At 45.8% G+C, this 72,089-nt stretch overlaps 3 protein-coding genes and 1 pseudogene across 3 annotated transcripts; 3 read left to right on the top strand and 1 right to left on the bottom strand.

Annotated features, from left to right (window-relative positions):
- Positions 1–12,764: 12,764 nt before the first annotated feature.
- Positions 12,765–14,967, bottom strand: LOC125545777. The gene is made up of 3 exons (XM_048709808.1): positions 14,454–14,967; positions 14,072–14,254; positions 12,765–13,571 (listed from the first exon to the last, which is right to left on the bottom strand). Exons 1-3 carry the CDS (start codon positions 14,621–14,623, stop codon positions 13,370–13,372), a joined length of 555 nt encoding a protein of 184 aa, XP_048565765.1. The 5' UTR covers positions 14,624–14,967; the 3' UTR covers positions 12,765–13,369.
- A 25,939-nt stretch (positions 14,968–40,906) lies between these two features.
- On the top strand, positions 40,907–43,083 carry LOC125545776 (50S ribosomal protein L27, chloroplastic-like). The gene is made up of 3 exons (XM_048709807.1): positions 40,907–41,251; positions 42,607–42,708; positions 42,790–43,083. Exons 1-3 carry the CDS (start codon positions 40,973–40,975, stop codon positions 42,964–42,966), a joined length of 558 nt encoding a protein of 185 aa, XP_048565764.1. The 5' UTR covers positions 40,907–40,972; the 3' UTR covers positions 42,967–43,083.
- Positions 43,084–47,104: 4,021 nt separating this feature from the next.
- LOC125545778 lies at positions 47,105–48,096 on the top strand. Its single transcript, XM_048709809.1, has one exon. It carries the CDS (start codon positions 47,199–47,201, stop codon positions 47,769–47,771), a length of 573 nt encoding a protein of 190 aa, XP_048565766.1. The 5' UTR covers positions 47,105–47,198; the 3' UTR covers positions 47,772–48,096.
- A 1,075-nt stretch (positions 48,097–49,171) lies between these two features.
- LOC125547130 lies at positions 49,172–50,657 on the top strand (annotated as a pseudogene).
- Positions 50,658–72,089: the final 21,432 nt, after the last annotated feature.

Consider the following 72,089-nt stretch of genomic DNA (forward strand, 5'->3'; position numbering starts at 1 on the left):
GTTCAGCCAGATGAAGGTGTGTGCAATGGAGGGCATACAGTTCATTCCGATAAATTATTTGTGTTGAGCCAAGAGAACGTAAATGTTTCACATAAACAAGATGTGTGTGATACGCGACAAACATCCAATTACATAGGTGGCTAGTACACACATGACATTTCCACACACCAAAGTAAACTATTACATGCATAATTAACTAGGATAAATGATCATCTGATCATCATCTACTTCTTGTGACGCTTGCCGCCACTGCTCTACTAGGATAAATGGAACAGTATTATTTACTATGAATAGTGTGCTCCGTTGGGACACAAGTATATGGATCATAGCCTTAGGCGAACAGTATATGTGATGATATTATATATATTCCTGCATGCGTCGTGCTAGCTCGATGTTCCTTCTATGCTAAGTTTCCATTAATTGATGGCGTTTTATGAACACGCCACCGTGTCCCGCTATTTCTTCATCGGTTTCCCATCACCCATCGATATTGCACATAAACCTAGGCAGTGCGCGATGCACGGAGGCAACAAGCGCAGCCTGTAGCACATCCACCTTTTCCAAGCATGCCAACCCACCAAAGCGCCGCCTCTGCCATCAACCTTGTCGACGAGGAAAACAAGAGCGAGGCGCTCCCCGGCAACGCAATGGACGACGCCATGATGTGCGTCATCGCTAGGGTTGAGCAGACCCTTGGCGCATGGCGCTTCAGCACCGCGGATCAAGATAGGCATGTCAGCGCCGAGAGGCCGCAGCTCACCGCACAACATGATCGATGGTGCGCCACAAAGCAAGCTAGGTGTGTACACGCCGATAGGCTGCGGCTTGCCGCAAGGCGAGACCGTTGGAGCACCGCAGAGTGAGAGGCGCAGCGCACCGCACAGCAAGAGCGGATCCATCGGCGCTTGCCTGCTGTCGACATGGCGTCGCAACTAGGTACATGTCCCGTTAGTGCCCCATTCCTCGCCAGGAGTGGGCAGAGGCCCTCTGCGCCGTACTTGCACTAGAGGTCGGCCGCGCCGTACTTGCACTGGACGCCCGTCGCGCCGTTCGCATGGGTCATGCCGTTCGCCTTGTCCACGCCCTGCTCGATGCCAACGCGCTGGTCGTTAGGCTCGAGCGCCTCCTTGGCCCAGGTGTCCACCTGGGCGCAGTAGAGGAACATGGCCGTCGCATCCTCGAGCTGGTGATCTCCAATGAAATAGCCAACTCGGAGCTCGAGATCGCGCTCCAGATGTACTGCGAGCATGTCGACCGCTTGGACAAACGCCTGCACGAGTTCAGGTAGAGCCAAGAGATGTCGTAGGCAAGGGCTGCTGGTCATGGTCTCATGGACGCATTTTATTTTGTTGAGTCATTTCGACATGGATCGCTATGTATTCACAGCAATCATAATATTGCTCTGTTTCAATGTGTGTACTCTGTTTTCCGTTCTTATATGTTCTATTTCAATGTGTGTATATATGCTTTCATTTTGTATATGTGGATGATAACAGCTACATACAAATTAGTATACAAAAACATATAGAAAATGGAATTCATAATATATATATTAATTGTTCATTAGTTCATCACAGAATATATATAATATCATCACATATACGTGATGATACTTAACTACTAGGTACAATGCATAAAATTGAAAATGAACAATACTAAAACCAATAATCCTTCCTGGGGACAGTATTCCGGCAACCCCTCGCCAGTAGCTCCCTGTGCGCGGTGTCTTCCTAGTTTGGAGCTAGTACTATGCCTCCTCCGCCTCGCAGCGCTTGACGTACCGATCTGCCTCTTGCTGGCAGATGAGCGCGAACGATCTTGCCATTTTGCTGGGCGCCCACCGGAGCTCCTCGTCGGTGGCACGCTGGAGTTTATCGGCCCACCTCCATGCAGCGATGTGGCGCCTAGCGCCTTTGACCTTCCTCGCGAAGTGCCCTTCTTCGTACACCTCCTCCGCATGACAACGCGCCCGCCCCCAAAGCTCCACTGCCTCCTTTTTCCAGGCGGCATCACAGGCTTCACAGGCCGCCTAGTACCTGGCTTCCTCCTCCGCCATCTCCTTCTTGAACGTCACTTGCCTGGCTTTCTCAGACGACGGCAGTGACTTCCAGAGAAAATGACTGTACTGGCCCCAAAACCACTCCAAAGTTGGGGGGGTCCGGCGCAACCTCGTCCGGCGGTGCGTAGGGGTCCTCCTCGTCACTGCTCTTCGACTGAGCATCCTCGGGGGGCGGCGCCTCCTCATCGGCGCATGGGCATTTCAGCGGCGCCATGGCCAAGATTTGAGAGAGAGAGAGAGATGGCGAGCGAGGGGAGGATGTAGATGAGAATGCAGGCGGGACGACGTGAGCAAGATAGTATTTATTGGTGGTTGGAATCTAGATCGACGGGAACAGTACACACGCTGGTCGCCGGAACTTATGAATACTGTAGTGTGACCTTAATAGCTGACGGTTTCCAATACAAAACCGTGTCTGATTAATAACCCGCGCTACTCACCTTCCAAACCTCAAGGCACGAAATAGAGTGCCAGCCGTGTGGGGCCCGGTTGTCTTGCCAGATCTTTACATTTTTCTTTTTTGAACACCATATATTTACATCATCTAATGATATTTTAATTTTTTGGAATTTAAATGCCATGACACTCCATGCATGTGTCCAAACCATGACACCAATATGTTTGAAAATTTGTTTCAGTTTACTGCACACGGAATTAACTCGCACACAAGTACACAAATAATTTTTTCAAACCGTTATGGTTAGCCACTGCATGTAGATGTAGTTCAAATTTGGATTCGGTCATTAAATGGCTAGAAAATCACTTAAATGTGTTTAAAAGGTCAAATGACCCCTGAAATTTTCCAAATTTTGACATGATAGTTGTATTAGTGCATGTTAACTGTATAATTTTTTTAAGCCCATAAGAAGAAGCCATCGCTCGTTCGTCATCAAACATGCATTGTTCCCTCTCGAAACCACGAGTCTTCTAGTGAGTTGCTCTGGTTTATGAGGGGTGTATGTCCAAACTTTTGTCAAACAGGTCAATTTTTTTACCACATCATCTTGGTGGCATGACATTACGTCAAGCAAGATTTCATGTGTTTCTGGTCATTTTTCAATTTTTTGGAACTTAAATGGCATGGCGCCCCATGCATGTGTCCAGGTCATGACACCAATATATTTGAAAATTCCTTCCAATTTACTGCACATGGAGTTAACTCGCACACAAGTACACAAAAATAAGGTTTTTCAAACCGTTATGGTTAGCTGTTGCATGTAGATGTAGTTCAAATTTCAATTACGGTCATTAAATGGCTACAAAATCACTTAAATGTCTTTAAAAGGTCAAGTGACCCCTAGAATTTTCCAAATTTCCCATGACAGTTGTATTAGTGCATGTTAAATGTGGAAAAAAATTGAAGGCCATAAAAGGAACCTATCTCATGTTCGTCATCAAACATGCATTGTTCCCTTTCGGAACCACGAGCCTTCTAGTGAGTTGCTCCGGTTCGTGAGGGGTGTGTGTCAAAACTTTCGTCAAACAGACCAACTCTTTAACCACATCATCTTCGTGGCATGACATTACATCAAGCAAGGTTTCATGTTTTTCTGAGCATTTTTTAATATTTTGGAATTTAAATGCCATGGCACTCCATGCATGTGTCCAGGCCGTGACACAAATATGTTTGAAAATTCCTTCTAACTTACTACACATGGAATTAACTCGCACACAAGTACACAAATATGATTTTTAACCGTTATGGTTAGTTGTTGCATGTAAATGTAGTTCAAATTTGAATTATGATCATTAAATGGCTAGAAAATCACTTAAATGTCTTTAAAAGGTCAAATGACCCCTAGAATTTTCCAAATTTTAAATTGCGGTTGTATTAGTGCACGTTAAATGTTGAAAAATTTGAAGGCCGTAAGAGGAAGTTATCTTTCGTTCGTCATCAAACATGCATTGTTCCCTCTCGGAACCACAAGCCTTCTAGTGAGGTGCTTCAGTTTGTGAGGGGTGTGTGTCCAAACTTCCGTCAAACATGCCAAAAAATTTACCACATAATCTTGGTGGCATGACATTACATCAAGCAAGGTTTCATGCGTTTTTGATCTTTTTTTAATTTTTTGGAATTTAAATGCCATGACACTCCATGCATGTGTCCAGGCCATGAGACCAATATGTTTGAAAATTCCTTCCAATTTATTGCACATGGAATTAACTCGCACACAAGTACACAAATATGATTTTTCAAACCGTTATGGTTAGCCGTTGCATGTAGATGTAGTTCAAATTTTAATTACGGTCATTAAATGGCTAAAAAATCATTTAAATCTATTTAAAAGGTCAAATGACCCCTGAATTTTTCCAAATTTTCAAATGACGGTTGTATTAGTGCACGTTAACTATAGAGTTTTTGTGAAGCACATTAGAGGAAGCTATCGCTCGTTCGTCATCAAACATGCATTGTTCCCTCTTGAAACCACGAGTCTTCTAGTGAGTTACTCCGGTTTGTGAGTATTGCGTGTCCAAACTTTCGTTAAGGCCATTTCTTTACCACATCATCTAGGTGGCATGACATTACGTCAAGCAAGGTTTCATGTGTTTCTGATCATTTTTTATTTTTTTTTGGAATTTAAATGGCATGGCGCACGATGCATGTGTCCAGGCCATGACACCAATATATTTGAAAATTCCTTCCAATTACTACACATGGAATTATCTCGCACAGAAATACACAAAAATATGATTTTTCAAAACTTTATGGTTAGCCGTTGCATGTAGATGTAGTTCATATTTGAATTACAGTCATTAAATGGCTACAAAATCACTTAAATGTCTTTAAAAGGTCAAATGACCCCTAGAATTTTCCAAATTTTCACATGACAGTTGTATTAGTGCACGTTAAATGTAGAAAAAATTGAAGGCCATAAGAGGAAGCTATCTCATGTTCGTCATTAAACATGCATTGTTTCCTCTTAGAACCATGAGCCTTCTAGTGGGTTGCTCCAGTTTGTGACGGGTGTGTGTCAAAACTTTCGTCAAACAGGCCAAATTTTTTACCACATCATCTTGGTGGCATGACATTACATCAAGCAAGGCTTCCTATTTTTCTGATCATTTTTTAGTTTTTTGGAATTTAAATGTCATGGCACTCCATGCATGTGTCCAGGCCGTGACACCAATATGTTTGAAAATTTCTTCTAATTTACTGCACATGGAATTAATTTGCACAGAAGTACACAAATATGATTTTTAACTGTTATGGTTACTGTTGCATGTAGATGTAGTTCAAATTTGAATTATGGTCATTAAATGGTTAGAAAACCACTTATATGTCTTTAAAAGGTCAAATGACCCCTAGATTTTTCAAAATTTTCAAGTGACGGTTGTATTAGTGCACGTTAAATGTAGAAAATTTTGAAGGCCGTAAGAGGAAGCCATCTCCCGCTCGTCATCAAACATACATTGTTCCCTCTCGGAACCATGAGCCTTAGTTGCACCGTTTTGTGAGGGGTGTGTGTCCAAACTTTCATCAAACATGCCAACAAATTTACCACATAATCTTGGTGGCATGACATTACATCAAGCAAGGTTTCATGTGTTTCTGTTCTTTTTTTTGGAATTTAAATGCCATGGCACTCTATGCATGTGTCCAGGCCGTGAGACCAATATGTTTGAAAATTCCTTCCAATTTACTGCACATGGAATTAACTCGCACAAAAGTACACACATATGATTTTTCAAACCGTTATGGTTACTCGTTACATGTAGATGTAGTTCAAATTTTAATTACAGCCATTAAATGGCTAGAAAATCACTTAAATGTCTTTAAAAGGTCAAATGACCCCTGAAATTTTCCAGTTTTCAAATGACAGTTGTATTAGTGCACGTTAACTGTAGAATTTTTTTGAAGGTCGTAAGAGAAAGCTCTCGTCCGTTCGTCATCAAACATGCATTGTTCCCTCTTGGAACCACGAGCCTTCTAGTGAGTTACTTCAGTTTGTGACGGGTGTGTCCAAACTTTCATCAAACATGCCAAAATTTTCACCACATCATCTTGGTGGCATGACATTAGAGCATCTCCAGCCGCGCCCCCAACACGCCCTCCCCAGGCAATTTTTTCACGCCGACGCACAAAAATCGGCCCAGCCGCGCCCCCAGAAGCCCAATTTTTGTTGGCTCGGGCCAAATTTGGCACCGACGGACCCAAGCCGAACCCGGTGCGCTGGGGGGTGCTCGGGAGCGCCGGGCAAAACGGTTTTGGCGCGTAAGAGCTGTGGGCCCGCCGAGTCAGCGACACTTGCCTCATCGTCCTCAGAATGCCTCGGTTTCCCAACGGGAATCAATGCCAAGGCTGCCATCGGTCAACCTTCCATTGATTCCTCACCACGGGGCGTCTCTTCATGGGCGGCGCGGCGTACACACGTCTCCCCGGCGGCTATAAAAAGCGTGCCCCCCGGCCGCTGGCCACAGATGTCGTGCTCTCTTCCTCTCTCTCTCCGCCGCCGACGAACCTCTCCTCTCTCCCCACCCCACCCCAGCCGCGACGATGTGCGAGCGGTTCCCCGGCCACGGAGCGGCGGCCAGCGGTCATTGTGAACCGATCATTGTGAGGCTTATGTTTCTATCACTTGTGTTGCTAATCCTTTGTGCTACAAAAAAAGATGAAAAACAACAAAAACACAAAAATACGTTGTTTTCTTTTTAGTTCATTTTCAATAGGTTCTGTCAAAGGGCAGCCGCTAGACCACGACCAGTAGATCAGTTGAAGCAAGGTCTATGCCTATTAAAAGATAGGTCTTATGCGCGTCAACGGTAAAAGTTTCTAACCCTTGCTTAGAAGTAAGCTTGGGTAGGTAACCACTTCTCGCATTGTCTTTTAGTAACTGCACTTCCTCTTTACTTTTGTAATTTTCCCTAGTTTAGTTCTAAGCGTGGGGAGGTTACTTTTGCATGTGTAATGTCTTGTGCAATGTTCTTCATCATAAGGTTTTCATGCATTTGTGTGTCTCTCTGTTTTGACATGCTTGCTTTCCATTTGTTTTACTAAGCATGTGAGAATCTTGTTATCTTCTGGAAAAAATGCCATGTTCTTTTATCAAAAACCCAATAAAGGAGTCCTTTGAACTGGTGCCTTTCTTTCACCTAATAACTTAAGTTAGGGACTCTAGTGGTGGATTGATTAGAGATTGAATGATTGTAGAGGCTTTTTGCTGATGAACCCAACATCTTTGGTTGATCCAGGACGCGCAACGGGGTGTATCTCCGCTAAACTATCTCCTCAGGGTACTTACCTTTTGAGTCTTATGCAACATGACACTGTGATACTCTTGTGTGGTATTTGAGTTCTTATTGACTAAAGCAAGTTCGAATCCATTACACTTCTGTTCATCTTTTATTTTCTAGCCTCTATGGTACCGTGCATTACCCACTCTCACATTGAGACTTGGTGCACACTTCACAGGTACATCCAAACCCGTGGGAGGACTTTCTCTCGTTATCCTAGACATAAAAACACCCCGTCCCCACAAAATAGACACATACCTACGTACATGGAATTTTCATAGCCATTCCGAGCATATCACCATGCCATATTACATTACATGATTAGAGACATGTTTTCATTTGCCTTCCATGATTATAGTATGGCTAGCTCAATATTTTCATGGCTTGTCTGATTTTTGATATCTATGCTACGCCAGATCATTGCACATACTAGTACACTGCCGGTGGCATTCATCAGAGAGTTCCTCTCATGTTTCAATTTTGACTTATGATTACATTCAGTTGAAGTGAGTCATTGTAAAGTCTAGTGTTCATAAATTTGAGGTGTTGCTCCTCCCATAAATAGAGAGACAAAAGATGCACCACAGAGGTGCCACAAAAAGAGAAAAAATAAAAAGGAGAGGAAGAGAGAAGGATCAACACCATTATCCTTTTAGTATAGACTTGTGCTGCGAAGTAGCACCACTTCATGCATGGTCAATTAGAAGTTTCATGAGCTTCATGTTTCATACTAGTGGGGAATCTACATTATAGAACTTTGCTTCTATATTCCAATGACGAGTATCTTCAAAAGCTCAAGATCTTCATGAGAAAACAAGTTCGATGCACCCCCACTTAGTCCTTTGGAGAGCTTTCACATATTCATAGATAAATATGCATCCTAGTTGCATGGCGATCCCTACTCCTTGCTTGACATCTATCATAAGGGCTTCTCCATAGCCTGGTGGATAGCTGCGTTGATGCAAGACTTTCTTTGTTTTTGACTTCTCAAAACCCGAACCATTTTTTGTTTTTCCATTAGGTGTGAGGCATAGGCTTGCACTCAGTGTTGCATAGGTAGTTGAGTGGTTGAATAACACAGGCAGTCGATCTTGCTATTATACCTGGTAAGCCTCGGGTTGGTGTTTTTGAAGCGATCACTAATGCTTGATTTCTTTTGTTTATGATAGTTACTGTTGTGTTCCTAACATAATATTGACCATCTCTCTAGACCTTTGATAATGGGAATTTGGGCTCCACAAAAATATTTTCCTCTATCTTGACCTCCATGGCAATGTAACTAAGAGGATAACTTGTGTTACTCCCTTGCTGGTTAACTTTTGCATGCTTGCATGATGAACATGGATATCACTTTTGGGGTTTGGTTCAATGTATGCTTTAGGGTTGGTAGCAATGAGCTTTTGGTAGTCAACCTTCTTACTCGAGAACGATCAAGTTATAAGTGTGGGGGAGGTGATGGCTCTATATTTTACGCATTTCTAGAGCTCATTTGTTGCATGTTCTCTTCATATATTATGTCGCATTGAACCAAATAGTTGTTCATTATACATGATTACTGGTATTTACACTTTCCCTTGTGAGCATTGCACATTTAGTATTTTATTTGGTTTTTATTAGGTTTCTTTCTTTTCTTGTGTCTAGAGGTGTTTTGGAGCAACCTACGACCAAGCACGGTGAAAGGACCAAGGATGGGTTCAATACGGAGTCACCCAGGGGGCATACTTAGCCATTCCGGAGGTCGGAAAAAGTGTTTATTTTAACTCCTCCAAATCAATATCTAAGACCACGAATGAATCGGTGTCGTTCATACGAATCCAACGAGCCCAAGAACATCAAATTTCGAGTTCGTACGAAGAAATGGCGGCCATTTTACCATAGAAGGTCAGAATAAAAGACAGTGTTTCATGCCAGCGTGGCCGCTCGTTTGGCTGGTCGTATGACGTGCACACAAGTCAGAAATTGCCTCTCTAGATGGGATTCTTCACCGACTTCGTCCCCATTCGATCCCACGAGATCCTTGGCTCGTAAAGAAGAAATTGCAAGAGGATAAGGCTCATCCAAATCCCTTGGATGCATCCCATCAAGGGAGGAGGCTAAGGAGGCACCTTATATATCATCTACGACCCTAGCCGTCGTCTGCACCAGCCATTCACTAAGAACACAACCATCTCCATCTCCATTGCTGCTCCATCACCACTATAGAGGAAGGGACAAGATCAAGGGAAGAAGAGAGGGCTCCACCATCGCGAGCACCGGCCTTCAGGACGGTGCCATTTCCACCGCGTCGGCACCTCCATCGGCGCCACCCCCATCATCATCACCGTGGACACCGCCGCCATCATCATCACCGTGGACACCGCCGCCATCATCATCACCGGCGCCGCCATGCCTTCTCTCTTCACCGACTCTAGGCTAGCTTGTAACTTGACTCTCTCCTTTATGTTTGAGTAGATGTATTTCTTCTCAAGGATATAGATGAACTACTTTATGATTAGAATCATTATGATTCCTAAGTGATCCAATATGCTCTTGTTCATGTTCAAGTTAGTATTCTCGCGAGTGTTGAGAGAAGGCCTCACTCACACTTTTGCCGTGATTGGCCGTGGAGGAACTACTATCGCTGTACGGGTTAGGATGTTGAGGGAATTCGAGGTGATAGTAAAACCTCACTTAATTGACTGTTTGTGATAACCAACGTGCGGACGCAACGGTTGGTGGCGTATGTGGCATGAAGTCTACGTTAGAGTAGAACATGTCCTGTACCGGGGACCGCCCACTTATGCATCTGAAGGGTTGATAGAGGACACGAAAGAGAGCGTTTGCTCCGCACTAGTTGCATGGGTCATATTTATGGTGATGACTCCGGAGTCCTAGAGAGCACTTTGCTACTCAAGCACCTTCATCACGAACGTAGTATATTTTTATTACCGTTTACCTTCTTGTTCGTAGTTTAGTTAAACACCATTTTTATCTAGTTTCCCTAGCAAGTTATAGAGTACTATTTCCAAACTCCGGTTTGGATGTGTACGTACCCGCGTGAAGTGACAACGTAGTTATAGAGTATACTATTTCCAAACTCTGGTTTGGGTGCGTATGTAGCCGCGTGAAGTGACAACATAGTTGTGGGGTCTTTGATGCCTTCCTATCAGCTCCTTGTGGGTTCGGCACTTACTTATCACGAAAGTGCTACAACAGCCCTCTGCACTTGCAGGTCATCAGATGTTTACTTTTTCATACATGTTCTATATTTTTTATACAACTAAAAAAATTGTTTATAAATATTTCACATTTTTTAAATACATATATAACATTTTCTACAAAACACTTTTTTTAATACACATTGGGAAATTTTCTAAATAATAAAACATTTTTTCTGAACTATGCACTTTTTACATTGTACAAACGTTTTTGTTAATGTCACGCACATTTTTAAACAAGTTAAACATTTTTTAAATGTAACAAACATTTTCAATGTATGAATCATTTTTTTAATTACACATACATTCTTTTACATTGTATAACATTTTTAAATGTCACGTGCATTTTTATAAAATATTTTTCATGCACATGATTAAGATTTTTCATACAGAAGATTAAAATTTCATGTAAAGTATTCTATGTAATATATATATATATATACATATATAGAATATAGAATATTTCGAAATACATAGAAAAGTAAAAAATAAATAAATAAGGAGAAACTAAAATGTGAATAAAAAAGGAAGAAACAAATTACACGACGTAAACATGATGATAAGCCATGGTAGGACTCGCCAATCCCTATTCGGCGCTGCAAGCGCCGGTTCAGGGCATTTCGTACGGGGTGCACACCCCCATGTTCATAGTAGGCTGGGCCAGGGTCTTTTTCCTTTGCTTTTTTCATCCTTTTTGATTCTCTTTCTCTTTCGGTTTCCATTATTTTAGTTTTCCTTTATTTTTTATGAACAATTTTCAAATTCATAGATTTTTCCCCAAATTTATGAACTTAAAAATCCGTGAACGTTTTAGTGCGTGAACTTTTTGAAAAAAAATCGTGAAACATGAAGTTTTAGGTTAGGATTGTTTTTCAAATTCATGTCTTTTTCATTTTTTATAATATATTTAGAAAATTATGACTTCTTTAAATTTCACGAGCTTTTTAATTCATGATATTTTTTTTTCAAACCTATGAACTTTGTCATCATTAACTTTTCTAAAAAACAATGAACGTTTTCCATTTCCGTGAATAGTTTGTATAACCCTATTCAAATTCATGAAATTTTTTCAAGTTCACAAGTTTTTTTTTACAATTTTAATTATTCCTTTTAAATTTTTATTTTTCTTTTTTAATGATTCATTAGTGACCTAATAATAATAACAATAAAAAAGAACTAAAAGCAAAATTCTCGGTAAATCTGCACGTTCTACATGCATTGACCACCACAAACCGGAAGGAAACGTAAACGAAAAATAAAGCATTTTTTCAGATTCATGACATCAAATTGAGAGTTGGGAATAGAAAATACTAATAAATCTGACAATTACACAAAAGAACAGAAATTTTATTGGCTAATGGGATAGACCTAATTAATTACTCCGTCCGTAAACTTTTATAAGACATTTTAGATCACTGTTTTACATAGGTAGCAATTAATTGGCATGCATCCATGCATCTGAACAGCAAAACATCTCAGATACTATAGTGGTATACATTGGCGGCAAGTGGGGCAAGTCGGCAAGATCAGCCCCTTTAGGAAGCTTCTAAATGATACTACTACTAATCAACAAGACATGCATCTGCCGAAGCTGCTATTCTGCTCTTGAGCACACGTTATCTGCCTCGTCCACACACACACCGAGATCCTAAAACCAACACGTATAGGCCCAGGTATAGTTGACGTATTATTAATTTCTGCATGACCCATTGCCCACATCTGGCTACAAGTAACATGAAGCCATGGCTCGGAAGTCAGTCATGAAATGGACCGTGAACGGAGAGATTTTTGACTAACAGAACATTAACAACCCATTTATTTATTGTCATATTCCTCAAAATATATGTTATTGTTATACTGCTCATTTTATTTATTTATTGTCATTCCCTCAAAAAATTTATTTATTGTCACCTCTCTCAAAAAAAGATTATTTATTGTCATTGTTGCAGTTACTATCTTCTAGTGCATGCCTCACCTCTTGGGAAAGTATCTGGTGCACCGGTGCTTGTGGTGCTACCGGTGCACCGGATGCCCGTAGCTTGTTCACAAATGTTCAAAAAAAATTGGAAGAAAATATAGCACATTCACACAACATCCGTCTATGTCGTCGCAAAAATTCAACTCAAAATTGAAAATATTTCTCAAGGTACAAAAATCACAAAATCTACATTGAATAGTATACAACAGAAGTTGGGCTTTAAATTTGGCCCATTATCAGATTGATGCTAAAATTGAGTGCGGCGTTTTTTGCTCCCGGACTCAGCTGCACCCGCGCTGACAAAAAAAAATCAAAACAAATACTAAAAAATTCAAAAAATTCCAAATTTTTTGGGTGATAGATAATTTGATGCGTGAGGTTCGCTACAAATTTCAACTCATTTGGACAATTGAGTAGCTCTCTGCAAAAAATACAAAAAAGTTTACTGTTAACACACTGTTTTGACCCGGTTTGTCTTTTTTGCCGAGAGCTGCTCAGATATTCAAATGAGTTGCGCATCAAATTATCTACCACACAAAAAAATTAGATTTTTTTGAATTTTCGTAGTATTTGTTTCAAATTTTTTTCTGACCGGGAGCAGATGAGCCTGGACACCAATTTGGATTTTTGGCTAAAATTGTCATTTTGTATCTTGTCAAGTATTTTGAATTTTGATTTGAAATTTTGCGACAACATAGACCAATGTTGTGTCAATGTGCTTCATTTTTTTCCAGATTTTTTGAAACATTGTTTAATACGCTACGACGTCCGGTGCACCGGCAGCACCACAAGCAGCGGTGCACCATATACTTTTCCCTCGCCTTCCGGCTAAATCCAACTCCGGCCAGATCGGTCACTCATCTGCAGTCCATTAAGAGAAACCAGATCGACGGTGCTCTTCCACTACCCGATGTCTACCTCTTCCTCATCTGCCGTTGCCGGTGATTCCCTGCCAAGATTGCAGCGCAGATCAAAGCTTGTACCCAATTTTGAAACTATCAAATTGTCTCCAGGATTTTTGGCAAAACCGCAAATCGCCTTCTCGAGTGCATTAGCTCGATTAGGACACAACATCCTGCCTGATGCGGCAGCACCAATCCCCACTCTGCAAAATAATCCATGTAAACAACGAGTGTCAGGTGTAATATATCACATAAACACCACAAGTCATTTTAGAACAAAAAAATTGAACACTCTGGTGCGCCGCACAACAGTTTACTCAGGATGCATTGCTACAGCCATGCAGTTCAGATCACGCAACAGATTTTAACAAATGTACGAGCTAACTTATTAATTTGTCCATTCTTTTCATACTTAAGGCTTAGAATCAAACACCAGACAACAATCAGGATCAACAAGAGCACAAAACTGTTATACTAAATCTGACACTTTCTTTACTCAGGGGTAGACTATGTCCATAGTTCACAGCAAACAAGACTGATTCCTCCAATTTTGGTGGGTCAAACACAGCACGTTCCTGGTTGCTACAATTTTCCACTTACATATGAAATCATTCAAAAAAATCACCACTCATATACTGTCTCGCTTTTACATATGAATAGCCCAATGTGTCCCTACAAATTGCACATCTGCATAATGCCATACCTTCTCGTCCACCCCAGGAGCTTTCGGGTCGTCCTGCTTAATCGGCTGCTCAGATCCTTGCAGCGAATGCATTCGTCGCCGCCTCCGCCACACAGATCTCCCCGTCCGCACTCACTTTCCTCATGGGCACCAGCTGTTCCATAACCAGTGCAACGACTGGGTAGTGCAGAGGCTCCATCGGAGCTGTCAGTCACCTCTTTCAGCATGTACTGCGTAACAAAATCGGCAAAATGTAAGATCCATATCAGGGTACACTATCGAAATCACTCGGAACACATAGAAATTGGTCACCCGCAAAAAAAATTCACTCAGAACACATAGAAATTGGTCATATTCGAGCAATCTAATTGGCTGCATCAAAAACTCCATCTTCAGCACCTACCTTCTTGTTTCGTACAGAAGTTTGTCCGCCGAGGCCACCGCTCTCCCTGGAAGGATCCACGTGCATGAGGTAGGAGATAATTGTATCCTGCACCCCATCCATGCATTAACTCGGTTGCTGTCGCAATTCACGGAAAGCAAGTTTCCCGATCCACGGACCGGCATGGACATTGACACCCCGAGCCATGGCTCTGTTTCACTGGTTTCAGCCTTCGAGCCATATTTTAGTACCCTTGGTTCGTTTGGGCTTTCAGTTCATTAATCTCTTTAAACTTGCAATCTTTCACAGAAATGGCCTGATGTTCCATTGTCTTCTCTTTCCTTGCAAACTTAAATATCAGATTTTTTTAAGATAAGATGTTACATAAAAAAACACAATAGCACGAGAAGGGGAATACAGTCAATACACCATCACATAATTTCTCTAGATACTATTCAAAAATAACCTACAATATATTAATCCAAAAGGCAAAAACATGCTAAGGGAGGAAAGAGAGTCTTGAACATTTGGAGGTGCGGTACCTTTTCTTTTTCTTGCAAACATTACTTGCCTCTCTTGATTTGGGTGATACAGATGAACTTGCAACCTGTTTCGTTTCCAAGAAGTCATCATCTGCAAGATTTTGAACATATACTATGAAGTACTTCCGAGGAGTATTGATCTGTATATTTACTATGAAGGCCACCATTAGAGTAGCCGAGATGTAATTACCAGGTAATGCCTGTTTTAAAAAGACGAAAATCATATGTTGAAAAAAAAAGTCAAAACATGCTAGAGCAGGAAGTAGTTTCTATTACGTGACGAATTCATTATGGAAGGCGCAAGGCAGCAGGGGCAGGTTAGGCTGTGGCTAGACAAGGGCAGTTCGATGTCGTAGAAGGATGCATCTGTTTTGGTAGTCTCCAGATTCTAGTAAGGTAGTATTTGAGTCAGATTCCTATTAGAGTCCGAAGTATGTCAAAGTAGTACTAGTCCATGTCCTATATAAAGGACCTACCAGTGTAAGCTTAGAGCATCTCCAATAGAAGATGCAAATTTGAAGATGTAAAAATTTACATCTCCAAAAAGTGCTTTTTGCATCTCCACAAAAGGGCCAACTGCAATAGATGATGCAAAACGGAGATGTAAAAGAGCAACTCCAATAAAAGATGCAAATGGAGATGTAAAATTGTATTTTAACTAGTACTCAGGCGGCAGCGGTGGGCGAGGCGGCGGTGCGGGGCTGCGGATGGCGGGGCGAGGCTGCGAGCGGGGCGGCGGTGCGGGGCTGCGGCCGGATCGAGCGGCGACGGGAGTGCGGGGCGGCGGCGGTGGTGGAATCGAGCGGCGGCGGTGCGGGGATGCGGCTGGTAATGCGGGCACTGCGACGGTGCGGGAATGCGGCCGGTGATGCGGGCGGGGCGGGGATGCCGCCGGTGATGCGGGCAGGGCGGCGGCGGTGCAGTGATGCGGCCGGGGCGGCAGCAACGATGGAATCGAGTGGTGGCAGTGGAATTGAGCGGCTGCGGAAAAACACCCGATCCGCGGCGTGCGGCGACGGCCGGCGGTCGAAACCAGCGGCGGGGTGCCGGAAGGGTCGGGCGGGCGGCAACGGCAGCGAATTTGGACGAATTCGGCCGGCAGCGGAGTTGGGCGGGCGGCGGCTGTTCGCGCGGAAGTGAAATGAATGACAGTTGGGCAGTTGGCGGGCGGTTACGTTTTTACCTCTCCATATGGCGGAGATGCAAATTTGCACCGCGAGTTGTTGTAATTTACATCTCCGGAAGGCGAAGATGTATTTTTTTGCATCTACATCATCTGTTGGAGAAGGGTTTTTAGACCTCGGAGATGCAAAAGTTAGTTATTTTTGCATCTACATCTTCAATTGGATATGCTCTTAGAGGCAAGCAATAATCAACAAAGTCTAGTTTCCCTGATCCCTGTTCTCTATCTCTAATCCCTGCTACCTTCTACTATTGCAGCGGCGACGATGCCGCACCGTCGACAACCCGTCGGCCCCCAAGCACCTCCAGGCCACGAAATAGCCCTTAGATCCAGAGGTTGTTCCAATGTGGTATCAGATTCCATGTCTGGCCCTGGGGACAACACCGAGCATGAGATCGCGCTTCCTGGCGCCAAAACATGGGTGCTGCATCAAGAGCAACTCGCGGCCCTCCAGGAATGTGATATGTCAACTCGGATCCTGGGTCCTCTGCCTACCTCTGTTATTGAATCAATCACATTCTCTGGTGTAGCATCAGCTGTCTCCGCCAGCGCCTCACTTTCAGCCACTGCCGCCGTCAATCCGCCATCGCTAGTGCCTACCATGTCCCCTTTGCAAACACCCTACCAGCCCTACTCGCCATACTACTTTGCACCCCACCAGTACCCCTGTCCTACCCAATCCAGCACAACAAACCAATTATCTCTATCCCTCCAGATCCAGCAAAACAACAGCTTCCAAACTACCCGCCTCCATCATATAGCTTTGCCCACTTCGACCCATCATCATTCGTCCCAAACCAACACTTAATTGCTTCACCCAGGTGCTTCGCCCCATGTACCAAAGTATGCCAAGCTAGAGTTTCTACTATTTGATGGCAAGGAAGACCCTTCGGCGAGCAATTTTTTGAAGGTTAGTGCACTCCAGATGCAAGTCAGGTTTGGCTGGCATCGTTCCATCTCACTGGCGATGCTCACCTATGGTATCACAAGTATGCCAAAGCAAAGGGCCGCCCATCTTGGGATCTCTTTAAGCAGTTGTGTGCCAAGAAATTTGGACCACCTGCACACAGCAATAAGCTTGGGGCTGTAGCACGTTGTCCGTCCAATGGCAACGTCACTGACTACCAGGAACGGTTCACTCATCTGCTACACCTCGCGCCCCCTCAGTCAGTCGAGACTGAAGTGGAATTATTCACCATGGGCCTGCCCGAGCCCTTGCGCACAGATGTGGAACTAGCTCATCCCGAGGACCTTGATGATGCCATCAGCCTTGCACTTGCATATGAACGTCGTGCATATCCGACTCGATCCTCCATAGCAACCACTCCTCGATCGTCTCGTTCGTTCACACGACCATCTCTGCCGATTCCTGCCACCAAATAACAGCTTGGAGGACCAACTGTACCCGGGGTAACCATTGCAGCAGCCACCATGCAGGCCGGCCGCACCTTTCGTCGTCCCTCTCCCACAGAGATTGCAGAATGCCGAAAGCAAGGCCTCTGCTTTAATTGTGACGAACAGTTTGTGCGCGGTCACCGTTGCGCCAGTCTGTTTTCGATTGAGGTTGATACATCTTTCAATGATGATTTTGAGACACTGCCCGAGGAAGAGAACTGTGTGAAGGTGTCTATCCAAGCTATGACCGGTCTGTGAAGCATCCAGGTGACCGACACCTTGCAGCTAGAGGTTCTGATTGGTAATTCACTCTTCACAGCGCTTCTAGATACAGGTTCGACCCGCAATTTCATCGATGAGAGCGCTCTGGCCCGCGCTGGTTTGACCCCACGTCCTTGTCCTTGCCTACGTGTGTGGTTGCTAATGGCAACCAAGTGGCCAGTGGTGGAGTTTGTCGTGGCCTTCCATTGCATATTGGGGAGCAACAACTTCGCAACAGACTGTTTTGCCATACCCCTTGGCAGCTTTGATATTGTTCTTGGTATTAGCTGGTTGCGTAATTTGGGTCGTATCCTCTGGGACTTCGACAACATGACCGCGTCATTCCACTGGGAGGGCCAACCTGTGACATGGACATATCGTGTCTTGCCACGATCGGCTGTTGTCCGTGCTTTGGTTGCTCCCGAGCCTGAGGATTTGATGACTGAACTGCTCGCAGAATTTGACGACATCTTCACCAAGCCTTCCACCTTGCCACCTGCCCGTGCACATGATCACCGAATTCAACTGCAGACTGATGGGTCTCCGGTCGCTGTACGGCCCTACCGCTATCCACAACTGCAGAAGGACGAGATTGAGCGCCAGTGCACCGAAATGTTGCAGCAGGGCATTATTCGCATCAATGATTCAACTTTTTCCTCACCAGTTCTTGTTAGGAAGCAAGATGGCTCGTGGTCCTTTGTGTTGACTATTGTGCTCTCAATGAGCAGACGATTAAGGGCAAGTTTCCAATTCCGGTGGTGGATACACTTCTTGACGAGCTTCATGGCGCGCGTGATAGAGGCGAGGGTGTGTAGTCATGTCCTCATCATCGCGCTTCTTCACGAAGCTCGATTTGCGTTCTGGTTATCACTAAGTGCGCATGTACCCAGATGACATCGCGAAGATAGCCTTTCGCACGCATGATGCCCACTATGAGTTCCTAGTCATACCTTTTGGTCTGACCAATGCCCTGACAACTTTCCAGGCCATGATGAACGAGATCCTTCGGCCCTTCCTCCGCCATTTTGTCCTCGTCTTCTTTGATGATATCTTGATTTGTAGCTCATCATGGTCAGAGCACCTCCGCCATCTTCATCTTGTGTTTCAAGTTAGGCAGCAGCATAATCTCTTTCTCAAATGGTCTAAGTGCACATTTGGGATTGCATCTGTGGCATACCTCGGCCATGTGATTTCTGCAGATGGTGTGGCCATGGATGTCAACAAGGTCCGTGCTGTGGCAGATTGGCCAAACCCACGGTCGGTGCGTGCGCTACAAGGTTTTCTTGGCCTTGCAGGTTATTACCGCGAGTTCATCAAGGACTTTGGTACCATCGCAGCCCCGCTCACCAAACTACTGAAGGAGGGATTTCGCTGGTGTGCAGAAGCTCAGGCCGCATTTGGTGCACTCAAGGCTGCCCTCATTACAATCCCAGTCCTTCAGATGCCTCGCTTCATCAAGTGTGATGCTTCCAGCTTCGGCTTTGGCGCGGTTCTTCACTAGGGTGATGGTCCGTCAGCTTTCTACAGTCAGCCCATAGCACCGCATCATGCTAAGTTGGCAAACTATGAGAGGGAAGCTAATCGGACTAGTCCAAGTTGTGCGGCATTGGCGGCCATACTTGTGGGGACGTGCATTCACTGTCCACACTGACCACTACAGTCTCAAGTTCATCTTAGACCAACGGCTTTCGACAATTCCACAACATCAATGGGTTGAGCAAGTTATTTGGCTACGACTTCACAATGGAGTACCGTGGGCGCCTTAACACCATCGCCGATGCACTGTCTCGACATGACTCTGATGATAGCCTTGTCACAGTTTGTGCCATCTCATCACCGCAATTTGCTCTTTTTGATGACTTGCGCAATGAGATTGTGACATCTACCGAGCTATCTGCTTTGCGTGACTGTATTATGTCTGGTGAGCTCGGTGACCCTTGGTCGTGTTGTGATGATCTGATCTTGCATTGTCGACATGTTTATGTGCTTCCATCATCGCCATTGGTAGCTTCTTTTACTAGAACAGGCCCATGCAGCTCATGAGGGCATTCAGAAGACACTTTATCGCTTGCAAGAGACCTTCCACATACCAGGTGACCATGCATTGGTGCAAGAATTGGTACGTTCCTGCCAGATTTGTCAACGGAACAAGACTGAGACTCTTCATCCTGCTAGTCTCCTTCAGCCTCTGATAGTACCCGCGTCGATCTGGTCGGATATCTCAATGGATTTTATTGAGGCCCTTCCCTGCGTCCATGGCGAGACAGTGATCCTTTCTATTGTTGATTGCTTCTCCAAATATGCACACTTCATACCATTGGCACATCTGTACACTGCTATCCCGGTGGCATGCGCTTTCTTTGACGGTATTGTTCGGCTCCATGGGCTTCCACAGTCCATCGTAAGTGACCGTGACCCTGTCTTTACCAACAATTTCTGGCATGACATCTTCCGCCTTTCTGGAGTTTGCTTGCATATGAGTTCAATGTTTCACCCTCAGTCCGAAGTTTGCTTGCATATGAGTTTAGCGTTTCACCCTCAGTACGATGGCCAGATCGAGGTGGTGAACAAGGTGATTTCTATGTACCTTCGGTGCATGACAGGAGATCGACCTAGGCAGTGGCTGGACTGGCTTCCTTGGGCAGAATACTGCTACAACACATCATATCATTCTTCGCTTCGTGATACTCCTTTCAAGGTGGTCTATGGCCGTGACCCTCCTGCTCTACCAACTTATAACAGGGGCGAAGCCAAAGTTGAGTTAGTAGGGACAGCTTTGCAAGAACGTGATCAGTTTCTACAGGAGGTTCGGAGCGTCTACTTCCAAGCCCAACAACGCGGCAAGAAGTATGATGATGACCATCATAAGGATCTGTCATTTGATGTTGGTGAGTGGGCATGGTTGCGCCTTCACCACAAGCAAGCTACTTCATTGACAGGCCATACACGTGGCAAGTTAGCTCAATGCTTTTATGGACCTTACAAGATTCTGGAGCCCGTTGGTTCTATTGCCTACAAGCTGGATCTTCCAGAAGGCTCTCGAGTACATGATGTCTTCCATGTGAGTCTTTTGAAGAAATTCCATGGCGTCGCTCCTGATGTGACACCACCATTGCCATTAATTCAGGATGGCCGCGTCATTCCGGAGCCTGCCAAAGTATTAAGCTCATGCATGCGCAGAGGAGTGAAGCATGTGCTTGTTCAATGGGTCGGTTCTTCAGAAATGGATGCCACTTGGGAGCCCCTTGCTGACTTCATCAAGCAGTATCCAGATTATCAGCTCGAGGAGGAGCTGCTTGTCGAGGGAGAGATGTTACGTGGGGAATTCATTATGGAAGGCGCAAGGCAGCAGGGGCAGGTTAGGCTGTGGCTAGACAAGGGCAGTTCGATGTCCTAAAAGGATGCATCTATTTTGGTAGTCTCCAGATTCTATTAAGGTAGTATTTGAGTCAGATTCCTATTAGAGTCCAAAGTATGTCAAAGTAGTAGTCCATGTCCTTTATAAAGGACCTACCTGTGTAAGCATAGACGCAAGCAATAATCAACAAAGTCTAGTTTCCCTAATATTTGTTCTCTATCTCTAATCCCTGCTATCTTCTACTACTGCTGCGGCAACGGCGCCGCACCATCGACAACCCGTCGACCCCCAAGCACCTCCAGGCCACGGAATAGCCCTTAGATCCAGAGGCTGTTCCAGTTTCACTTGTATCAATCCTAAATAAGCCTCTTGTGGTTTTGTCGCACAACTTCGACTTACAATTATTTACAGTCCACCTACTACCTAGGGCTAGTTACACTTCATGATCTTGCTTTCCATCCCGACCTGCATCACTGGACTTTTAGATTGGATTTTCTGGTGGTAGCACTTAATCCTCACATAATGCAAATTACTTAATCCTCACTCTGTATCAGTTAAGTAACTATGCTGTAGCATTCTTCAAGGTAAAACAAGCATTCAAATTCGCACTCTGATTGTATTTTCTTAACTATGTTGTAGCATTTGTTTCCAAGGTAACACAAGCATTCAAATTTGCACTCTGATTATATTTTCTTACCTATGCAGTAAGACTTGTTTTCAAGGTAACACAAGCATTGAAATTCGCACATGTTTATTCAGTACTGTCAAGAAGTGGCTGAAGTGTTCATGCTTGGAAAATGCTATCACAACCAAATTGCTTAACCCTTTCAGTATCTAAGTTCCTGATATAATCATATAATCTTGTAGCAGACCCAGTTCTTACTAAGAAGTCATGCTACCTCCATGTACAGCTTGTGTGGTAGGTATCCTTCAGACTACCATGATTAAAATTCAAGAGTCGTACAACTACATACTGCCATACCTTTGGTCCAGCCAGGGGGTTCAGGATTCATCTCACCAATCGACTACTTGGATGCCCATGGTAAACCTCCTCCCTCCGCAACCGCTGCCCCCTGCGCCTCACAGATCTACCCTTCGGCGTTCAGCTCCTGCATCGGCGACAATGTTTGCTCGGCAACTGGTTTGGTCATCGGACAATCTAACGACTCAGAAATGGGAAATCGATTGGTGAGATGAATCCTGCGCCTTAACAGCCTCCAACATGGTCAATCTTCTAGTGCAGACAAAAGAAATGGGAAATCGATAATAGCTCAGAAGCAAAACTCAAATGAGACCAGAGACAACTGCCCCACATGCTGCCCTGGAGCACCTCGACATACATGCACGCCCTGTCCCTGACGGAGTCTAGCTCGGCCACTGTCATCAGCGCCTGTCGGCAGCTGAGTACCGCCCACTCCTGCAGCTACCATAACACTGCCTAAAAAATACACGTATATTTATACCATAATATTGCTTAAAGAAAAACAAAACTGAGACAAGGAGGGGAAATAATTTCAAAGCACATTACTAACATGACCCAACATGCAAAATAACCATCAATAATACTCTGTAGCCATATTTTTCAGCCATACCAACACAGCTGGATATCATAATGCATCTTTAGACAAATTCACAGGCAATGCATTTTTTTTTTGGCCACATAGATCATCAATACCGGATCAGGCACGAGACACATCAAGCAGAAGCAAAATATACATATATGTAAGCATCAGCAGTACAGAAATTCAGAGAATGAAATAGGAGAGATGATTCTTGTGATGGATTACAATGTGACATAATGATTATTAACATACCTACAGAATGATTAATGGAGTTACTCCTGTTTCAGCTTGCTCAACAAGAAGGTTGCAAATGGCATCACACATTGCCTGAAAGACATTAATCAAGCACATCTCAGATGATACCCCAAATATCGTTCTTTGTTAAAGAAGATGCATAAACAATGGGATTGCCCTTACCAAAATTCAACATAGTAAGCTTGATGCAAATTACTGTATCATGAATAGGATATTTAAGACCAGAACACAAAAGAGTTGCTGTTACATGCATATGCAAAAAACTAAGCTCTAAAATTTATAGAGATACTATTCTCTTGCTAAGCACTTAAATTTTTCTCCCGGAACAGAGATACTATTCTCTTGCTAAGCTCTTAAATTTATACACAGTTTTGATAGAAACATGTGATATGTCCCTTGCTTATTGCTGATACTGCAACTGCAGTTTATATGATTCTACTTTTGTGCTTCCATACACCTGTTATGAAGCATTCATCTTGGCAAAAAATACAAAGGATGACATATGACTCTTCTACCAATTCTAGAACTTGTTCCTTTCTAAACCAAGCATCAATCAAAAAGTCATGTCAAATTTGAACCAAAACACAACAAAACATCATACAGAGAGGGAGAGAGGTCAGAGGGGAGGGAAGGACTGGGAGCAGGTCACCTAAGGTAAATCACGAGCGCCAAAATCCTACATGAGGCAGCATGGTGCAGAACAAACTATCGGGAAATTCGTGGATGCCATATACTTAGAAATGATGCCTGAAATGGAAAGTTTGCCTCAAAAAAATTCATCTAAAGCACTTTTAAATCTAAAACAATGGAATATAGATAGCAGGGAGATGAGAACGTATTCTTAAATTCATAAACCAGGAACACTAACTGGGCTCATGATGCCTACACTTGAAAACCCGATGACTATTTTCAGCAGAAAAATCACACAATGAAATGGTATCAATGCATCATATGGGGAAATTGCAAATCATAGGGTGGAAGTGGAGAAACCAATCACATACCTTGGCATTGACAAAATCCCAAAAGTTTGTAAGCATAGAGCACCAAAACCCAATCAACAACACAAGAGTCTAGAGTCCGCAATGTGTGCACCGCCTAGAGCTCGGGCCTCACTGCTTCATCCCTCCGCCGCTAGCCTAATGACCCTCCCTACTCCACCCCCGCCGTTAAGACCCTGTCGCCCAGGGAAAGGGGGCAAGCAATGGGGAGGTAAGGAGGAAAATGAGAGGTACAAGAGGAGCCGGGATAGGAGGTGGAGATGGACGACGACGGACGAGGGGTGGAGGGACAGATGTGGTGGTTGTGATGGGAGGCTAGGGTTCAAATGGGGTTTGCATGTAGCAGCGGAGACGCCCACGACGAGCCGCACGACACGTGGCGTGCGAGGACAAGGTTGCTCACACCCACGAAGGGCTCACCCAGCCAATAAGGAGAAAGAACGAGCCCACCGGTCATAATACTGAAAACTAACCGTGCGGTGAAAACTGGCAGAACAAATCTGATGGCCGTAATGAACCAATTGACCAAAAGCAGCTCTATCAAATGGCCAACAAAGCTTCAATCTGGGGGAGCACCAGGAGGCCGAGTTGGCGAGCCTCATTATAGGTTAGAATGTTGGTGACATGATCATGAATGGTGACACCTTTGTGAAGGCACGTCTTAGTGAGCAGTTTCTGATGTCTGATCTTGGCCCTTTTCAATACTTTCTTAGGACAAAGGTCTTTTCTACCTCTGATGGATATATTTTTCTGATCGTGGTCGGACTCTCCTTTTCTATATGTTGATGACATGATCATCAATGGCGACGACCCCGAGTATATTGCCTTTGTGAAGGTACGTCTTAGTGAGCAGTTTCTTATGTCTAACCTGGGCCCTCTTCTCGACTTTCTTGTGATAGAGGTCTACCTCTGATGGTTTTCTCATTTACTATGTCTCGTGGTCCGCGTGTTGTGGATTCTTCTGATGAGCAATCTCACTTGACTACTATGTTTTCTTTTATTGGCAAGGCACCGGCTCCAACTCAGCCTACTTATGGCTTCCGAGCTCGCCCGCTTCAGCCTATTGACCGCTATGGTCACTGTGCGGCTCTTCCCGGGACGACTTATCATGAGAGTTGTTCATCCAGAATGGCTGCATGTGATGGCATTGAAGATTGATGCTCTTGCACGCATCGGCACGTGGAACTCATTTCCGTCCTCGTGCTCGTCTCATCACTCGTAAGTGGGTCTACAAGGTTAAGACTGGTGATTCTCTTGAGCATTACAAAGCTTGTCTAGTGGTGAGAACATGGTCATGACTATGATGAGACATTTGCTCCTATATGGCCCACATGATCACTCTTCGCGCACTTCTCAATGTGGCTTCTATTCGCCGTTGGCCTACATGTAGCCACCACCTGGGTTCTCTTCTTGATGGCATGGTTTGTCATCTTCATCACTCTCTATATGGCTCTAAGCAAACACCTTGTGTCTGGTTTGAGAGCTTCGCCTCAGTGGTGATTGCGGCTGGGTTTTTGGCAAGTGCTCGTGATCCTGCACTTCCGGTGAACCATTCAACTTGTGGTCGAAAACTTCTACATGTCGATCATCACTGGCGACGACTCTAAGTACATTGCCTTTGTGAAGGCTCGTCATAGTGAATTTCTTATGTATGATCTTGGTCCTCTTCGCTACTTCCTTGAGATTGAGGTTTCTTCTACCTCTAATGGCTTCTTTATTTCCCGCACTTCGGTCCACCATTCCACTTGTGGCCGAACACTTCTACATGTCGATCATCACTGGCGATGATGAAGTACATTGCCTTTGTGAAGGCTCGTTAAAGTGAATTTCTTATGCATGATCTTGGTCCTCTTTGCTACTTCCTTGAGATCTTGCTCGTGTTGCTCTTACTGATGAGCGCACTATTGAGACTCCTATGAAGTCAACATCCACCTTTGTGTCCACCTCCGCTCCCTGCCTGTCTGGATGGGCATCTTTTACCTTGCTGCGGGTTGCTATGGGCCCTGTCTCAATCTCACATCCCGTGTTTCCTTGTTGTGCGACACCATAACCGCATGCTCAAGCACAACCAATGGTGAGCAGGAGCTCGGACAGTCGACGCGTACCTGGATTATGCACGGGACGAGCCGAGGACAGGTGCTACCTAAAGCCGGGGCCAAGGGCGGACAGTAGGAGAACCTGGGGTGCTTAATCAAGTGCGTGTCCCACAACCCGCAAGCAAGAGAAGAACACCAATCCGGATCGGCAGGGTACAGAGAGTGCACAGGCACGTGGGATGCTGGATCAAGTTCCTCTTCTGCCACCGCCGCCAGTCTCTGCCTCTGTTGCCTTGTCTACCAATTATTTTCAGCAGTGGCATCATCGCCTTGGGTCAGTTGTGATATCTCATCCTTAGTTTGACGTGGTCTTCTTGGATTCGTACCCGACGATGTCTCTAAACCGTCAAGGTTGTCGGCTTGGTAAACAGGTCCAATTACCTTGTACTCATAGCAAGACAGTGTCTCAGCCACCTTTCGACCTTCTTCACTCTGATGTCGGTGGTCCATCTCCCTTTGCCTCCAAAGGAAGTCATCACTTGGATATATATACTTTATTTCTTCTCGTAGTAAGGTCTTATCTATAAGCGTTTTGTTGCCATGCTTCATACTCAATTCTATACGTCTATTCGTGTGTTCTGTGATGACTCTGGTGGAGAGTATATCTCCCAAGCTGTTTCCTGGAATCCTTATTGAGCAGGGTACTCTTGCATTCGGTTCTCTTATCCATGTCCACATGCTCAGAATGGCGTGGCTGAGCACAAGCATCGTCACCTTCTTGAGACGACTCGTCCATTGATAGTCACTGCCTCTCTTCCCTCGCACTTTTGGGCCGAGTCTGTCTCCACTTCCATCTATCTCATCAACCTTCAGCAAGTGCTCTGCAGGGTGGCACTACTTTCAAGCATCTATTCGATCGTTTCCTGATTATTCAGTGCTTCAATTGTTTAGTTGTGTTTGCTATGTCCTTGCCCCACGTGAACGCACCAAACTGACTGCTCATTCCGTTGCGTGTGTCTTCTTAGGATACAACGATGAGCATAAGGGATATTGTAAGTGCATCTAGTGCCCCTTAGTGATTTTGGTGTATTGAAGACTTATAGGTTAAGGATCTAATGTGGTTATGAGTGTACACAGGTCTATAAGTCTATGAGGAGTTTGATATTTACAGAGAAAGTCGACCCCTAAAAATGAAGTTCTTCGACTGAAGACTTTGATATTCTGAAGAATTTCTGAAGACTTTGAAAGTGAAGAAATTGGTGTAACTCTGAAGACTTGGTATTCATTCGAGGAACATGAAGCGTGAAGACTTTTGTTTTCGTAGTTTCATTTTCTCTTTATTGAGTCATAGGAAACACCGTACTGTTAAAGGGGGTCGAGGAAATACTAAGGAGAAAATTTCCAAGTGATGCTCAACTCAAATCCTACACCTACCAATCCCTTCGAGTGAAGCCATTGGAAATCTCATACAGTTCAGTCAATTTCTTCAGTGACAGAGACGCAGTTCTTCTGGTCACTGAGGACTTTGTTCTGACTGAGGAGTTAGGAATTCGCCGAGGACAGGCGCTACCTAAAGCCGGGGCCAAGGGCGCACAGTAGGAGAACCTGGGGTGCTTAATCAAGTGTGTGTCCCACAACCCGCAAGCAAGAGAAGAACACCAATCCGGATCGACAGGGTACAGAGAGTGCACAGGCATGTGGGATGCTGGATCAAGTCCCTCTTCTGCCACCACCGCCAGTCTCTACCTCTGTTGCCTTGTCTACCAATTATTATCAACAGTGGCGTCATCGCCTTGGGTCAGTTGTGATCTCTCATCCTTAGTTTGACATGGTCTTCTTGGATTCGTACCCGACGATGTCTCTAAACCGTCAAGGTTGTCGGCTTGGTAAACGGGTCGAATTACCTTGTACTCATAGCAAGACAGTGTCTCAGCCACCTTTCGACCTTCTTCACTCTGATGTCGGTGGTCCATCTCCCTTTGCCTCCAAAGGAAGTCATCACTTGGATATATATACTTTATTTCTTCTCATAGTGAGGTCTTATCTATAAGCGTTTTGTTGCCATGCTTCATACTCAATTCTATACGTCTATTCGTGTGTTCTGTGATGACTCTGGTGGAGAGTATATCTCCCAAGCTGTTGCCTGGAATCCCTGTTGAGCAGGGTACTCTTGCATTCGGTTCTCTTATCCATGTGCACATGCTCAGAATGGCGTGGCTGAGCACAAGCATCGTCACCTTCTTGAGACGGCTCGCCCGTTGATGGTCACTACCTCTCTTCCCGCGCACTTTTGGGCCGAGTCTGTCTCCACTTCCATCTATCTCATCAACCTTCAGCAAGTGCTCTGCAGGGTGGCACTACTTTCGAGTATCTATTCGATCGTTTCCTGATTATTCAGCGCTTCAATTGTTTGGTTGTGTTTGCTATGTCCTTGCCCCACATGAACACACCAAACTGACTGCTCAGTCCGTTGTGTGTGTCTTCTTATGATACAACGATGAGCATAAGGGTATTGCTATTGGGAACATGTAGGTCATCTGATGCCTATTTCTCGGGATATAACTTCTGATGAGTCTCGTCCCTACTAGCCTCGTCCATCTTCCTCGATGTTTTCAGCGAAGTATTTCCATAATTTTCCCGACACTCCTATCACTCCTGTTGGGCCCAAATCCATTCGCCGTACTGCTCCTGGTTCTCCGATTATTGCAGATCCAATGCCATCATCCCTATGATTTCCTCACCTCGCTTATCATGGGATTCTACAACATCATCACCGAAGGCTTCCTTGTTGTCTCCATCACCTTAGTTTATCCCGATGATTCCAGCACGTGTTCCTCCATCTTTTCCTCACTTTTATACACATCGTCCGCATGTTGTGGATGTGTCTACTGATGCGCCATCTTATCGTAAGGTTGTTTATCCCGAATGGCTGCATGTGATGGCATCGAAGATTGATGCTCTTGCCCGCATCGGCATGTGGAATCTCATTTCCCTCCTTGTGCTCGTCTCATCACTTGTAAGTGGGTCTACAAGATTAAGACTGGTGATTCTCTTGAGCGTTACAAAGCTTGTCTAGTGGTGAGAACATGGTCATGACTACGATGAGACATTTGCTCCTATATGGCCCACATGACCACTCTTTGCACACTTCTCAATGTGGCTTCTGTTCATCAATGGTTTGTCTCTCTTGATGTCAAAAATGCCTACACGTAGCCACCACCTGGGTTCTCTTTCTGATGGCATGGTTTGTCATCTTCATCACTCTCTATATGGACATAAGCAAACCCCTCGTGCCTAGTTTGAGTGCTTCCCCTCAGTTGTGCTTGCGGCTGGTTTTTGGAGAGTGCTCATGATCCTGCACTTTCGGTCCACCATTCAACTTCTGGTCGAACACTTCTACATGTCGATCATCACTAGCAACGACTCAAGTACATTGCCTTTGTGAAGCCTCGTCATAGTGAATTTCTTATGTATGATCTTGGTCCTCTTCGCTACTTCCTTAGACTGAGGTTTCTTCTACCTCTAATGGCTTCTTTATTTCCCGCACTTCGGTCCACCATTCAACTTGTGGCCGAACACTTCTACATGTCGATCATCACTGGCGATGAAGTACATTGCCTTTGTGAGGGCTCATTAAAGTGAATTTCTTATGCATGATCTTGGTCCTCTTCGCTACTTCCTTGAGATCGCACTATTGAGACTCCTATGAAGTCAACATCCACCTTTGTGTCCACCTCCGCTCCCTGCCTGTCTGGATGGACATCTTTTACCTTGCTGCGGATTGCTATGGGCCCTGTCTCAATCCCACATCCCGTGTTTCCTTGTTGTGCGACACCATAACCTCATGATCGAGCACAACCAATGGTGAGTAGGAGCTCGGACAGTCGACGCGTACCTGGATTATGCACGGAACGAGCCGAGGGCAGGCGCTACCTAAAGCCGGGGCCAAGGGCGCATAGTAGGAGAACCTGGGGTGCTTAATAAACTGCGTTCCCACAACCCGCAAGCAAGAGAAGAACACCAATCCGGATCGACAGGGTACAGAGAGTGCACAGGCACGTGGGATGCTGGATCAAGTCCCTCTTCTGCCACCGCCGCCAGTCTCTGCCTCTGTTGCCTTGTCTACCAATTATTTTCAGCAGTGGCGTCATCGCCTCGGGTCAGTTGTGATCTCTCATCCTTAGTTTGACGTGGTCTGCTTGGATTCGTACCCGACGATGTCTCTAAACCGTCAAGGTTGTCGGCTTGGTAAACAGGCCCAATTACCTTGTACTCATAGCAAGACAGTGTCTCAGCCACCTTTCGACCTTCTTCACTCTGATGTCGGTGGTCCATCTCCCTTTGCCTCCAAAGGAAGTCATTACTTGGATATATATATACTTTATTTCTTCTCGTAGTGAGGTTTATCTAAAGCATTTTGTTGCCATGCTTCATACTCAATTCTATACGTCTATTCGTGTGTTCTGTGATGAGTCTAGTGGAGAGTATATCTCCCAAGCTGTTGCCTGGAATCCTTGTTGAGCAGGGTACTCTTGCATTCGGTTCTCTTATCCATGTGCACATGCTCAGAATGGCGCGGCTGAGCACAAGCATCGTCAACTTCTTGAGACGGCTCGTCCGTTGATGGTCACTACCTCTCTTCCCTCGCACTTTTGGGCCGAGTCTGTCTCCACTTCCATCTATCTCATCAACCTTCAGCAAGTGCTCTGCAGGGTGGCACTACTTTCGAGTATCTATTCGATCGTTTCCTGATTATTCAGCGCTTCAATTGTTTGGTTGTGTTTGCTATGTCCTTGCCCCACGTGAACGCACCAAACTGACTGCTCAGTCCGTTGCATGTGTCTTCTTAGGATACAACGATGAGCATAAGGGATATCGCTATTGGGAACATGTAGGTCATCTGATGCCTATTTCTTGGGATATAACTTCTGATGAGTCTCGTCCCTACCAGCCTCGTCCATCTTCCTCGATGTTTTCAGTGAAGTATTTCCATAATTTTCCCGGCGCTCCTATCACTCCTGTTGGGCCCAAATCCATTCGTCGTACTGCTCTTGCTTCTCCGATTATTGCAGATCCAATGCTATCATCTCCTATGATTTCCTCACCTCGCTTATCATGGGATTCTACAGCATCATCACCGATGGCTTCCTTGTTGTCTCCATCACCTTAGTTTATCCCGATGATTCCAGCACGTATTCCTCCATCTTTTCCTGACTTTTATACACATCGTCCACATGTTGTGGATGTGTTTACTGATGAGCCATCTTATCGTAAGGTTGTTTATCCCGGATGGCTGCATGTGATGGCATCGAAGATTGATGCTCTTGCCAGCATCGACACGTGGAATCTCATTTCCCTCCTTGTGCTCGTCTCATCACTTGAAAGTGGGTCTACAAGATTAAGACTGGTGATTCTCTTGAGCGTTACAAAGCTTGTCTAGTGGTGAGAACATGGTCATGACTACGATGAGACATTTGCTCCTATATGGCCCACATGACCACTCTTCGCACACTTCTCAATGTGGCTTCTGTTCGTCAATGGTTTGTCTCTCTTGATGTCAAAAATGCCTACACGTAGCCACCACCTAGGTTCTCTTCCTGATGGCATGGTTTGTCATCTTCATCACTCTCTATATGGACATAAGCAAACCCCTCGTGCCTAGTTTGAGTGCTTCCCCTCAGTTGTGATTGCGGCTTGTTTTTGGAGAGTGCTCATGATCCTGCACTTTCGGTCCACCATTCAACTTCTGGTCGAACACTTCTACATGTCGATCATCACTGGCAACGACTCAAGTACATTGCCTTTGTGAAGGCTCATCATAGTGAATTTCTTATGTATGATCTTGGTCCTCTTCGCTACTTCCTTGAGATTTGAGGTTTCTTCTACCTCTAATGGCTTCTTTATTTCCTGCACTTTCGGTCCACCATTCAACTTGTGGTCGAACACTTCAACATGTCGATCATTACTGGCGATGATTGTAAGTACATTGCCTTTGTGAAGGCTCATCATAGTGAATTTCTTATTTCTTCGTCATAGTTCTTCGTCCTCTTCGCTACTTCCTTAAGATCTTCTTGCTTGTGCTGCTCATGCTGCTCTTACTGATGAGTGCACTATTAAGACTCCTATGAAGTCAACATCCACCTTTGTGTCAACCTCCGCTCCCTATCAGTCTGGATGAGCATCCTTTGCCTTGCTACGGGTTGCTATGGCTCTGTCTCAATCCCACATCCCGTGTTCCCTTGTTGTGCGACACCATAACCACACGCTCGAGCACCACCAATGGTGAGCAGGAGCTTGGACAGTCGACGCGTACCTGGATTATGCACGGGACGAGCCGAGGACAGGCGCTACCTAAAGCCGGGGCCAAGGGTGCACAGTAGGAGAACCTGGGGTGCTTAATCAAGTGCGTGTCCCGGAACCCGAAAACAAGAGAAGAACACCAATCCAGATCGGCAGGGTGCGAAGAGTGCACAGGCACGTGGGATGCTGGATCAAGTCCCTCTGCTGCCACCACCGCCAGTCACTGCCTTTGTTGCCTTGTCTACCAATTATTTCGAGCAGTGGCATCATTGCCTTGGGTCACTTGTGATCTCTCATCCTTAATTTGGCATGGTCTTCTTGGATTCGTATCCGACGATGACTCTAAACCGTCAAGGTTGTCGGCTTGGTAATCATGTCCAATTACCTTATACTCATAGGCAGACAGTGTCTCAGCCACCTTTCGACCTTGTTCACTCTGATGTCGGTGGTCCTTCTCCCTTTGCCTCCAAAGGAGGTCATCACTGGTGACCTCTCTCGACACACCTCTTCTCGTAGTGAGGTCTTATCTATAAGTGTTCTGCTACCATGGTTCATACTCGGTTCTATACGCATATTCCCGTGTTCCGTGATCTCTCTGGTGGAGAGTATATCTCCCAAGTTGTTGTGTGGAATCCTTGTTGATCAGGGTACTCTTATTCGGTTCTCTTATCCAGGTGACATGCTTAGAATGGCATGGCTGAGCACAAGGATCGCCACCTTCTTGAGAAGACTCGTCTGTTGATGGCCACTGCCTCTCTTCCCTCACACTTTTGGGCCGAGGTTGTCTCCACTTCCATCCATCACATCAACCTTCAGCAATCACTGCTATGCAGAGTGGTGCTACTTTTGAGCATCTATATCCTTTCATGATTATTCGGCGCTTCAATTGTTTGGTTGTGTTGCTATGTCCTCCTTGCCCCACGTGAACGCAACAAACTAACTACTCAGTCCGTTGCGTGTCTTTTTAGGATACAATGATGAGCATAAGGGATATCACTGTTGGTCTTCGGATGCCTATTTCTCGGAATATAACTTCTGATGAGTCTCGTCCCTACCAGCCTCGTCCATCTTCCTCAACATGTTCAGTGGAGTCTTTCCACAATTTTCCCAACACTACTATCACTCATGTTGAGCCCTTATCCATTCGTCGTACTGCTCCTGCTTCTCCGATTATTGCAGATCCAACGCCATCATCTCCTATGATTTCCTCACCTCGCTTATCACAGGATTCTACAGCATCATCACCGGTGACTTCCTTATCCGCATCACCTTAGTTTATCCCGATGATTCCAACTCATATTCTTACATCTTTTCCTCACTTTTATACACATTGTCCGCATGTTGTGGATGCGTCTACTGATGTGCCATCTTCCCCATCTCGGCCTACTTATGGCTTGCTTCCTTGTCTGCTTCCACCTGTTGACCGCCTTGGTCTTCCAGCGCTGGCGCTATTGTTCTTGAGCCGACTTCTTATCGTGATGATGTTCATACCAAGTGGCACATTGCGATGGCAGAGGAGATTGCTGCTCTTGAGCGCATCGGCAAGTGGGATATTGTTTCTCTTCCCCGTGTTCGTCCCATCACTTGGTGGGTCTAGACTCGCTCTGATGGTTCTCTTGAGCGTTACAAAGCTGTTATGACTCGCTTTGATGGTTCTCTTGGGCGTTACAAAGCTCGTCTTGTGGCTCGTAGCTTTCAGCTAGAGCATGGTCCTGATTATGAGTCCTGATTACTATGAGGCTTTTTGCTCGTGCAGACCATATGACCACTGCTCGCACACTTCTCTTGTGGCCTCTATTGGCCACGGGTCTATCTCGGCTTGATGTTAAGAATGCCTTTCTTAATGGTGAACTACATGAGGAGGATTACATGCAACCACCACTTGGGTATTATGCTCCTGACGACATGCTTCGTCGTCTTCATCGCTCTCTCTATGGCTTTAAGCAAGCCCCTCAAGCCTAGTTTGAGTGTTCTGCCTCTAGGGTGATTGCCGCTGGTTTTCAGCGAGTGCTCATGATCCTACGTTGTTTGTCCACCTTTCTGCTCTTGGTAGGAGTCCTCTATATGTTGATGATATGATCATCGCCGGCAAAGACCCTGAGTATATTGCCTTTGTGACGGCACATTTTAGTAAGGAGTTTCCTATGTCTGATCTTGGCCCTGCTACTTTCTTGGGTTTCAGGTCTCTTCTTTCTCAAAATTAATACTTGCCCTTGTTGCTCTTACTGATGAGCGCACTGTTGAGACTCTCATGGAGCTCAATGTTCACCTCGGTGCTACTGATGGTGACCCTTTGTCTGATCTAACGCTTTATCGTCATCTTGTTGGGAGTCTTGTCTATCTGGCTGCCACTCGCCTAGAAGAAGAAACAGACTGCAGTGCCCCCATTCTAGTGCACCTCCTCCTACAGCGTAATCGTTGCCAAGATTGTGGCAAACTCGCTAGAGTTGATGCCTCTCACACGATGTTGCGAGAGCCTTCAGCTTATCAAGTGGCATGAACGGCCTAAGGGGACATGCCGCCAAGGCTGCTAGCATTCCCTGTCTTGAATCGTGAAGTGTTTGGGAGTGAGACTAGGAGAAATACGGAAAAGGAGACGATGACTAGCGTATTAGGGGAATGAGGCCTAAACAGAAGTGTCGAGATAAGTTATAGGCCCGCTGCCAGAATGGTAGGTGTATTCTTCTCCAAAGTGGGCCACACCTTTGATGCAAGACATGACTGAGTGGGATATAGTCATATATCAAACCCAAATGATAATCTTGTCTTTCAGGCAAACTCTAACCCCTTCTTGCAAATAATAATTTGACCCAAACACTAAAAATAGCTTTGACCCAAACACCTGGATATACTTTATTTCTTCTCGTAGTGAGGTCTTATCTATAAGCGTTTTGCTGTCATGGTTCATACTCTGTTCTCTACGCCTATTCGTGTGTTCTTTGATGACTTTGGTGGAGAGTATATCTCCCAAGTTGTTGCGTATCCTTGATGAGCAAGATACTCTTGCATTTGTTCTCTTATCCAGGTGCACATGCTCATAATGGCATGGTTGAGCGTAAGCGTCGTCACCTTCTTGAGACGGCTCGTCCGTTGATGGCCACTGCCTCTCTTCCCTTGCACTTTTGGGCCGAGGCTGTCTCCACTTCCATCTATCTCATCAACCTTCAGCAATCCACTGCTCTGAAGGGTGGCGCTACTTTCGAGCATCTATTCGATCGTTTCCTGATTATTTGGCGCTTCAATTATTTGGTTGTGTTTTGCTATGTCCTTCTTGCCCCCACGTGAATGCACCAAACTGACTGCTCAGTTCGTTGCGTGTGTCTTCTTAGGATACAACGATGAGCATAAGGGATATCACTATTGGGATCATGTTGGTCTTCGCATACCTATTTCTCAGGGGATGACTTTTGATGAGTCTCGTCCCTATAACCCACGTCCATCTTCCTCGACCATTTCAATGGAGTATATCTCTTTCCACAATTTTCCCGACACTCCTACCAGTCCTATTGAGCCATTATGCATTTGATGTACTGCTCCTGCTTCCCTGATTATTGTAGAACCAACGCCATCATCTCCTATGATTTTCTCACCTCGCTTATCACATGATTCTACACCTTGTGGCTTCCTTGCCTCCATCACCTAAGTTTATTCCGATCATTCCTACTCATACTCTTTCATCTTTTTTCCTAACTTATGTCTTATATACACGGCATCTGCGTGTTGTGGATGCGTCTACTGATGTGCCATGTTCCCCGTCTCCGCCTACTTATGGCTTGCATATTCTAATGCTTTGGCCTGTTAACCACCTTGGTCTTCCAAGTGTTGGCGTTGTTGTTCTTGAGCCGACTTCTTATAGTGATGTTGTTCAAACCAGATGGCATATTGCGATGGCAGAGGAGACTGTTGCTCTTGAGCGCATCGGCACGGGGGGTATTGTTTTTGCTCCTCCTCGTGTTCGTCCCATCACTTGGTGGGTCTACAAGTTTAAGACTCACTCTGATGGTTCTCTTGAGCCTTACAAAGTTCGTCTTGTGGCTCGTGGCTTTCAGAAAGAGCATGGTCCTGATTACAATGAGACTTTTTCTCTCGCAAACCGTCTGACCATTGTCGCACACTTCTTATTGTGGCCTCTGTTCGCCACTAGTCTATGTCCCAGCTTGATGTTAAGAATGCCTCCATTGGTCTGTGTATCGGCTTGTTATTAAGAAAGCCTTTCTTAATGGTGAGCTGCATGAGGAGGTTTACATGCAGCAACCACCTGGGTATCATGCTTTGTCATCTTCATCCCTCTCCCTATAGCTTTAAGCAATCCCCTCGCGCCTGGTTTGAGCATTTTGCCTCTATGGTGGCTGCCGCTGGTTTCAACAAGTGCTCGTGATCCTACGTTGTTTGTCCACTTTTCTGCTCTTGGTAGGACTCTTCTTCTATATGTTGATGACATGATCATCACCAGGCGAAGACCGTGAGTATATTACCTTTGTGTAGGCACGTCTTAGCTACCAATTTCTTAAGTCTTATCTTGGCCCTCCTCGCTAAATTCTTGGGATTGAGGTCCCTTCTTGCTAAAAAATAATCCATGATCTTCTTACTCGTGCTGCTCTTACTGATGAGCGCACTCTTGAGACTCCCATGGAGCTTGATGTTCACCTCCCTGCTAATGATGTTGACCCATTGTCTGATCCAACGCTTTATCGATATTTTGTTGGGAGTCTTGTCTATATGCCAGTCACTCGCCCGGAAGAAGAAACAGACTACAGTGCCCCTGTTCGAGTGCACCTCCTCCCGCGGCGTCATTGCTCCACTTTGCTACTCTACCCTCCACTATATACTCAACGGCATTGTCGTCGTGGCTAGGATGGTGGCAAACTCGCCAGTGCCGATGCCTTTCACATGAGCCTTCATCCTCTCAAGTGGCATGAACGACCGAAGGGGACAATGCCATGGTTGTTGGTATTCCCTCTGTCGGATCGTGAAGTGTTTGGGAGTGAGACTAAGAGAAATACGGAAAAGGAGACGATGACTAGCGTATTTGAGGAATGGGTAATTACATGAAGTGCTTATAATGCATGAGATGGACATGGACCATGTCACTCCGTTATCAAACCAAGCAAGAAAATAAGGATAATAGGAGTAAATGGCCCGAGGTTAAGCCTTTAAAGCTTCTAGGAGAATGTAAACAGTATTTGTGTTAATGTTGCATACCTCCTCAACATAAAGAGGTTTGGATCATGAACTGCATCTATTTTCTCAGTTGGCTGGTACACCTGAAAAATAAGGCAATGACTGATAATGCATACAAAGGTCAACCGGATTATTGTGAAGTATGTGCATCATCTTAATGAAAACTGGATTCATAAAGAGAGACGGAACTTTGAAGAAGTTTAATGAAATCACGAACCATGATAAGATAATTTGTACTTTCCTTGCAGATAGCCAAAACCACATATTTTACAGATGGATATCCATGGTTACAATTAATATTTAATTCATTTTTATTACACGGACTGCAAAATAAGTGGGGTTTGTAGCCCCATCATGGGGTAGTACCACCCAGGCAAGGACTAGTGCACTGCCTTCCTAATTCCTGCCAACATACTGCCATCAGCAGTCTCATTGCATTCGTTTATAAGGGTGTACCATATTCCAGCCACTGCAACCTACTAAACTAAAGACATGCATCATGGTACAAGTTGACTTCCGTGATAATACAATCTATTGTTTCCGAACCAAGATTTCAATAGTAAAAATCTATTCTAGAGGAATTACAACTTCCATGCCACAACAGAGATAACAAGTACCTTCCATATCTTGTTATTGTTGACCTGAAATAGCTAAGTCCAGCATCACCTTGTGATAACTCAACCTAAAAAAAGGAAAAATTGAAAAATTCAAGATCAAATTGGCAGAACATAAAAAACCCTTTCAGAAAAATAAAAAAACCCTAACAGTATTTACAGTGAATTCAACTTTGATTTTAAGTTGCCAATCAAATCAGAAAACGTACTGCCTTTTGGCAATCATATAATGTGAAACAGCGCCTGATAAACAAAGGTTATTGCAGGACATGTTTACAGACACATAAAAGCGGCTGCAAGCACAAAATTTGGTGCAAACAACCTCATTGTGTGTAGCTTGGTGAAAAGCAACTCAATGTTATCGGACCTTGCAGTTCTGGCAAAGGAATGTCAGTGTCTCATAATAAAAAATGTCAGACATCTGCAAGTAAAAAGGAAGCTCAAGATGATCAATACTCCCATGCAATGTAGTAGTAAATAAATAGGAAAACATTAAAAAAAAGGTGCCTGACCTGGTTGCTGTAAATGCGGGATGTGCTTTGTAAGGCGAAGTTTTGAAGGATCATCCATACCAAGATGCTGTGCAACTTTCTCAACAACATATATGTGGAACGTTTTGATCTACAAGTATGAAAGTAAAATCAGTTATCAGTACTTTTTTATGTGAGAAGTCAATGTGTTAAATGAAGGTTCAGAGATTCCTGACACATACAGTTCTAGAGAGTTATCAAGCAATCTGAAATGCAAAACCTATAGATAGCAGCAATCATTTTTTTCTCAGTAAAAAAAAACCATTATACAACAACTGTAATGAGCTTTTGAAAATAAGTAAAATAAAACAGCCTCGTGTATATATGACAATCACTATTGAAGGAACATCAAACACCAGACTAGCACACAACTACAAGTGGCACACAAATTAAGAGATCACACAGAATTAAGAATCGCCTATCTTCCCTGAATCAACTAGATTAAAAACGTAATGTTCCACTCCTCTGCTCTACTACTACGAATCATAGTAAGGGCCCGTTCAGAAGCAGTCCACGAGCTGGCTTCCGAAAATCGCTCCGAGAAGCCGCACCAAACGGCTCCACTTCGAGAATCTGGCTCCGCGGAGACGAGGATTCGGCAGTGCAAAAATCACGGAGACGAGAAGCTGCCCTGGTGCACTGCCGAACGGCTCATTTCGGAAGCCAGCGAGCTTTCGAACGGGGCCTAAATAGTATGATTAACATTAATAAAGGGAAAGGTTTGAAATACTATCTTGGTAAAACAAAATGCCATCCATTTTGTGACAAGAAACTTATTCTACAGTATCACCCTGCACAGAAAAGCACCGTCTTTTTTGCAATTCGGGGAGCATGTCAGTCTCAACTGGAGCTGGATTTCCAACATACAACTTCCTTGCCCCACTTGAAGCTGCTACACTAGCTTGGTAAAACAAAAAGTCTTCCATTTTGTGACTATACCTGGCCATACCTCGGGCCGGGCCGGGCCTAGCCAAGCCCGACGAAAAAAACCCAGGCCCGAGCCCAGCCCGGCCCGGCCATCGGGCCTGTTTTCTGGGCTCGATCCCGGCCCGAACACGTAAAAGCCCGTCAGGCTTCGGGCCGGCCCAGCCCGACCTTCAGAGAAATGCAAAAACGACGGGCCCAGGCCGGGCCGGCCCGGCCTTCGGGCTCAAAATCTAGGCCCGAGCCTGGCCTGGGGGCAGCGTCGGGCTGGGCCGGGTCGGGATTTTTCGGGCCGGGCCAGCCGGGCCGGGCTTTCCATGGCCAGGTATATTTGTGACAAGAAACTTATTCTACAGCATCACCCTGCACAAAAAAGCAGAGTCTGTTTTGCAATGTGGGGAGCATGCCGGTCTCAATTGGAGCTGGATTTCCAACATACAACTTCCTTGGCCCACCTGAAGCTGCTACACTACACTTGAAGAAGCGCCACCGGTTGACCAAGAAGCAGGATTTAGGTTGGATCGGGCGGTCCAGATTGCATACCTATTGGTTCAGATGCGTTCAGGCGGCGCCGGCGGCTTTGGGGCTTGCCGCTGAGCTGGCTCCGGTGATCCTTGCTCCTCGGGAAGGCGTCCAAGAGATTTGCCTTGAGTCGGCGATTCCGTTTCTATCCTGGGAGACGTCGGTGGTGTTCTCTGGCGTCGGCTGGGCTCTGTCGAAGCTGTGGCGGCGCCGACGAGTACTCCAGCTCGATTTGGAGCTCGGATTCGAGAGGTTCGGCTTGACCGGCGGTTCCGTTGCTCTCCTTGGAAACGGCGGTGGTGATCTCTGGCGTCGGCTGGGCTCGGCCGGAGCTGTGGCGGTGGCGGCGGCAGCGGCACCGCAAGAAATTGGAGCTGTGGCGGTGGCGGCGGCAGCGGCACCGCAAGAAATTGGAGCTCGGATTCGACGGGTTTCGAGGGCTGCGGACTCGGGTCGAGGTGCGGTGGAGCGCCTCCATTCATGCAGGGATCGAGAGGCGGCGCGGGGCTACACGGCGAGGCGGTGCTCGGGCCGGACTCCGCCATGGAGGTGGACACCGGCTCGGGGTCGGGGATGACATGCCGGTCCGGGCGTCAGCGGGAGAGGGGGTATGGTTCAATGACGGGTGGGATCAAGGGCTGGCGTCATTGCTGACGTGCGCGCTTGGGGACGGACTCGGTCTTGCTGGCCAGGGCCTGCTGGGTTGCAGCTGCGCGCGCAGCGCTCTTCACACCAGGCTCAAACTTAGCGAGCAGCCCAGTACATTCAGCCCACTGACGGCCCACGACCCCACCCTTATCACCTCATCTTCTTTCCCCTGCGCAGAGTGTCTGCTGCCGTTGCTGGCTTGCTGCTGCTGCGTTTCTCCGAGCGACAGAAATGGCGTTCACGCTGGTGGGAGCCTTCAAGGGCCTGTCCCTCGCGTCCTCCTCCTCCTTCCTCCGCGGCGACCGCGCCGCGCTCCCCGGCGGCACCACCGGGGGCGTGGGCGTGGCGACGCTGCCGGCGCGCGGGCTGACCATCCAGATGGCGCACAAGAAGGGGGCCGGAAGCACCAAGAACGGCAGGGACTCCAAGGGCCAGCGCCTCGGGGTCAAGATTTACGGCGACCAGCTCGCCAAGCCCGGCGCCATCATCATCCGCCAGCGCGGCACCAAGGTCTCCCTCTCTGCTCCTGTCTGTCTGTACGCCCCGTCCATTCTCCCTCCCGCTTGCTCTCGGCTCCTGTCAGTGAGTAAGGCGCTTCTGACTGGTGCACAATGGGGAATTCCGGTGAAATGCTAGTGTACATAACTAAAAACTAAATACTGTGCGGTACTAGTACTTCGGGATACGAAATTGATTTTCAGTGCTAGGGGATTTGTGGAGATTGGATTGTGGTGAGGCAAGACTGTGTATACTACAGGTCAGGGAATGACAGGGCTTAGATTAGGTGTGCTTGTCATCGTCGTTGCGGCGCTCAGCGGTTCCTGCTGGCTCTGGCATTGTCCACATTTTCAGTTTTTTCTGTCAGACAAAAGTACGAACCTACTTGTTCAGAGTATAATGTTTGGTCCCTGTTTTAGCTGTATACTACTGCAAGCATCATCCATTCATTTCAAAAGGAACTCACACCTGTGATCTGTAGTCACTAGTCAGCTAATCATTTTGCAGGTAGCAGCTTAGAAGCTGCTATATTCATGTTATCTTGGTTGAATGCTTACTTCATACTCCCTCCGTTCCAAAATAGATGACTCAACTTTGTTAAGTTAGTACAAAGTTGAGCCATCTATTTTGGAACAGAGGGAGTACTTGTGAATGGCATGAGTGCATGACTATGTGGTGGTAAATTGGCAATGACCATGTTGTGAGTGGCATGACTATTCATTCGTTTAGATAAAACCATGGCGATGACCATGTTGTAAAGAGACTTTAATTGCTACTCCCTCCGCTCAAGCTGGGACACTTTCTTCCGATCGGAGGGAGTATGTCACTCTTTACATGGCCACATGTAGTACAAGCTTGCAAGTATGGTGGCCTCTAGTTATGCTCTTTCAGAAGCCGTGGGTACCGATATCCACCAAGTCTAAATTCTGAAAGGGCAGACAATAGTACTTTCGGAGCGCATAGTACTCCTGTAATAAATTGGCTTTATGCATCATCGATGCAGAGCCGGGGCAATAAAGCTTCCACTTTCTAGAAAAAGGAATTACTACACTCTTCAGAAGCAATGGGCACTGATATCTACCAAGTCTAAATTCTGCAAGGGCAGAAAAAAAGGGAGTACTTTCTGTGTACATAGTAATTTTATCTGTTCCGAGTGATCATTCAGTGTGCAAATGCAATTTCCTTCCCAACTTTTGTGCTATTTACCTGAACCGTGAGTTTAACATGACTTTCGGTCTTTTGAGACCATGCACTATTCATAAAGTAGGTTCACATTGGTGTACGAAAAGTGCACATTTTATAAGCCGCAACCAAACGTGTCTCCATGTTTTGCGTTTTCTTATTTGCATGTATGCTGAACTTTTCAGGTTTATCCTGGAAATAATGTTGGAATGGGCAAGGATCACACCCTCTTTTCCTTGATTGATGGACTTGTCAAGTTTGAGAAATATGGACCGGACAGGAAAAAGGTCAGAGTCACTAGTTACTGGATCTAGTTGGGTTTCAGCGGAATACCAGATATATGAATATGCTGTTATTTTCTTTTACAGGTAAGCGTCTACCCATATGAGAAACAGCCTGAGAACCCAAACAGTTACAGAGCAAGGAAGAGAGAGAACTTCCGCTTGCAGCGCGAACGCTTGAAGGCCAGAGCAGAGGGAACTTATGAACCAGAATTGGTATTGGCAGCTGCAGATGCAAGTGTTGAGGTCAATGCAGACTGCTGATAGGTTTACTGTAATGTATTTCTCTTTTTACAAAATCCATGCTTGACAAATCTTTCTCAAATGTAAATCATCAACTGCAAGATGAATGCAAGTTCAGCACTCCAGCTTCATTTTAAATTTTAGCTGTGTCCTGTCTATATTGTGTTTTCGGGATATTACACTTCCGGGAACAGTTAGGCCAACTTCCCACAAACTCCACGTAATATTGTGATGGTGCCAATGAATCCAAACAATCATTACTGGGGTGTGTTATCTGGTTAAGGTCGTATTAGGAGTGACTTTCCAGAGGCTCCCTTTGCAGAAAAGTTTCTTTTGGTGTGTAGGGATCTAAACGGTTTTAGTCTAGTTGGTGCATGCAAGACAACCAGATTCCCTGCATTTATGTCTATTATGGCTACCTTGAGAAACATAAATTTCTGATAAAGTAAATTGATTTGTCAATATTTAGAGATGGTAACATTACATTTGGTGAAAACAAAAAGGCAAAAATAGTAGTAGCAGACACTAGTTCTGCTAAGTATTAGAGAGAAAACAAGGAAGTTTAGGTTTTGTTTTATGGAACCTTATGGATTAGGTGCTAATTATCTATCCAACAAAGAAATATAGTAAGGGTGCATTTCTTTAGTATTTTGGCCTCTCTTTTGTGTCTCATAGGGCAGCAAATACGCCACACACCTAATTATTAGAGATAAAACAAGGAAGTTTAGGTTTTGTTTTATGGAACCTTATGGATTAGGTGCTGATTATCTGCCCAACAAGAAATATAGAAAGGGGCATTTCTATAGTGTTTTGGCCCCTCTTTTGTGTCTCATGGTTTAGTCTATCAGCCATGCTCAAGCAAAGCATGGAGGGGCATGATAGAGCTCAGGTGGGCTTTTTGTCAAATAAAATTGGCCTACCAAAGGGTAGATGGGACCCTTTTGTTGCCTTCTCGACTCTAAGGCCACAAGTCTTCATCAAAGAAACAACACAAAGAAAAGGAAAGGGCAATGGAATCAAGAAGCATGATCCTTGTTTACTCTCTCTTCTCTGTGCCATCCTATAACCCAGGAGCTAGCAGCAATGGTGAACGATGGTGCCAAGACAAGCATTATTGAGAGCCCACCATGTTTTTCGACAAGCTTTGTGCAAGTTGGATGATGGAGAGGGACACAAAGTATGTCAATTACTGGATCTTTTTGCTCTTTCAGTGTCCCCATATGCTTCTCGCGTGTGGAATCTTGAAAAGGAATCAGTATTGGCATTGCATGGTACCAATAAGTCTAAAATCATGTGTCGTGGTCTCTTTTGACACCCAAAGATTACCATGCTGACAGGGCCTATTAACACAGTATTGGGAGCCATCTGACACATTTTAAGTCACAGTTTGTTTTCCCAGTTACATATGCCGATGATAATGATGCAACTTGCAGAATAAAATACTGCTTCATTACCCTCACCCTTGGCATCAAAGTTCATTAAAGTAATGCAACAATATGATCTGTTGCCATACATTGGGTCAATAACCTTAGGAAACCAATAACTTTAGATGAGTTAAGCATGTGCAGTGTCTGAAATGGCTGTACTGCAGATTCACCGAGCCCTTGGTGCCATCTCTTTATCTCTTGTCACATTTCTAGGACCTTTCAAATGTTCTTTTCATGATGGTTGATTTCTAGAATGCATATCCATCAGTGATTTTGCGTGATCTACTTTGTTGAGTAGATTATTACTGAGATCTAAGCGTATTATCCATATATTTTTTCTCATAAATATCAGAATTGACCTGGCAAGCATGAGTTTTTCTACTATGATTCTGTAAACCAAATTCATGAAAATGGTTGTCTGTTCACGGTGTAGAAGACAGTGTTGACCTGCTCGATGCAACTTTATTGAATTAATTTCAGTCATTTCTTGCTGACAGTAATACATAGTGGGCATAAAAACTAAAACCCATACATATTTTTTGCAAGAATCCCATTTGCATAATTCCATTTGTTTGCTGTATAGAGCTGCTTAACACTGGATTTTAGTGTAAAACTACAAATAAGGAATGAGATGAAGAATTCCTTGATGTGCCCCTGTCTATTTTCTTGTAACTACCTTAGTCCCCCTAGATAATGTATATAACAAAGTGTAGATACGGGCTTGCAGCCTTGCACCAATAGCTAAAGCACTTGAAGAATCATCTGTTAGGTGCAGATCCTGCGTCTGAAGCTCGTGAGATCTCAAGGATCTTCTAATTGGGGGATGGAACTTCTCTGCATTGTTGAAAGAGCCTTGTTCATCTAAAGAGAGCGGGCAAAGCTAATAACCAAGAAAGCACTTCCAACCTTCACCCCATGAATGGACTTCAAGAGAGAACTTTGTGTTTCAGGGTAGGAGGGCACCAATGGAATCATCCAGCCATCACCCATGCAGCCATGCTTACCTCAAGTTCTTCCTTTTCACACAGACTCCACACTCCACACCACATAATAGTAAAGCTAATATGGATCCACCAACTGCTAATAATAATCTTTTGTCAAGCATTGGGCTCCTTTCATCTGCTCAATTATGAGAGTAAAGCGCATTTTGCTGGTGTGGAGACCATAATTCCAGAACCATTCCTGTCTTGCAATGCATGGCATATTGCCATGACAGGCAAATTGCAGGGACAAACAAACACCTTTGTGGTGCCTACTTGGTGGCTTGCCCAATGCCCAAGAGTCAAGACTGATCAGTCACACTGGCACACTTGCACTCAATTAACAGGCACCTCACCAGTCTTGTTAAAGAGAGAAGCTGGGTCCTTGGGGGAAGGAGATAATGGGCACTACTGCACTGCACTAGTGTTTGTTGGACTGGACTGAAGTGAGCCTAACCCCATCTTTCCTTAGCCATCAAGTCTTCGGTTATTTGACGCAAGCGGTAGTTGCAACTTGCAGACTGTTTTGGTATAAGACGACAAGTTTGTGTTGGATGTTCCGTGTTCGAACGATGCGACGGTCATAGATAGAAGACATCCTTTCTATGAAATTAGGAGAGTATACAGTTCTTAATCCTCACCTCCTCAGTTTACCTTTGATTTGATATAGAAACACAAGATCTCAGGATCTAACTTGAACCCCCGTGTTGCATTAGTTTACTAGAGGAAAACATGGAACATGGTTACTGAAAGGCTACTATATGATTCAGATGGTCCTAGTGCAAACATATTCGGGTAGAAACTTTTTAGCGTCGTAGACTGTTGTGTATTAATCTTGGCTTCTTGCTTAACCGGTCTTTTGTTTCTTTAGGCCACCAGTTAATTGAAAGCCATTGCCCTTTTATCACATGATGATCCCTTTCGGTCAGAGTTTACTACGCAACTTGGTACTATTTATGCGACTCGGTACGATCGTCTGCTTTCATAGCAAATTCACTAAAGTTGCTAATTACCAACTTGTTGGGTTTGAGTTCCAGACTGGAAGTACAGTTGAGCACTTGGTCATGGCAACATGACCTCCTGACACAAGGACCTCTTCTAGAGAATCCAAACCAACAACTTCATGTGCACTTGCACCAACTGTACGTCTGTACCACCAGGGTCTAGTTTCTAGAATGCATACCACATGAGCAGAAAGTTTCAGCAACCCTTGCCACTACTGGTTCTGAAGGTGAATCATCCATCCTCTACCATGAGTTCATAACTGCCAGAGAGGTCATACTTGCCAACTATTGGTACATGACATAGCTGTGGCCTGTGAAGCTTATCCATGTCCATTTAAGTGATTAATTCTACATGTTTTGTGACAGCTTGTTACTGTAGATCATCTGCAGTGAGCAAGAGCTTGAATACATGGAGTTTTGGAGGCATCCAAAGTTGTATAAATCCAGGTCACCAAAAGTCCAGGGATCAGGATCATGAGAGAGCAAAGGGGGCCAAAAGCAGAGCAAGGGAGGGAAAGGAAAAGAGAGGGGCAAGAGAAGGCAGACAGCCACCATATATCTTTTTTGACAGAGAAATGCCCCCACCCACAACACACCAATTTCATTCATTTGTTTATGAAATCCCAAAGTGCAAAAGCATCATGCATCTCTACCACCAGTAGGATAGAGATCTATGTCCCTGCATGGTTGGTTGGCCCCTCTCTTCTGCCTTTCCATGGCCAGCCCCCCTCTCAAGCCACATATAAAACCCTTCACCACCCTGCCTCCCCCTCAGGCCTCCACACCAGCTTCTTCAGCTGCATACATTTTCCATTGCAGGAGCTTGACTGCTGTCCAAAGAAATGGACCCCATCAGCATAGAGAAGATCAGGGCCATGAGGAAGTACAGGAGGAACAGGAAGCAGCAGCGGCTGCTCCCTGCCCTGGCACCTTACCTGGTGGCCACCTGTGGCGTCCTCTGCCTGCTGCTCACCAGCCCTGCCTGGTTCCCCAGGCTGTGCTCTCTCCTCGTCTCCTTCATCCTCACCACCCTCCCGGACCTGGCCACCGCCTTCCTGCTCAGCCCCAAGTGCCTCTTCGTCGTCGGCAACCTCATCGTCGCCTTCCTCATCGCCCAGTCTAGGCTATCTCCGAAGAGCCAGCTCGCTTCCGATGTGGATGTCGACGACGTCCACGAGGAGTACGTGAAGAGGAGCGTCGCACCGATGACCGCTAAGGCGACAGCTACCACGGTGGTGTTCACCGATCATGGCACCTCGGTTGAAGGAGTTTGGGAGGGAGAGAAGGAGAAGGAGGAGGAGGAGGGGGAGGAGCAGGGAGAGGAGGAGCTGGAGAAGAGAGTGGATGACTTCATTGCTAGGGTGAAGAGGCAGAGGAAGCTCGAAGGCAAGAGTTTCTTTGACACCGATCGATAGGTGACCATGCATGATCTGATTTGCCCTGGAGCTGGAAGATGCAACGTGCAAGAGAAGATTACGTCCAAATTAAGGATATGTAATGCTTTGTGCTACCATCCTTGCTTTTTATGTCTTGTTATTAATTAGGGTCAGTGGAAGAAGAAGAGGAGGAGGAAGAAGAACCGGTTCCAGTGTCTTCTCTTCTCACGATGTAGCTGGTTAATTCTGAGGCGTAGCAAATGCCCAGGGATTAGGCGGAGAGGAGGAGAGACAAGGAATGTGTGTGTGATCTTTGAAAAAGTTGAGAGAAAAAGAAGTGATGATGCCTATTGTCTTTCAGTTATCTTGCTTTGTGTCTAGCTGGTGGCATGATGCCATGATAATTTGTAGTGCTTAGAGAATCTGATGGTCACAAAGCTGCCGGGATGACACAGGACGCACGCAAAAGCTCAGTGGCATGTATGAAGTGATCAAGTGTAAACTAGAGGTTGACACATGCATGAATGTACTTTCAGATCAGCTGCTAAATGACCGGTCGCCCTTTCACAGTAAATAATCCGGAAAATTAGTGATGGAAATAATGGTTCTATTGTACTACCAGCAAGAATTAAAAGTAGAGTCATGGTTTCATACTTCCATTGATAATATTAGTAGTCACATTATCCTGCCAGCAAGAAGTAAAGGAGGAGACATAAATAAATGGCGCAGTTGTTGATCCAAAGCTTTTTTTTCTCTTTCTTTACTGATAAAATAAGAAGATCACACGCAATGCTGATTGTTCAGCCATCATAATAATAATAGCTATATTATCCTGCCAGCAAGAACTAAAAGAGGAGACATGAAAAGGTGACGCAGGTGTTGATCCAAAGGCTTTCTCCCTTTTCATTTCAAATGTCAACAGTAAAATAATAAGATCACACGCAATGCTGAATGTGCAGGCATCATAATAGTGGCAAAAAAGACTACCGACTGCCTGCATATCAGCATATCTGCATATGCACATGCAGCTTTTTTTCTTGGGATTTATCAATGGCGCAAGACCAAAAGATGCAGTGGGTTTTGAGTTAAATATAAATACGGAGGGTACTATTCTGAGTGGTGGTTTTATCACGAGTGATGGGACCCCAACCACTTGTAGATGCTGCCGGGGAGCGCTTTTCCGGCTGCTGATTCGGACAGGCGATAGTACTGCACAATATATCGAAAGTGATGTTCTAATCCTGAGCTCAGGTGTACAATAAAAACAGAAAAGGTTCAAAAAATGAAATCTTTTTTGTGTGAAACTTTGACAAATGTTTTCTTAGCTTGTAAAATTTAATCACCAGATGACATTCGTGTAAAATGTGAAACCTGGCAGTTCGTTCTTGCGAAGATCTGTGTCCCTGCATGGTTGGTTGGCCCCTCTCTTCTGCCTTTCCATGGCCAGCATCCCCCCTCATTGCGGCCATAGCTTCTTGAGCCTCATCAGGTCTCTTGTGTGCAGTCCATTGCAAGAGCTTGACTACTCAACTGCAGTCCAAAAAATGGACCCCGTCAGCATAGAGAAGATCAGCTGCTCCCCGCAAAAAAACATAGAGAAGATCAGGGGCATGAGGAAGTACAGGAGGAACAAGAAGCAGCATCAGCTGCTCCCTACCCTCGCACCGTACCTGATGCCCACCTGTGGCTTCCTCTGCCTGCTGCTCACCAGCCCTGCCTGGTTCCCGGACGCAGATTTTTTTGAGCACCTAAACCCCGGCCCTGCTAGGCTGACCCTTCAATGTCGCTTTAAGATCTATGCCATCAACTAACTTTCTACATGAAATTATCTCCCTTTTGTTTCTCTCATATAGAACATGTCTTGAAGTTCAAACCTTTGCAGTGCGGCAAAGCTTGTGGCAAAGCTTTCTAACTATAATCTAGGATAAATCTTTCAGAATCTTTGGTCTGACATAAATACTAAAAATAATTTTTTTAATCAAACAAAACTTATTTTGTATATTTATGTTTGACCAAAAAATCTAAAAGTGTTATCCTAGATTCTAGTTAGAAAGCTTTGTCGTTCTACAAAGGTTTGACTTCAAGACATGTTCTATATGAGAGGAACAAAAAAAGAAATGTATTTACACGAATCGCCATGCGGGGAATGGATGGCTAGATAAGAAGGGCCTGAGAGCAGGTGCTCTAAAACATGTTTTTGCCTGGTTCCTAGGCTCTGCTTGCTCCTCGTCACCTTCCTCCCCAGTCCTCACCACCCTCCCTGACCTGGCCACGGCCTTCCTACTCAGCCCCAAGTGCCTCTTCGTCGCCGACAACCTCATCGTCGCCTTCCTCATCGCCCAGTCTAGGCTAGCTCTGAAGAGCCAGCCCGCTTCCATCATGGATGTCGACAACATCCACGAGGAGTACGTGAAGAGGAGTGCCATGCCGATGACCACAAAGACGACTACTACCATGGTGGCGTTCTCTAATCAGTGTGCTTCGGTTGAAGCAGTTTGGGAGGGAGAGAAGGAAAGGGAAAAAGAGGAGGAGGAGGAGGAGCGCGGGGGGGGGGGGGGGGGGGGGGGGGGGGGGGGGGGAGCTAGAGAAGAGGGTGGATGACTTCATTGCTAGGGTGAAGAGGCAGAGGAAGCTCGAAGGTAAGAGCTTCTTCGACACCGATCGATAGGCGACCATGCACGATCAACCTTGCTTAACCTCCTTGGAGCTGCAAGATGCAACATGCAAGAGAAGATTATGTCCGAATTAAGGATATGTAATGCTTTGTGCTACCATGCTTGCTTAATTATGTCTTGTTATTAATTAGGGTCAGAGGTAAGAGGAAGAAGAAGAGAAGGAAGAAGAATCGGTTCCAGTGTCTTCTCTTCTCACATTGTAGCTGGTTAATTCTGGGGTGTAAGAGTACCCAGGGATTAGGCAGAGAGGAGAGACAAGGAATGTGTGTGTGATCTTTGAAAAAGTTGAGAGAAAAAGAAGTGATGCTTGCTGTCTTTCAGTTATCTTGCTTTGTGTCTAGCTGGTGGCATGATGCCATGATTATTCTAGTGCTTAGAGAATCTGGTGGTCACAAAGCTGACGGGATGACACAGGACGCAAAAGCTCAATGGCATGTATGAAGTGATCAAGTGTAAACTAGGAGTAAATTGCACAGAAGTAGCACAATTAGGGCATTGGAAGCAGATTGGTACCAAGATTGGTAATTTTTACGTGTTAGTACCAAGTTTGAGGCGAGACGTTGCAAAAGAGGCTAAAAGTGTGTTTTATACGTATTGATAGGGAGTCTGACCGGTTGGGCCCGCCCGTCAGGTGCCACGCTGGCCAGTGAGCGCGTGCCCACGCGCTGACTCGGACGAGCCCCGGGTCGCACCGTTTAGGCGCGGCTGGTGCGTTTGAGCCAAACCCCACTCACCCACCCACCCCCCCGCTCTGCTCTGCCTTCTTCTTCCTTCTCTCTGCCTCGCCGCCGCCTACGCCCGCCCCCGCCGGCCGCCACACGACGCCGCCGCAGCCATGGTTTTGGAGGACGAGAGCAGCGATGACAACTCAAGCCTCCCGTACATGCACTCCAAAACCTCCACCGATGGGCTCAACCAGGTCAGTTACTCCATTGGAGCTAGGGTTAGGGTTAGGTTTAGAAAATTAGGGGATTTTTCTGTGTAGGTGGTCTTTATTGTGAGGATTTCGTTTGCTTTGCTTTGTCCTCGTCCTCCGCACATGATGGCAACTTGGATTTTGCTTGGGCGGGTGCCTTTCTCACTTGAGGACCCGGATTACAAGGGTCTTGAGCTAGATCTGATAGTGATGTGCGAGAAGCATGGGAAGCCATCAGAGAGGCTTGTTGCATTTGAAGGAACATTGACTGGGAGAAGGTTCTTAGCATGTGCAGAGTTGGTAATTTTCTTGCCTTATTGATTATGCACAGGATGTGTTCATTGAAAGTGACAGAGTCTTGTTTGCCTAGTGTTATTCAGTTATGTCTATGGTAATTTTGTTAGTCATATATGCCCTACTGTAGTGCTCATTGTAGGAATGCTGAATATTAAGTTCAGTGGAGTGCATTTTTGCTAAGTATAGGCTCAAGCATGCTCTGTTGTGTGCACATGCTATTTATTTATACTTGTATGCAGTGTTGCTTAGTACTCACATTAGCCCCTCCATTAGCTGATGTGTTACTCCTAATAAGTAACTATTGCTTACTGCTAACAGTAGGTACTATCAATAGCTAGTTTGTTGCTACAGGCTAATGTAGTGTATTTAGCTAGGCTAATGTAGTCTGGTTTGATAACTCTTCATTAAGTGATGTCTATGTTCCATTTGTTAGTGATATATGGCAAAGTAGTTCACTGGTAGAGTGGTAGTGCACATTGTAAGATTCCATTATATTAATGGCCAATTCTAAGTTGGTTATTATGCTAAGTTGAATGGAGTGTTACTCTGCTAAATATATACTGATCACCCATTGTAGGATTACATTAAGTTATTTTACAATGTGCTCCTGTTGCTTAGCACATGGTTGTGCAAATTCAATGTTGGTCAATACCAACATTAGCTACTGCCATGAACTAACTGTTGCTTACTACCCACAGTAGTTGTATTGTACTAAATTTTGCCCTTGTTATTTTTCCAGGAAGGTCAGAATTGTGGGTTTGTTTAGTGGGTTGATGAGCAGTGGCCCCCAACAATGGAGAATGCATTGTTGAAGCTTTGGTCAATGGTTGAAGAGAGCAAGTCTGTAGGGTGAATGATAATCTTGAAAGTGCTTTAACTATTCACCACTTGACAGAAGAAAAGAACAAGCTGGATGCAGACTATGACAAGTTAGTGAAAGATGTGCATCAACTTGCGGATATGCAGGAGGAGAGGGTTGTGGATTTCAGTTATCTGTAGTCCAACATCACATATCAGCACCAATGCAGAGCTGAATTGGTGGCTGGTATGAAGGCAGAAATGGCAAAGAAAGATGCAATTACGGAGAAGCTTCAACAGAAGTATGAACTCCTGTGCAACCTGACAAGTGCTCAAGCAACTGTCATCCAGAACTTGAAGTTGAAGAATATGAAAGAGAAGGAATTGCTTAGTGAGGCTAGGATGAGTTTGGAGTTGAAGAATACATAGTTCACAAATTTTGAGGAGAAGCTCACCCAAGAGAAGCTAGAGATGAATTTTTAGGTTGCTGATGTGCTGAAGCTCAAGGAAAACCATAATGAAGAGAAGTACAAGCAAGAGCTTAAGATTTGTAAGCTCGTGAAGGCAGAGGAGAATCTTAAGGAGAAGATCAAGGGGATCCAGGCCATCTTATAGAACTGAACAAGATGAAGTGAGATTAGTGGGCATTGCAGACCTTTCAGGAAGGATGGTTGTGCAATGACCTAGTAACTTAGAATTATGGTTGTGTAATGTATGGTTCTAGTAATTGTAAACTCTGGTTGTTTCTTTACCTAGTAGTTATGATATTCATCCTTTTGTGAGAAAATGATGGATTGTGCATTTGAACTGCACTATGTATTGTGAACAATGGTTGTGTATGCCTATAATGTGTTGAACTGTAGTAAGTATTGTTTGCTTATGTTATACTGATGCTGAAAATGGTCGCTAGTTTGTTGTAGAAATATTGATGCTTAAATTCTTAAATGCATTTGCAAAAGGAATAGTTTTTATGCTTAAATGCTTCCTCATCGTTCTTTTATTATGTTGCCACCCAAAACCCTAATTGATTCTTTTAGGTGGTTTCATCGACCCCGAGCCACCCTAGACCCTAAATGATAGGTTTAGGTGTTTTTGTCGACCTCGAGCCACCAAAACCCTAATTGATAGGTTTAGGTGGTTTTATCGACCCCGAGCCACCCTAGACCCTAGATGATAGGTTTAGGTGTTTTTGTCGACCCCAAGCCACCCAAACCCTAATTGATAGGTTTAGGTGGTTTCGTCGACCCCGAGCCACCCTAGAGCCTAATTGATAGGTTTAGGTGTTTTCGTCGACCCCGAACCACCAAAACCCTAATTGATAGGTTTAGGTGCTTTCGTCGACCCCGAGCCACCCTAGAGCCTAGATGATAGGTTTAAGTGTTTTCATCGACCCAGAGCCACCAAAACCTTAATTGATAGGTTTAGGTGGTTTCGTCGACCCCGAGCGACCCTAGAGCCTAATTGATAGGTTTAGGTGTTTTCGTCGACCCCGAGGCACCAAAACCCTAATTGATAGGTTTAGGTGGTTTCGTCGACCCCGAGCCACCCTAGAGCCTAGATGATAGGTTTAGGTGGTTTCGTCGACCCCGAGCCACCCTAGACCCTAGATGATAGGTTTAGGTGTTTTTGTCGACCCCGAGCCACCAAAACCCTAATTGATAGGTTTAGGTGGTTTCATCGACCCCGATCCACCAAAACCCTAATTGATAGGTTTAGGTGGTTTCGTCGACCCCGAGCCACCCTAGAGCCTAGATGATGGGTTTAGGTGTTTTTGTCGACCCCGAGCCACCAAAACCCTAATTGATAGGTTTAGGTGGTTTCGTCGACCCCAAGCCACCCTAGAGCCTAATTGATAGGTTTAGGTGTTTTCGTCGACCCCGAGCCACCAAAACCCTAATTGATAGGTTTAGGTGGTTTCGTCGACCCCGAGCCACCAAAACCCTAATTGATAGGTTTAGGTGGTTTCGTCGACCCCGAGCCACCCTAGAGCCTAATTGATAGGTTTAGGTGTTTTCGTCGACCCCGAGCCACCAAAACCCTAATTGATAGGTTTAGGGGGTTTCGTCGACCCCGAGCCACCAAAACCCTAATTGATAGGTTTAGGTGGTTTCGTCGACCCCGAGCCACCCTAGAGCCTAATTTGATAGGTTTAGGTGGTTTCGTCGACCCCGAGCCACCCTAGAGCCTAATTGATAGGTTTAGGTGGTTTTGTCGACCCCGAGCCACCCTAGAGCCTAGATGAGAGGTTAGGTGTTTTCGTCGACCCCGAGCCACCAAAACCCTAATTGATAGGTTTAGGTGGTTGATACGTCCATTTTGCATCATGCTTTCATATCGATATTTATTGCATTATGGGCTGTTATTACACATTATGTCACAATACTTATGCCTTTTCTCTCTTATTTTACAAGGTTTACATGAAGAGGGAGAATGCCGGCAGCTGGAATTCTGGGTTGGAAAAGGAGCAAATATTAGAGACCTATTCTGCACAACTCCAAAAGTCCTGAAACTCCACGAAAGTCAGTTTTGGAATATATTAAAAATATTGGGCTAAGAAAGCACCAGAGGGGGGCCACCCACTATCCACGAGGGTGGAGGGCGCACCCTACCCCCTTGGGCATGCCCCCTACCTCGTGGGCCACCTGGAAGCCCCCCGATGCCCATCTTCTGGTATAAGGTGTCTTTTGGCCTGGAAAAAGTTAGAAGGAAGCTTTTGGGACAAAGCGCCACCATCTCAAGGCGGAACCAATCTAGGGCTCCGGCGAAGCTGTTCTGCCAGGGAAACATCCCTCCGGGAGGGGGAAATCTGAAGGAAATATGCCCTAGAGGCAATAATAAAGTTATTATTTATTTCCTTATTTCATGATAAATGTTTATTATTCATGCTAGAATTGTATTAACCGAAAACATGATACATGTGTGAATACATAGACAAACAGAGTGTCACTAGTATGCCTCTACTTGACTAGCTTGTTGATCAAAGATGGTTATGTTTCCTAGCCATAGACATGAGTTGTCATTTGATTAACGGGATCACATCATTAGGAGAATGATGTGATTGACTTGACCCATTCTGTTAGCTTAGCACTCGATCGTTTAGTATGTTGCTATTGCTTTCTTCATGACTTATACATGTTCCTATGACTATGAGATTATGCAACTCCCGTTTACCGGAGGAACACTTTGTGTGCTACCAAACGTCACAATGTAACTGGGTGATTATAAAGGTGCTCTATAGGTGTCTCCAAAGGTACATGTTGGGTTGGCGTATTTCGAGATTAGGATTTGTCACTTCGATTGTCGGAGAGGTATCTCTGGGCCCTCTCGGTAATGCATATCACTTAAGCCTTGCAAGCAATGCAACTAATGAGTTAGTTGCGAGATGATGTATTACGGAACAAGTAAAGAGACTTGCCGGTAACGAGATTTAACTAGGTATTAAGATACCAACGATCGAATCTCGGGCAAGTAACATACCGATGACAAAGGGAACAGCGTATGTTGTTATGCGGTTTGACCAATAAAGATCTTCGTAGAATATGTGGGAGCCAATATGAGCATCCAGGTTCCGCTATTGGTTATTGACCGGAGACGTGTCTCGGTCATGTCTACATTGTTCTCGAACCCGTAGGGTCCGCACGCTTAAAGTTTCGATGACAGTTATATTATGAGTTTATGAGTTTTGATGTACCGAAGGAGTTCGGAGTCCCGGATGAGATCGGGGACATGACGAGGAGTCTCGAAATGGTCTAGACGTAAAGATCGATATATTGGACGACTATATTCAGACATCGGAAAGGTTCCGAGTGATTCGGGTATTTATCGGAGTACCGAAGAGTTACGGGAATTCGCCGGGGAGTATATGGGCCTTATTGGGCCATACGGGAATAGAGGAGAGAGGCCAAAAGGAAGGAGGCGCGCGGCCCCCCTCTGGTCCGAATTGGACAAGGGGTGCAGCCCCCTTTTCCTTCTTCCTCTCCTCCTCTTTCCTTCTCTCCTACTCCAACAAGGAAAGGAGGACTCCCCCCTTGGTGCGCCCTCCTCCTAGGCCGGCCGCCTCCCCCCTTGCTCCTTTATATACAGGGGCAGGGGGCACCCCATGGACACAACAATTGATCATTGATCTCTTAGCCGTGTGCGGTGCCCCCCTCCACCATAATTGTTGGGGATATTACTACTGGGCGTAAACCGGCCTACCTGGGCCGGATTAACTTCATCAGTAGTTCAAAGGTGTTAAAGCCCAAAGAGGCAGATAAAGGCCCAGGGCCCGTAGTCAGTTTAAAACCTGTAGCCGTATACCGGCGTTTGTACGTATACTTGTACTATAAGTTAGGAACAAGGAGAGATCAACCCGGATACGAGTATGAACCGGTGTTGGGACTCTCTGAACCGACAGGCGTCACCCGTATATATAAGGGGGCGACCCAGCGGCGGTTCAGGGGAGACAGACAACAACTCGAGACGTAGGCGAAGCTGGTTTGCTCCCTAGTCATCGAAACCCCATCAATTACATCACAACTAGACGTAGGATTTTACCTTCATCGAAGGGCCGAACTAGTATAAACTCTCTTACATCCTTGTGTCCGCTTTAACCCCTTCAAGCTAACCCGTCGCGATGGCTCGACGACTAAGTCCTTTCTCTAGGACATCTGCCGTGACAAAACCACGACAGTTGGCACCCACCGTGGGGCTATCGCACGATGGTTTCCGGTTCTTGGAGGGCCGCTTTGAAGGACTCGAGGGCTACGTTGTAGGCCGGATGACTAAGAGTCATCGCGGCAGGCTCTACATCGACGACGCAGGCTGGGGCCCCGAGGCCGGCTCAATTGAGTATGGGTACCGGGTCCCCTTTGGTAGCATTCATGTTTTCATTGGCAAGATCGGTGAACTGGGCCCTGAGCCGGACATCTGCACCGACCTCGTCGAGACGGCTCAGCGTGCGCAATCCGCCCGGGTTAAACCGGCCATGAAGCGTGCCTTCGTGGGAGTCATCCATGGAGGAAGTTATGAGGACGGATCGGAATTTTGCGGGGCGACTGTTGTTTGTTCCGGTGATGAATCTTCGACCGGAGAAATCGAATCTCTTTATCAGCTACAAGATGGCCGGATTGGGAGCTGTTCCGATGGCGACAGTATTCCGGACCCCTCTGATCTGCCCAACCGGGTTGGAATATTCATGGCCGGAACACAAGCAGCGCTTCATTCTTCGACAGCGGCGGCAACGATTTCCGGTTCAGCAGCAGCGACGGCTGCCGGGGCAGGAGGCCCTGTGCGCCCGCCGGCTCAGGTTCTATCAGAACTATTTGATGCGTTGGCTGTGCTTATGGCGGAAGTTAATCCGCCAGATCAGGACGTTCACAATACGGAGATTGCAAAGGTAAAGGAATAGATCACCCAGGCCAAGGCGGATCTGGCGGCTGAGGACAACAGGATGGCCGCAGAGCGGGCCGCTTTAGACGCACAGGCCTACAGGCTTATGTTGGACCAGAGCACGTCGCATGAAGTCATGAGGAGGAAGCACCGATCCCGCCTACCTCCGGTTTTCGAGGCTAGAGACCTTTTCAACACTCCAGGACCAAGAGCCGGCAATCCGCTGGAGGGGAACCGGGCAGAAGCCCCTGGGACCGGTGCACCGGTTCAGCCTCGTCAGATGGACCCGCCTCGTCAAAACACCGTTATACCTCAGGATGCTTTAACACCTCCGGGTCACTACTCCAATCCAATGGACAATCTTGTTGCTGCTGCTGCACGGCTGGAGGCCATTCCAATTGAAGGTGACTCGCCGCAGGCGGTAGAGACGCGACGGGTCAAGGAACTTCTGAGGACAGCTTTGGCCCAACAGGAAGCATACTCGTACAGCTGCGACCGGATCCACTCGACCCCCCGTCCAAGCCGGAGCTATAGCAGACATATGGATGAACTAGCAGTGTCGAGCAATGAACGACGTGGAGCACCCCGTGGCAACAACCCGACGGGTGGTGCTGATGACGCTCAGGAAGTGGTGAACCGGGCCCGAGCGCGCAGGGAGGCCGAGTTAGCCGCACAACATCAGGCTCGGCAGCTCACGCCGGTTCATCCAGCCATCTCGATCGAACCTGGTGTTACTTCTAGTTCTTTGGGGGTACCTTGCCTTATCCCCGCTTTATGCAATGTGCGCCTGCCCAAGGATTTCAAAGGCCCGCGCAAGGTACCAAATTACACGGCGGATCAACCTCCAGAGACATGGGTGGAGAGCTATGAGATGGCCATGGAGATGCTTGATGTGGATGACACGGCGTGTGCGAAATACTTCACCATGATGCTTGAAGGAACGGCCCGTACGTGGTTAAAAAGCTTGCCAGCTAATTCTATCAGTTCATGGGCCCAATTACGAGCCCGGTTTATCAGCAATTTCAAGGATACCTGTAAACAGCCTATGTCGATAGTGGACTTAGCTGCATGTGTCCAGGAGGAAGGAGAATCAACAACTCATCGGGTGCGCCGGGTTTCACAAGTGTTGCACTCCTCAGACCGCATCAACGCTGACACCGCAGTATTAACCCTAGAAGGCAACTGCCGGTTTGGTCCCCTGAAGTTGAAATTAGGACGGATGAAACGTCATTGCACCGACATGGGGACCCTCATGGCCGCTTTGGTGAAATATGCTGATTCTGATAGTACCAAGGATCCCGAATCTGATGATGACAAGAGAGGGAAAGGGAAGAAGAACAGCAGCTCCAAAGGTCAGCAGCATCACTGGGTAGGCAATGGCGGAGGAGGCAAGCGTAAAGCGGATGGTAACATGGACTTTGTGGCTAATACCAACGCACAGAACAATGGCCAGCGACGCAAGGGTAGGCCGAAAAATCGTAGTGGGGCACCCAACCCCAACCCAAACCGCCTAAACTATCTGCTAAGCCAGCCCTGTCCAAGACATGGGACGAAGGAGGAACCAGCAAACCACCTTTGGAAGGATTGCTTTATTATGCAGGAGTTCAAGAATTCTAATAATTTCTGGTATGATCACGAATCTGGCGATGGCTCAGGGTCCGGGCCGGGTTACGGTGGAGGAAGTTCCGGTTCAGGATTTAATGGTAATCCAGGCGGACATAGTGGTCAAAATAGTCGGAACAACCAGGGTGGTTACAACCAACAATAGCAACAGTCAGGTTACCAGAGCAACCCGAAGCAGTTGAGTGGTGGGCAGTACCATGTCTTTACCACTAGCTTGGACAAGCGAGACCGGAAGGTTCAGAGGCGGGCAGTCAACTCTGTTGAACCAGCCATACACCGTTATCTACATTGGTCTGAACAGCCAATCATATGGAGCAGAGAGGATCACCCACCCCAGGTCGATAATCCGGGTCAGTTGGCTCTGGTGGTGGCGCCTCAGGTGGGAGGTTATAAGTTCACCAAGGTGCTCATGGATGGAGGGAGCAGTATTAACATCCTGTACTATGAGACCTTCCGTCGTATGGGACTAACAGATAAGAATCTCAAACCGTCTAATGCAGTATTCCACGGTGTAGTACCTGGCAGATCAGCATATCCCATTGGTAAGATAGCTCTGGAAGTGGCCTTTGGGGATGATCATGATTCCAGGTCGGAGACATTGATGTTTGAAGTGGTGAAAATCCAAAGTCCATATCATGCCCTGTTTGGGCGACCGGCATACGCCAAGTTTATGGCTCGGCCCTGTTATGTGTATTTGCAGCTCAAGATGCCGGGTCACAAGGGGACAATAACGGTTCACGGAAGCCGCAAAATCGCTTTGGAATGCGAGAAAGGAGATGCGGCTTATGCAGAATCGGTTTGTGCCACCGAGGAGTTGAAGTACTATAAAGACAATGTTGATCCGGCGGACATGACTCCGTTGAAGAAGTCAACTACGGAGCATGATCCGGCCCTGAAGTTCAAATCGGCAGCAGAAACTAAGCTTGTTGACTTCGTACCTGGCGATTCGTCCAAGCAGTTCAGCATCAGTGCCAACTTGGATCCGAAATAGGAAAGCACGCTCATCGAGTTCATCTGTGAGAATCGGGACATTTTCACATGGAAGCCGTCTGACATGCCAGGTGTACCGAGAAAACTCGCTGAGCACACACTTAATGTGGATCCTAAATATAAACCGGTGAAACAGTTCCTCCGCCGGTTTAACGAAGAAAGACGCAAGGCGATTGGAGAAGAGGTAGCCATGCTCTTAGCAGCTGGCTTTATTATTGAAGTTTTTCACCCTGAGTGGCTTGCCAATCCGGTGCTGGTCCTCAAGAAAAACGGCACCTGGCGCATGTGTGTGGATTACACAGATCTTAATAAAGCTTGTCCAGCAGATCCTTTTGCCCTTCCCCGTATTGATCAAATTATTGATGCTACGGCGGGTTGTGAGCATTTAAGTTTTTTGGATGCGTATTCTGGCTATCATCATATCAAAATGGCAGTTAAGGACCAGGAGAAAACAGCATTTATAACTCCCTTTGGAGCCTTCTGCTATGTGTCTATGCCCTTCGGGCTCAAGAGTGCCCAGGCAACTTACCAACGGTGTGTACAAAATTGTCTTCACAAGCAGATTGGCCGTAATGTACATGCTTACGTGGATGATATCGTGGTTAAATCCAGGGAGAAGGAGACTCTGATTGATGATCTGAAAGAAACCTTTGATAACCTGAGAACATACAAGATGATGCTTAATCCGGACAAGTATGTCTTTGGTGTACCGGCGGGCAAGCTGTTGGGTTTTCTAGTGTCCAACAGGGGAATTGAGGCTAATCCGGAGAAGATCACGGCTATCACCTCCCTGGCTAAACTGAAGTGTATCAACGATGTTCAACGCCTGGCAGGCCGGATTGCTGCGCTAAGCCGGTTTATCAGTCGCCTGGGTGAGAAGGCAATCCCTTTGTATGAGATGTTGAAAAAGACGGATCAGTTTGTCTGGAGTTCTGCTGCTGATGAAGCATTTGAGGACTTAAAGCGGAAATTGGCCAATCCACCTGTGCTCGCTGCTCCCGTTGACAAGGAGCCGTTACTGCTATATGTTGCTGCTAATGTTCGGGCGGTCAGCATAGCTATTGTGGTGGAGCGAAAGGAGGCAGGTAAGGAGCATCCGGTTCAACGTCCGGTCTATTATATCAGCGAGGTGCTCATTGAGTCCAAGCAAAGGTATCCGCATTGGCAGAAGCTGGTGTATGGAGTTTTTATGGCAAGCCGAAAGCTTAAACAATATTTCCAAGGGCACTCAATTACGGTGGTCAGTTCTGCTCCTTTGGGAGATATCATCTAGAACCGGGAAGCAACTGGCCAGATTGCAAAGTGGGCCATAGAGCTGGGACCGTACGATCTGAAGTATGTGCCTTGGACAACGGTTAAGTCTCAAGCACTTATTGATTTCATCAATGATTGGACGGAAATGCAAGCACCTGAGGAAAAGCTGGATCATACGTATTGGACCATCCATTTTGACGGATCCAGGCAGTTGGAAGGCTCGGGGGCTGGAGTCGTATTAACTTCCCCACGAGGTGATAAGTTTTGTTATGTTCTCCGTTTAATGTTCCCTTGTACTAACAATGCAGCTGAGTATGAAGCCTTGCTCCATGGTCTCCGGATGGCTAAGGAGATGAATCTAAGTCGAGTTAAGTGCTTCGGTGACTCGGACCTTGTGGCTCGGCAAGTGTCTGGCACTTGGGACTCCAAGGACCCACTCATGGCAGCATATCGTCGTGAGGTGGATACTGTCGCAGGTTATTTCAAGGGCTATCAGGTGGACCACGTGGACCGGCGGAAAAATGAAGCGGCAGACGCTTTAAGCCGGCTGGGCTCTCAGCGCAAACCGGTCCCACCCAATGTTTTTCTGGATGTGCTGCACAACCCATCGGTCAAGATCCCTGGTGAAGAGGATTTGGCTATTCCTGATCCGAAGGCTCAATTGGTGGCGGCTCTTCATGTTATTCCGGATTGGACGCTTCCTTACCTGGCGTACAAGAACCAGGGTGAGTTGCCAGAGGATGAGATTCTAGCCCGGCAGATAATCCGGCGGTCCAAGTCCATGGCTATCATCAACGACAAGTTGCATCATTGCAGTATATCAGGAGCTTTTCAACGCTGTGTGTCTCCTGAAGAATGCCGTGAAATCTTGCGTGAGATCCACGAAGGAGATTGTGGTCACCACGCCGGTTCAAAGTCTCTGGTGGCTAAAGCGTTTCGCCATGGTTTTTATTGGTTAACTGCTCATGTTGATGCGTTGGATCTGGTCAGACGATGTGATGGTTGCCAAAGGTTTTCAAGGCGTGCTCATGTACCGGCTCAAGAATTGAGAATGATTCCAATTACTTGGCCGTTTGCGACTTGGGGGCTGGATATGGTTGGGCCTTTCAAAAGGTCCAAAGATAAGAAGACCCACCTCCTGGTGGTGGTTGACAAGTTTACAAAGTGGATGGAGGCAGAACTTGTTAGCAAGTGTGATGCGGCCACGGCGGTTCAGTTCATCAAAAAGGTGATTTTCCGGTTTGGCTTTCCGCACAGTATTATCACAGATAATGGTACCAATTTATCCAAAGGTGCTATGAAGGAGTTCTGCGAACGGGAGCACATCTGGCTCGACGTTTCATCAGTGGCACATCCACAGTCCAATGGTCAAGCAGAAAGAGCTAATCAAGAGATCTTGAGAGGCATCAAGCCCCGGCCCATGATTCCTTTGCAGAGAACGCCGGGTTGTTGGGTAGAAGAATTACCATCTGTTTTATGGAGCATCAATACAACACCCAACAGATCAACAGGATACACACCGTTCTTCATGGTTTATGGAGCGGAGGCGGTTCTCCCCAATGATTTCCACCATGATTCACCTCGTGTCACAGCTTATATTGAAGCGGACAACGAGACAGCACGGCAAGATGCTTTGGACCGGTTGGATGAAGAGCGTGACATCGCAGCCGCCCGATCGGCGATTTACCAGCAGGATCTTCGTCGTTATCACAGTCGCCGGGTCAGAACCAGAACCTTTCAGGAAGGAGATTTGGTGCTTCGGCTCATCCAAGATCAGACTAATATGCATAAGCTATCCCCACCTTGGGAGGGGCCTTTCGTGGTCAGCAAGAATCTGCACAACGGGACGTACTATCTGATCGATATTCGAGAGCATAAGGACTCACGTACATCAGAGGAGGAGACTAACAGGCTGTGGAATATAGCTCATCTTCGGCCTTACTATACCTGAGCCATTGGCTATACTTATTTACATATTACGACAATGTATATATTATGATTAAATATAATAAACCGGAACCTCAGCTAAAGCGGGGTATCTGTTCTTTTACATCATGTGAGGTTACACGGAGTTGCTCTAAAGCGGCCTCCGGTTTACCCCTTGAGTTCGCTTTGCTAAAAGCATCGTGTTGTATCACTTGGAGGATTGGTCGTGTCCGAACCAATACCATGCCTCTTGATAGGCGAGAGCCACCAGATCACTTGGGGACTTGGTCATGTCTGAACCAGTCATGCCTCTTGATCGGCCTAAGGCCACAGAATCACTTGGGGGCTTGGTCGAACCCGAACCATGACCACGCCATTTGGTCGGCATAAATGCCACGGTTTCATTTGGGGACCTGGCTGACTAGAACCATAGTTACACCTAACGGGAGCTTGGTCGTGTTTAGCCATGGTAATGCCATTTGATCAGCTTAAATAAAACTTTTCTTTTGCTTCACACTTTTCTTTGAAGGGGGGTTTTTGCTTTTCATTGTGTTTTTTAAACCGACAATTTTTTTCTCAATTGACGGAACACAGTTCACGTCAATCCGGAGACTATTTGACCGGTTTGATCTGTGTTGTTAACATCCTCTTATGGAGTAACACGGTGTTTATTATAACCCGGCACAGTTTACATGGTAAACCAGCGTCATATATATATATATATACATATATATATATATATACAGGAGCTGTTATCTCCTCCAACAGTGTGGGTTTGCAAAACTCCGCTTCAAGATTTGCCAAGCCAACTTCACGCTCAATGACGGCAGGTATTATGTATCTCAAAAATTTGGTCATATACTTAAAATTTTGTTTTGATTTCATATATGCAGACATCATATTCCGCCTGACGGTACAACCGCGGTGGCACTTGACGAATTTTTTATTTCAGAAAGTGTTTTGGAAAGTTCATTACCACAGGAAGAACAAATTATGCACGAAGGCATATCAACATCAAAGGTATCAGCTAGCCTATTACAAGGCAACATGGTGCCCATAATAATATAATTGTTTTTTGCAAAGGAGAGGCAGTTTTAAAACCGGCTTCTGGTTCAAGCTTGGTCACCAGCCTGGCCTGATGGTTGTGGGTCATCCTGCGCCGCTTCAGCCTCCGTGTCCCTACCCAGTGGCTGGAAATCCACAGTTGTCCAGTCGATTCCCATTAATGCTTGAAAAACAGCTTCATCATGGATCAGCAATGACGGGTCAATATCGGGAGCGTAAGTATGCTTACGGATTGGAGGGATCAGATTTTCCGATTCATGGATTGGTGCAGCTATTCGCTTGTTCTGACTGTCATATTGTGCTTGATAACGAGACAAGTCTGCTTCCTCAGCCAACTGACAAGCTAGTGGACGCACTTCCCGGTTTATTGCTCGCAGATCTACTTCACCAAATTCTGACCCGTGTTCCTTCAAGCTGGGATAGCCCTGAGCCGCTTCAATAGGATCAAAATCCGGCACCCAGGCTTTTGCCCGGATTAAAGCATTGATTGCGCCGGTTCGAGCAGCAGATTTCTTCAGCTCTTCAACCCGGGCAGGAAGCACCGACAGTTTCATCAGAGTATCTTGAATCAAAGTGGGCGCCAGTTTGTTATGAGATGCGGTACAGATGATCCGCTGGGCACCAGTATAGAGTTGTTCAACCAATGTATAAGCGGCTTTTAGTTTCTTCCGCACATCTGACCCCAAGTGACCAATGCGTGTCCCTGAAATACCATAAAGGGTTAATAAACCGGTGACTCTGTCAGAAGGTAGAGCCAATTCAAAAGGCAAACTAGCTTACCAAAGATAGCAGCAGTCATGGCATGCACGTGTCGCTTTATGCTGGTTAATTCATCCGCCATTGGTTTTAGTGCAGCCTCGGCATCCTCTGCTCGTTTGATCAAAGCGGACTTTTCAGTGGCCCAATCCACCCGTTTCTTGTTGAAGTTGTCCTTAAGTTGTTCCATGGCTCTTAAAGCACTGCCAATTCCTCTTTTGCTTTGGAGGTTTCAGCCTGTTGGGTTTTCAGGTTTTCTTGAAGATCGATGACTTGATTTTCTTTCGTCTTCAGCTCCGCCTGCATGCATACAGATATATGTTTCAACAAATCGGTAGAAGGATTCAAGTACCAACCACATAACAAGTTATGCGCTTAGCACTTGGGGGCTAATGCATATTTGATCTTCATCTTTCAATTGTTTACAAAGTCCCAAGATCAATACAAGTATTCAACTTGGCACTTGGGGGCTAATGGCTATTTGATCATATATATTCTGATGCGGCAGTTTCAATTACTTAAAGTACCGGTTTAACTACGCTAAGTTGAACCGGACCTTGGGGGCTACATCAGCAAATTTCAAAGCATCAAGATTTATATTATTTAAGTCCCGGTTTGAAAGAATATTCCAAACCGGCCCTTGGGGGCTAGGAGAGTCAGCAAGAATGGAAGCATACAAGCAGGAAGGAGCATATGGAAATTACCTCATATTTATCTTTCATCATATTAACCAGACCGGCTTCGTAGTCACGGCTGGTATACAGCCGGTTCAGATAGCCGGAATGGATATCTTAGGCATTCAGAGCAGCGTAAGTCGTCAGATCAGCGTTCCACTTGCCTTTGCCAAAGGCAGCAAATTCTTCCTTGGCAGAATGTTTGGATAAAGCGACAGGATTGTTTGGCTCAGTATGGCCAGTGCCAGTAATGACAACCTCATCATCCTTGGTACCGCCGGTTTGCACTGGAGCTGTTGGCTTGTCAGTAGGTTTTGGTGGACCGGTGGAGCTTTCAATCCGGATGGAACCTGTGGGCTGATGGGTAGGACCTGAAGTATCAGTAGGTCTCTCTTCAGCAATAAGATCATCATCTTGCTGCGGTGGATCGTTGGGAATATCCTCAGGAATAGCCGCTTCAGCATTGGGTGTCTTGTCTGCTTCAAGAACGATATCTTCTTCAGCCGCTTTGTCCAGGCGGGCCTTCTTGCTTGGCCTAGGTTTGGCCCTGGGAAGAATAACAAAATCAAATACATCATATGTTCTAAGGCAATGTACTGCAAACATCACAATAAGTATAGCTTACCCAAGCACCGTTTTGAGCGGTGGGAGCTGAGTAGCCGATGACTCGCCAGAAGATGAGTGGGAAGTAACCTGATAATCGGAGTCAGACGGATTAATAGGTTGACAAAAGCAGCCCGCTTTAGGACAAGCACTGACAAGCAAATTAGAGACCTCGGAATGGCGTTTCCGAACAGGACTGTTCGGTAAACCGGCGGAGGTAACTACCTGGCCGCTGTGCCGGGTGGTGCGGCGAGCTTCGTGTTGTTGGGTATTCATAAGAAGTTTAGGATCCAAATAAGCAAGAGGATGAGAAAATTTAACTTTCCGGTTTGCCTGACGGATTTTCTGTGAAGGCAAAGTTTCTGAATCGGAAGGGAGAATAATTACCTCTGCAACATCCGCGTGGCTGGCTTCGGCATCATCCTGACAAATATCATCATCAATAAGACGCATGAAAAATAAACCAAGTGAGTCAAGATCTACCTCAAAGTCCGGATTATCCACCTCATCGTCAAGGGCCGGATTAGAAGATGCAGTGGTTCTTTTCCTGTGGGCAGTCTTCTTCACAACTTTAGTCTTTTGCCGGGTTGCTCTTTCCGATTTGTCTGCTTTTTCTGGTTTCTCCTGCGGCAGTTTTTTGCTCCAAAACGGATCATCGCCCTGATTATGCAGACACTGATATTAAAAAACAATGACCAGACATATCAATAACAGATTCAGCAAAGAGAAAAATCAAAGTCTTACAGCTGGCGGTTTGTTGGTGGCACAGAAGGGAAGCAGGCCGGTTCTAGCGCAGACGTGTTCCGGTTCATTCAGTATCTTATGCAGAGCCTCTGTGATTTCTTCACTGGAGAGCTGGAGTTTTGAATGTCGCAGTGGGTCATCAACACTGTCAGTATACTCGCACATCAAACCGGAGCGCTGACTAAGAGGCAGTATGCTCCATGATATCCAACAGCGAGCAAGGTCAACCCCTGTTAAACCGTTGGCCATAAAAGCTCTGAGCTTTGATAGCTGAGGAGCATATTTACTTCTCTCCTGTGCAGTCAATCTTTGTGGAAAAGGGTGTGTGTTGTTGAGCCGCTCCGGTCGAAAGCCGGGCAAGGGATTTTCACCAGCAGGGGAGGTGTCTTTGCAGTAGAACCATGTCTGATTCCATTCTTTGGGGTGGCTATGCAGTTTGGCGTGAGGGTATGTGACCTCTTTCCTTTTCTGAATCGCCACGCCACCCAACTCCGTATTGGAGCCATCAGTAAACTCAGTACGACGGTTTAGATGGAATAGGTCTCTGAACAGTTCCACTGTGGGCTCCTCTTGAAAGAACGCTTCACAGAGCACTTGGAAGTGACACATATTTGTAACAGAGTTGGGGCCAGTATCTTGTGGATGGAGCTGGAAATTGGCTAAAACATCCCGGTAAAATTTAGAACCGGGCGGCTTAAAGCCCCGGGCTAGGTGATCTACGAAAACAACAACCTCCCCTTCTCGAGGTGTGGGAGGGCATTCTTTGCCAGGAGCCCTCCAATGGATGGTATCTTTGCTGCCTAAAGCACCAATCAGGACTAAATCGTCCAGTTCAGCCTCTGTGACGCGAGAAGGAACCCAATTGCACTGATACACTTGCTTGGCCATGATGGAATCTACAAGGTAAAAGATCCCGGTTCAAAAATGCATTGATTAAAGTGCACTGGTATGTACAATGTTAAACCGGAGACAGCTCTATCTAAACCGGAGTTTCATGAAGCAACCAACATCTGGCGGTTCAACAAGGGGACTAATGGTATATACCGGTTTGGAAAATTTTCTATAAGGTTAAACCGCCTGATCTAAACATTGAAGCAATTGAGATTGCGGATGGTTAAGTATGCAGAAACAGGTTTCACAAGGTCTTGTTACGGCGTTGGATGTGAAGCAAGTTCAGAAAATAAGAAAAATAGTCGAAGATCAAAGCAGAACAGTATTGAATCAATGGGTAGAAGTATATGTGAGATCTATGGTTTTGGGCAGGAAACTAGCGGCGGATACTAAAAGTTACCGCTACACAAAGCAAGGGTTTACATGTGCATCCAGGAGCTAGTACATGAGTATGAACAAGTGATGAACACCGCAAGAACACAAAGCCCTAGATCAGATCTATGTTGAGAAGAGCAGAAGACCTACCAGAGCAGAGGGAGACGCGGAAGGTTGCCGCGGTTTTTCTGGTGCGTTCAGGTTAATGCAGCGGCCAAGGATGATGCAGAAGACGACGGCGGCGGCGGAGCTCTGAGACTGGTGACGCGAGGAAGACGAAGAGGAAGGGCACGAAGGGGAGAAAAGAAATGACCCTTCGGACCTATTTATAAGGCGAAGGACATGTGTCAGGCGCGTGAATCAAGGGACCGCAGATTTTGGAAGTGGAGCTGTCACCTTGATCATTGCGAATCTATTAAACAAGAAGATATCATGGATGTTTTCTTTATGACAGATGACGTCACGCCGGTTTACAGCAAATAGAGAAGATGACATCACGGCGGTTCAACAACTACAAGAAGATGTTGAAGACGAAGATTTTTGCTAAGGATTGACATGAACCTGTTCAAATCAATCTGGGGCCTAATGTTGGGGATATTACTGCTGGGCGTAAACCGGCCTACCTGGGCCGGATTAACTTCATCAGTAGTTCAAAGGTGTTAAAGCCCAAAGAGGCAGATAAAGGCCCAGGGCCCGTAGTCGGTTTAAAACCTGTACCCGTATACCGGCGTTTGTACGTATACTTGTACTATAAGTTAGGAACAAGGAGAGATCAACCCGGATACGAGTATGAACCGGTGTTGGGACTCTCTGAACTGACAGGCATCACCCGTATATATAAGGGGGCGACCCGGCGGCGGTTCAGGGGAGACAGACAACAACTCGAGACGTAGGCGAAGCTGGTTTGCTCCCTAGTCATCGAAACCCCATCAATTCCATCACAACTAGACGTAGGCTTTTACCTTCATCGAAGGGGCCGAACTAGTATAAACTCTCTTGCGTCCTTGTGTCCGCTTTAACCCCTTCAAGCTAACCCGTCACGATGGCTCCACGACTAAGTCCTTTCTCTAGGACATCTGCCGTGACAAAACCACGACAATAATCCTTGATAATATTGTAGTGGTGCTTAGGCGAAGCCCTGCGACAGTAGAACATCAAGATCGTCACCACGCCGTCGTGCTGACAGAACTCTTCCCCGACATTCTGCTGGATCGGAGTCCGGGGATCGTCATCGAGCTGAACGTGTGCTAGAACTCGGAGGTGCCGTAGTTTCGGTGCTTGATCGGTCGGGCCGTGAAGACGTACGACTACATCAACCGTGTTGTGCTAACGCTTCCGCTTTCGGTCTACGAGGGTACGTGGACAACACTCTCCCCTCTCATTGCTATGCATCACCATAATCTTGCGTGTGCGTAGGAATTTTTTTGAAATTACTACGTTCTCCAACAGTGGCATCCGAGCCTAGGTTTTATGCGTTGATGTTGTGCACGAGTAGAACACAAGTGAGTTGTGGGCGATATAAGTCATACTGCTTACGAACATGTCATACTTTGGTTCGGCCGTATTGTTGGATGAAGCGGCCCGGACCGACATTACGCATATGCTTACGCGAGACTGGTTCTACCGACGTGCTTTGCACACAGGTGGCTGGCGGGTGTCAGTTTCTCCAACTTTAGTTGAACCAAGTGTGGCTACGCCCGGTCCTTGCGAAGGTTAAAATAGCACCAACTTGACAAACTATCGTTGTGGTTTTGATGCGTAGGTAAGAACGGTTCTTGCTAAAGCCTGTAGGAGCCACGTAAAACTTGCAACAACAAAGTAGAGGACGTCTAACTTGTTTTTGCAGGGCATGTTGTGATATGGTCAAGACATGATGCTAAATTTTATTATATGAGATGATCATGTTTTGTAACCGAGTTATCAGCAACTGGCAGGAGCCATATGGTTGTCGCTTTATTGTATGCAATGCAATTGCGCTGTAATGCTTTACTTTATCACTAAGCGGTAGCGATAGTCATGGAAGCATAAGATTGGCGAGACGACAACGATGCTACGATGGTGATCAAGGTGTCGCGCCGTTGATGATGGTGATCATGACGGTGCTTCGGAGATGGAGATCATAAGCATAAGATGATGATGGCCATATCATATCACTTATATTGATTGCATGTGATGTTTATCTTTTATGCATCTTATCTTGCTTTGATTGACGGTAGCATTATAAGATGATCTCTCACTAAATTTCAAGATAAAAGTGTTCTCCCTGAGTATGCACCATTGCCAAAGTTCATCGTGCCCAGACACCACGTGATGATCGGGTGTGATAAGCTCTACGTCCATCTACAACGGGTGCAAGCCAGTTTTGCACACGCAGAATACTCAGGTTAAACTTGACGAGCCTAGCATATGCAGATATGGCCTCGGAACACTGAGACCAAAAGGTCGAGTGTGAATCATATAGTAGATATGATCAACATATTGATGTTCACCATTGAAAGCTACTCCATTTCACATGATGGTCGGTTATGGTTTAGTTGATTTGGATCACGTGATCACTTAGAAGATTAGAGGGATGTCTTTCTAAGTGGGAGTTCTTAAGTAATATGATTAATTGAACTTAAATTTATCATGAACTTAGTCCTGGTAGTATTAGCATATCTATGTTGTAGATCAATAGCTCGCGTTGTTGCTTCCCTATGTTTATTTTGATATGTTCCTAGAGAAAAACTAAGTTGAAAGATGTTAGTAGCAATGATGCGGATTGGATCCGTGATCTGAGGTTTATCCTCATTGCTGTACAGAAGAATTATGTCCTTGATGCACCGCTAGGTGACAGACCTATTGCAGGAGCAGATGCAGACGTTATGAACGTTTAGCTAGCTCAGTATGATGACTACTTGATAGTTTAGTGCACCATGCTTAACGGCTTAGAATCAGGACTTCAAAGACGTTTTGAACGTCATGGACCATATGAGATGTTCCAGGAGTTGAAGTTTATATTTCAAGCAAATACCCGAGTTGAGAGATATGAAATCTCCAACAAGTTCTATAGCTAAAAGATGGAGGAGAATAGCTCAAGCAGTGAGCATGTGCTCAGATTGTCTGGGTACTACAATCGCTTGAATCAAGTGGGAGTTAATCTTCCAGATAAGATAGTGATTGACAAAATTCTCTAGTCACCATCACCAAGTTAGTTGAACTTCGTGATGAACTATAATATGCAAGGGATAACAGAAATGATTCCCAAGCTCTTCGTGATGCTGAAATCGACGAAGGTAGAAATCAGGAAAACCATCAAGTGTTGATAGTTAACAAGACCACTAGTTTCAAGAAAAAGGGAAAAGGGAAGAAGGGGAACTTCAAGAAGAATGGCTAGCTAGTTGCTGCTCAAGTGAAGAAG

The sequence above is a fragment of the Triticum urartu genome, chromosome 3, assembly GCF_003073215.2.
Source record: "Triticum urartu cultivar G1812 chromosome 3, Tu2.1, whole genome shotgun sequence".
NCBI lineage: Eukaryota > Viridiplantae > Streptophyta > Magnoliopsida > Poales > Poaceae > Triticum > Triticum urartu.

Excerpts from the sequence above, each read along its gene's own strand:
- LOC125545777 (XM_048709808.1), bottom strand. The coding sequence starts at position 14,623 with ATGTCCATGCCGGTCCGTGGATCGGGAAACTTGCTTTCCGTGAATTGC. Across the intron at positions 14,255-14,453 it reads CTTCTGTACGAAACAAGAAG|CTCCGATGGAGCCTCTGCAC; the intron begins GTAGGTGCTGAA and ends GGTGACTGACAG. Across the intron at positions 13,572-14,071 it reads CTCCTGGGGTGGACGAGAAG|AGTGGGGATTGGTGCTGCCG; the intron begins GTATGGCATTAT and ends ATTATTTTGCAG.
- LOC125545776 (XM_048709807.1), top strand. The coding sequence starts at position 40,973 with ATGGCGTTCACGCTGGTGGGAGCCTTCAAGGGCCTGTCCCTCGCGTCC. Across the intron at positions 41,252-42,606 it reads TCCGCCAGCGCGGCACCAAG|GTTTATCCTGGAAATAATGT; the intron begins GTCTCCCTCTCT and ends TGAACTTTTCAG. Across the intron at positions 42,709-42,789 it reads ATGGACCGGACAGGAAAAAG|GTAAGCGTCTACCCATATGA; the intron begins GTCAGAGTCACT and ends TTTCTTTTACAG.
- LOC125545778 (XM_048709809.1), top strand. The coding sequence starts at position 47,199 with ATGGACCCCATCAGCATAGAGAAGATCAGGGCCATGAGGAAGTACAGG.